The sequence below is a fragment of the Amphibalanus amphitrite genome, unplaced genomic scaffold (assembly GCF_019059575.1).
Source record: "Amphibalanus amphitrite isolate SeventyFive unplaced genomic scaffold, NRLGWU_Aamphi_draft 001284F_arrow, whole genome shotgun sequence".
NCBI lineage: Eukaryota > Metazoa > Arthropoda > Thecostraca > Balanomorpha > Balanidae > Amphibalanus > Amphibalanus amphitrite.
The window spans coordinates 72907-143429 of NW_024882777.1; the positions used below are offsets into that span (position 1 = coordinate 72907).

Below are 70523 nucleotides of genomic sequence, written 5' to 3' on the forward strand. Positions count from 1 at the left end.
CGGGGGTCACAATATAAAAGTCAGTGTGGTGTGATCAAGGGTGTGATACATGTTTGTGTAATACATGTGGGTGTGATACATGTTTTATGGTCCATTTTACATGACAAATGCGATTATGTGGGTTAGGCAGCCTTTGGGGCCAGCCTGGGTCATATTTTGGTGAAGGTCAGGTCAAGGTCAGGTCAAATTAGGTCAAATTTCAAAGTTGATATTTTTGCATAAAATGGGTATCGACTCGATGCAGCTCGTCACGGGGAGTCTAATGGTGGTCTTTGTTCTGCTCTACGAGGTCTAGAATTGCCAAAAATTGAGTTTGAAAATTTGACGTCATCATTTTTGAACAGTTTTTTTCGCTATAACTTGGCCAGAAAACGAGGTATCGATATGAAATTTGGTATGTAGATAGAAGACGGTAGGTACTATCACATATATTCCGTTTTTTTTCGAAACTCAAAAAACTTTTTTGACTTTTCGGCTAATATATCAAAAAAAAATGCTTTTTTGATTTTTGGGGGTCAAAACTCAAAAGTCTCAAAAATCCGAGATAACAGTTTTGTAGCCCTGTCAATTTTGCACCTTTTATTTCTTAATCATTTTTCTGTATCTTCAAAGCTGTAGGCCTGACAGGTCTTCTCGCGAAGGTCTTTTTTCGGTCAAAAATGACAGAACATGACGTCATTCTGACGTCGTTTGTGGCCAATCTATCATAGCCTCTGGAAATTTTTTTGGTCACAATGTGTAAAATTGATGCGCGGAGGGGTCCTGAAAGTTTGGTGGCGATATCTCGAGCCGTTTAGGAGATATCGACGGAAAAGGACAGGGAGGGGCCGTTTCGCCCCCCCCCCCCTACCGGGCGCGGGTTTTAAAAGTCGTGGAGCATCATTATATTTCCGTTTTTATGAAGAATCGTGCACGATATATAAGCAAAACCCCGCGGGGCTCTTCCACCACGACGCTCAGGGGTCTTTCGCTTGATGGCGCTTCTAGCGTCCGGCGGCGCCCGGGGTCAGGTCACCAGAGGTCATGGAAGGTCAAATCTCGCCAATATTTAGGTCCAATTTGGACAATTTTTGACAAACCGGCGCATAACTCAGAAACGGATAGAGCTACAACGTCCCAAAATAGCGCATTTAATAGCCCTGTTAACGATCTTTCGATAAACTGCCCTCAGATTTCACCTAAGGTCAACGGTTTATCCTACAGGGGTCAAGAACCGCCCAAATAGACCAGAGTTTGGTGTTTGTATATTTATTCATGAACAGTTCGTGGATAACTTTTGTTTGTATTTATTTGATAGTTTGCTTATTCCTTCACTCACACGTTCACGAACAAATCTCTCTTCACGAACAGTTCGTGAACGTTAGGACGTTCATGTACAAGTCATCATTTGTGTCTTGTGATATCTCTCGCGCTATTTTTCTCATCCATTGACACTGGACACACACGGTTGCAGGCAAGTTTTACGCTTGAAAAATATAAGCCAATATTATTTTAAGTACATTGGGTCGTAATTTATATTATTACATCGCTCGTATGTTGACTGAATGTGTAATAATTTTGCCTGTTGACTGCACTTTTTCACATTGATTTTTCTTCTGAAGGAATACATATTTTTGCTAGTGACACATGACAACGGGCAATAGTAATCCGCGCGTGTTTGAATCCTTTTTCAATTTGCTTCTGAGCGGAGACATATGCATTTAACTATATTTTTTTGGCGAGGTGGGGTGGGCCAGACAATAAAATGGATACTGTAAGTGTATAGGGTAGGAGCAATAAGAAAAAAAAACATTGCCTCTATGGCGCCACTGTAGCCCTCGGGCGAAGACCTCATCAAGCATTATTGCCCTCGGCTACGCCTCGGGCAATAGGTACAATATGTTTCGGTCTTCACCCTCGGGCTACAGTGACGTCATATGATCGGACAATCATTTTACTTTTGCTCGTTACCCTATACTGTATTCATATAATGATTTTTGCAACGCTAACGCTAAAATTGTACATTTCAGATCTTGTATGATGTCATATATGACGGCAATAAGGTCGTTTGGTGCAGTCGGAGTTTTTTTGCTAATAACTCCCGATCAAACTGAGCTATAAGCGAGTCGGTTGAGCCATCAATTGGTTCAGGAAGAACTGCCACATCGAATGATATGCAGCGTGACACCCTCCAAGCAGCTTTGTGATTCGAGTGGCTTTGACGTGACTCTGACCTGAGGTCAGTATCTTACACTGACCTTATTCAAACAAAAAGTATACCTATTACCTACCATTAGACGCGCTTGGTCACGAGCACGGTAGTGCCATGCAATCGCGGTTCTAACTTCTACCACCATGTGCGGCGAAGTCATTTATAGAAACCAAGCCTCTACTTTGGGACAATTGACCTGACCTCCCTCCGGCGTCACCGGTTGGTCAAAGTCCCTTGAAATCGGATACCAGTCGCTGTGTCTCGAAATGACGCACACTCTCGCTTTTCCCGCGGCTTTCTAGCTCAATTAGGAGCGAAAGGGATAAGGAGGGGGTCTTATCCACCCCTTCTTTACCGTGTTCGTGAGCAATTCATGAACGTTCGCGAACTGTTCGCTGTTTGTTCACTAAAATTCGGCCGAGGTCGTCACATGTTCACAAACACAACTCTTCGTAAACAGTTTGTTTATGTTTGTTTATGTGGAAAATAAACACCAAACCCTGAAAAAGACAATTTTTTTTGGAAACGGTTTTTCTCCAATAGGCAATAAATTTTGACCGAAAACTTGCACGAGCTTACGTTGCATCGTGTTCCTCTCGTCAAAACGGATCGAATGCACTATTATTGACTTTGGAAGGTCAACTTGAACTATTGACCTCAGGTCAAGGTAATGACTTAACTGGAAAAGGTCGTGGTGCATATCTTTCCATATCGTCGAGGTACATAAACACATCAAAGGTTTTTGCCAAAAGCGGCGGTGTTCATCGCCGTTTTTTTTAGATAATCGCGAAAAATCGCAAAGTGGGTGTTCAGGGAGCGATTTAACTCGCACCCTGCCCTTCCCACAGAGGCGACGGAAGGTGATTTGGGAGGGGGTCCTAGTCCAGTTCAAATACGTGTTGCACCATATATGTACTGTGGCTGTCACCGTGACTGTTGTTCGCTAGCATGATGACGCTGTTTATGGCTCAAAAATGTTACAAGGCCCCAGGTTTCTACATAATATTGTTTAATTCAGAGGCGGCGAAGGGTAATTTTGTTGTTTATTGTTTGTTTATTGGGGTTAGGGGCGCGTCCAGAAGGAAATTTGGGATTGGGTAGGAGGGCCGAGGGACGGGTGACGGCTCCTCCCAGTCCAGTGGAACTTAGGCATTACCTACACCATTTACCATCACTTTGCCTATTGTTTTTCTAACGTCATGGTGCCGCAGTCTAGGGTTTTAAAATGCTACTAGCTCACAGCTATCGGCATAATGCTGTTCAATCACACCATAACCCAGCGCATTTTTTTATCTTTATTTTAAAATCACGTAACACGTTGCAGGTAGGTATCACAGGACCACAGTCGAAATCGATCCGAATGTTTTTTTTTTGTGCTTTTTAGGCGCCATGGATTAGACATACGCACACAACACTTGCACAGCAAAATTCCAGCCAATAAGTGATCAAAATATGTGCGACGACATTGACAACAGTAGGTATCAATTATCAATCCTACTCCCTCTATCAACTTAATAAAAACGTTCTCAGGCAAACTGGCATATGCTCAAGATGCAGTATGGCAGTATTGTGGTATTTCATCGATGAAAATTTTGCGGGGGCAAAAACATATTTTTGCCCCCCCCCCCCTGGAAGATCACTAGATCTGGGGTGCCTCTGCTGCCCCCTCCCCCCCCCTCCCCGCTTCCGCCGCCACCGCCTCCCCAGCAGGGCGCGGGTTAAAATATTGTCCACTATAGAGTCTAAACCGTTTAAAGCAAATCAAATCTGAGAAAATTATCAGAAAAAAACGTTAAAAGACCTATCAAATACGCTTTTCTGCGGCGCTGTTGCGCTGTTGCTCTAATTGTTACCGAGTTATGCATGCGTCGATTTGTAAAAGATTGTCGAACGAAGTAGGAACGCGAACTCTGACACTCGATGACCGGTGACCCTTGGTCGTCTGACGTTTGACCTGCAGCTTAATGTGAATAGTTCACTTTCCCGAAATTAGTTTGTCGCAATGGATTTGCGATTTTTATGCTCAAAATCATCAGCAAAGAAAATAAAACTTAAAAAAATGATTATTTTGGCTATACTTTGATATAGAAAGAACTATATTCTATATACGATATTCTTAGGTGTTGTTTTTATCCGCTGGGACTGAGAGCGTGAGATGATGTTTTTCGTACTCCAGCGTAGATGGGTAGCCATACGGCAAAAGATGACTGATGTCATCACTGTCAACCGTGGAAGCCGTATGGCTACCCATCTACGCTGGAGTACGAAAAACATCACCTCATATATACGATATTGTTTGACACGGAAGCTTATGACGCGTTGACCAAATATATTGCGTAGTACCTACAAACCCACTGGCTCATGCCTAAACAGCATGCTGATTGGCTGACAAATGACGATGACGTGGCTGCATTCCTCGGCAATGTACGAGTTAGAAGAATATTTGTGTTACGCTATAGTTTGTGAGAGGTGCCACAGTGTATATTTAGAAAGACAGCTAATGTGCGGCACTTACAGAAAAATAGTGCGAGAAATTGGACTGATAAGAAAATTGATTTAAAAATCCAACAGGGAGAAGAGGAAAAGAAACGAGCAGAGAGGAGAATAGAGATAGAGAGAAGGGGAGAGCAAGGAGAGAGAGAGAGAGAGAGAGAGAGAGAGAGAGAGAGAGAGAGAGAGAGAGAGAGAGAGAGAGAGAGAGAGAGAGAGAAAGAGGGAGAAGAAGCAAAGAGATAGAGGGAGAGAGATTTGAAGAAGACGTCTTTTCAAAGTGTAATTACTTACCTTGTTTTGTACAGAATTGTGTCGTATTCGTACTCGAATAGACATTTTAACTAACGCAAAAGTTTCCTTTATAATCTATCGCCAACTACAAGCTATTTCGGCCGTACCTTATAACGTGTGAGAGAAAAATGGAAACCGCGAATTTTGACGTAAGAATAATTCCGGAATTCGATGGGCGGCAGCCGGTGTTGGAGTGGTTAGAGAAAGTTGAACTGGTATGTCGTTTGAAGTCGGTGACCCAGATCGAAAGTGTGACCCCTCTCAGACTAACCGGAGGAGCGTTCAACGTGTACCAACAATTGACTGTTGACGAGAAAGAAGATGCGAACAAAATTAAATCAGCGCTGTGCACGGCGTTCGCTGCAGACAAGTTCACTGCATACGATCAGTTCACATCTCGACGGTTTGGAAACGGCGAATCGGTGGACGTTTATCTATCCGATCTCCGCCGACTTGCTCTGCTGTTCGGAGGCCTGTCTGACACGGGCCTGACCTGTGCCTTTGTGTCTGGCTTACCAGAATCGGTGCGTCACACGCTGAGGGCCGGGACTCGTGTCGAGTCCTTGACGTTAAATGAAGTGCTCGGTCGGGCACGGGCGCTCTTGACCGATGAGAGCAGCACAGGAGCGGCGGCGGTGGCGCCCCGCCTCCAGTCGCGCGGTGCCTTCAACCGACGGCAGCGACCTCAGCAGGCACAGCGCGACGCAGTGAGGTGCTACAGGTGTGGAGAGGAGGGCCACTTCGCACGAACATGCAGGAAGATTGTCTGTTTCCAGTGCCAGAAGACTGGACATGTAGCGGCTCAGTGTCCGGGAAACGCACGGGGAGTGGAGATGTCAGCGCCAGCCTCCTCTCCGCGCGGATTCCAGGCGCCTTGCCCACAAGAACAGTGAATATCAGCGGAAGGCACGGACTGGCTCTGATCGACTCTGGGTGCTCTAAGAGCATTGTATGCGAGTCATTCTGTCGCAAGTGGACGGCAAGACAGACAAATGTGAAGACGGTGAGCGGCGAAGCTTATCGTTGCGACGGAGTCGGTCCGATCGAACTTAGCCTCGGTGAGGAGCGAAGCGTCACGATTGATGCTTTGGTGGTAAAGGAGAAGCCGCTTGGATTTGATTTAGTCCTGGGCATGGATGGAATAGAAGCTCTGGGTGGAGTTGTACTGGTAAATGCCAGAAGTGCGTTCTTCGGATCGGAGGATGGAAATGGAGGGTGGAGAGCTGCCGTAGCAGAAGAGGAACAGAGTGTGAGTGGTGAGGACGTCGTAGAAGGAGCGAAGATACAAACACGGCTGGACGCAGCAGAGTTGGGCGAAAGGGTTACAGAAACGGAAAAGACAAAGGGTGGAGAAAAAGAAGCAGATGTGTGCAAGAATGTCACAGAAACGGAACAAGAGAATGATGATAAATTCAAGGTGCGAGAAAAACAAACCAGGACTGTGGAAGGTGCGGATTTTATTGCGCGCTATGACGACAAAGATCGTGAGTGGACAGTGGCATGGAAGTGGGCGGCGGGCTCGGAGCCAGAGACGATGAAAGGTGGACCCGCCGAGTACCATGTGTCGCCGGAGTGCCGCGAAGAGTATGACGCTGAGTTGCAAGAGTGGGTGGCAAACGGTTGGTTGCAACCGTACGATGAGGCACGGCAAGGCCCGCCCAAAGGGAACATTCCCCTTATGGCAGTGGTGAACAAAAACAAGGAAAAGGTGAGGCCGGTTTTGGATTTTCGGCAGTTGAATGAGCACGTGGACGCCCATACTGCAGATGCCGACGTTTGCGCCGACAAACTTCGGCTATGGCGACAACAGGGTACTGCCGGAGCCCTGATAGACCTCCGGAAGGCGTACCTTCAGATAAAGGTGGAAGAATCCTTATGGTCTTACCAAACCGTGATTTTCCGAGGAAAGCGGTACAGTCTAACAAGACTTGGTTTCGGTATCAACCTAGCGCCAGTCGTGCTGAAGAAGATACTGGCAGCGGTGCTGAGCTGGGACGCCGAAGTTGACCGCGGCACATCCCCGTTCATCGACGACATCTTCGTTAACGAGAGCGTGGTCCCGGCGGAGCATGTGGAGGCTCATCTCAAGCAGTACGGCCTAGACTGCAAACCCGAACGACTGTCAAACGGTGCTAGAGTCCTCGGACTCCGCGTGCAGAAGGAAGGAAGTGACTTGGTTTGGACACGAGACAATGACATCGGCAGCGTTCAGCAACCACTCACCAAGCGGGCGCTGTTCTCTCTGTGCGGCCGGCTAGTCGGTCACCTGCCGGTATGTGGCTGGTTACGGCCTGCCACTTCCTTCGTCAAGCGGGTAGCAAACGCTACAACAGCGACGTGGGACACAGAAGTGAAGGACTCCAGAGTGCTGCAAATGGTGAAGGAGATCATGCAGCGAGTGGAGGAAGCGGACCCAGGCCGTGGGCGATGGAACGTTAGTGGCGATGAAGCGACGGTGTGGGTCGACGCCAGCTCCCTGGCGCTGGGCGTGGCGGTGGAGATGAACGGAGCCATCGTTGAGGACGCCAGCTGGCTGCGGCGCGACGAATGTAGCCACATCAACATGGCGGAACTAGACGCAGCTCTGAAGGGAGTCAACATGTCCCTCCAGTGGGGAGTGAAGAAGGTGCAGCTGATGGCGGACTCAAAAACCGTCTTCCACTGGCTGACAGATACCCTGTCAGGGAAAGCGCGCCTCAAAACCAAGGCGGCGGGCGAGATGTTGATACGGCGAAGATTGGAAACAATCAGGGCGACGGTGGAAGAATACAACTTGAGCGTGACCGTGCAGTACGTCATGTCGAAGGAGAACCGAGCAGACGTGCTCACCCGAGTGCCGCAGAGGTGGCTGTCTCCGGCGGCGGATGACAGCGTGACAGCGGTTGGTGATGACGTCGTGGCTGCCGCTGACGTGACTGCAGTAGCAGCAGAAGATGACGTCGACGTCGAGGAGATGATCCGTCGCATCCATCACAAAACAGGGCATCCCGGTGTGCGACGGACTTACTACTTCTGCCGGAGAGCCGCCCCATCGGTCACCAAAAGTCAAGTACGAGCGGTGGTACGGCGGTGTGAACAGTGTCTGTCCATTGATCCAGCTCCAGTCCAATGGCAGAAAGGGAATCTCAGCGTATCTGGGCCGTGGAAGCGGCTGAGTATGGATATCACTCATGTGGGAGCGCATCAGTACCTGACTCTGGTGGACAGCGGACCGTCCCGCTTCGCAGTGTGGCGACAGCTGCGGAGACTAGACAGTGCCGCTATCATAGAACAATTAGAACAGCTCTTTTGTGAGCGTGGACCACCAGACGAGATACTTACTGACAACGCGGCTTCTTTTCGGAGTCGCGCCTTCATAGCCTTCGCCGAACGATGGGGCGTCGCGATGAGGTTCCGGAGCGCACACCAGCCGTCAGGAAATGGGATCGCAGAGAGGTGCCATCGCTCAATCAAACGAACCGTAGCCCGCACGGGCTGTTCAGTGCAAGAAGCTTTGTATTGGCACAATGTGACCCCCAAAGACGACATCAACCCTGAAACAGCACCGGCCAATGCGTTGTACAGATACGAAGTCAGACTGCGTGGGATCGATGCCGGTGCATGCAACCCCGGAATCGTAGCGTGCCGGTTTGGGGTCGGTGACCGTGTCTGGGTGAGAGATCCGACACGCCGATGTGACGCGCAAAGCTACATTGGCACAGTCACCAACGTGGTGTCTCCACAAACAGTTGACGTGGACGGTATACCCCGTCACGTGCGTGACTTACGACCAGTTGCTGCCTGCGACAGCCAGCGGTCAGCGGCAGAAGATGAGCTGGGGGGAGCAGCGGCGGATGAGGAGGAACCATGGCTCGTGCAAGTTTCTGTTCGACAACCAACGCTGGATGTGAACGAGAGCACAAACGAAGATATGAGGGCGCCCAGTCACGAGCTGATTGAGACGCCTGAGCTTGAGCAGAGTGGGACCGAGCCTGACCAAGAGGACCGGCAACAGCCTGTCAACGAGCCATTGGGAAGAGGACGTCGCGTAACAAGGCAGCAGACTCGATGCAGAATGTGTACCTGAACCACAGTTGAGATGATCGGAGATCAGGGGGGAGTGTACGAGTTAGAAGAATATTTGTGTTACGCTATAGTTTGTGAGAGGTGCCACAGTGTATATTTAGAAAGACAGCTAATGTGCGGCACTTACAGAAAAATAGTGCGAGAAATTGGACTGATAAGAAAATTGATTTAAAAATCCAACAGGGAGAAGAGGAAAAGAAACGAGCAGAGAGGAGAATAGAGATAGAGAGAAGGGGAGAGCAAGGAGAGAGAGAGAGAGAGAGAGAGAAAGAGGGAGAAGAAGTAAAGAGATAGAGGGAGAGAGATTTGAAGAAGACGTCTTTTCAAAGTGTAATTACTTACCTTGTTTTGTACAGAATTGTGTCGTATTCGTACTCGAATAGACATTTTAACTAACGCAAAAGTTTCCTTTATAATCTATCGCCAACTACAGGCAAGGCACACATTCCTCTGCAAGGCACTCTTTTCGGAACGAGAAATGGAATATATTCGTCTAGGGTGATCGTTGAGCCGTAAAAGCTTCTGATTTGTGCTAGTCTCAGCTCAAGCTACACAACTGCTATTCCAGTTCAAAATCCCATGCTAAAAGTGAACTATTTTCTACAAAACTATGTAGGCATATTAGTTTATTCATGATTATGTTACTAACGCTCATTCGAGCGCCACCTTCCGCACGTCGCTGTGTTGCCCAGAAGTAGGGGCGGCGCCACGGGTTTTCGATAGGGGGGGACGGGGGACTTGCCTGACCGAAAATCCCAAAAGTAGATACTGATCGTATATGCAAAAAAAAAAACGAGGCACGTAATGCCGCGAAACTTGGCAAAGCCCAAAACACATCGAATGGTGCATCCCGTTTCCAAACTTATCCTAGGACACCTAAGATCGATCACCTTTTCAGGCCTCCTTGCCTCTAAATCAAAATTTGCAGTCTTGCCAACTCAAAGCTGGTTTCCTACAAGCTGCGAATTGCCTAGGTATGAGTAGCTATTCTTACGTTTCGTACTTCAAAATTTTCGATCTTACGTCTGGTCAGCTTCATGGCTTCACCATCATATAGTCATGGAGGAAAAGTGGGAATGTCTTCTGCTCTAACAAGTGCGTCAAAACTGCAATATAATTTCAGAATCATGACATCACTACCTGATCCATATGCAACGGGCAGGGTGCAGCTAATGGCTAGCCGTCAGTGGTCATGTCATCGGTGGTCAGTGGTCACTCAAAAGGTCATGCTAGGTCATGGAAGGTCACCAGCCGTTATTTGTTCACACTTTCTGATGGATTTTACTTACCAAGAGCTTCGCGGGAAAAACGAGCGCATGCACCGTTGAAAAAATTGAGTGAAAGGGTCTCAGGTCCGGCGACCTCTGCAGGTGAAATACCCCAGGGTAGGATTCCGGTCCTTGTTGATTAACTTCGTCAAAAATGGCAGTAGAGCTGTGATGTCGGCACCATTGTGTTCGTCATGATCGAGCTGGCACGACCTGCAGTCGTTCTCATATTCACCATCCAATCGTAACAACTACAGCAGGGATTGTTAAATGGCGGGGCACCCCCTTTGGGAGGTAATGAAGGTCTCAGTGGCGGCGGAAGGTAATTTTGGATGGGGATGCAAAGTTTTCTCAAGGGGCCCCTCTGGAAGTTTTGGGCCCCCTTCAGTTTTTTTTTAGTGATTTTTATTGATTTATGAAAAACGAAGGGTTTGGAAAACTCTCCCCATACACGCAAGTTCTGTAAAAGGTTTGAAATTGCAGTGTACCTACCTGTCTCAAATAATGAAAGCATAAAGAAGCAAATGCAGCTAGTTTTTATCGGCTAATCTTTTAGTCTAGCCACCACCCGCAGCGTCTCAAACCACTTTCTGGATCCGCAGTGGACTATTGAGGGCCCTGCGAGACCGTTCCAAGAAGACCGCGTTTAGAAGCCCCTTGGAAACCGACCACATAGAGACTCCTCCAGAGACCTACATGACCCCCAGACTGAATGAGCCCTCCGATCAGGGTCGGTCCCTTGAAAGTTGCTGAAAGGTTTCACATAGGCTCGGAAGTCTTTTGAGGGCTCTCAGAAACCGGCATCGGACCCCAAAAAAGTCTGTATATGGAGGCCCTCCAAAGCCGGGATGGAGGCCACAGGAGCCGATGTTTAGCCTAAAGAGCTGGTATGGAGGACTGAATAGAGGAAAGGGGTCTCAGTGGGGCCTTCAGGGGCAAGCGTTTGAGCCCCAAAAGTATGTGTGGGGTCTTAGAGGCAGGTAGACCCCTGGGGTATGCACGGGGTCCCAGGAGCTCGCGTGTGAGCCCTAATATTCGGCTGGCGGCTACTAGAACCAGCATGGGGATTCTTAGAAGCCGCTTAGACCCACATTTCATGGGTCATGAGTCCCAAGAGTCGATGTAGGGTCCATAAAAGCCGGTGTAGGGCCCATGGCCCCATAAGTTCCGACAGGCGACATTGAGACTCTCAGAGGTCGGCGACGGGGCACCAAGAGCAGATAGAGTGCCTCAACAAGCCGACATGGGGCCTGAGAATCAGTGTGGAATTCCAGGAGTCTGCGTGAGCTCTCGGAGACCTTCGTATTTCGTAAGGTCCACAAACGTCGTTGGATCATCTGAATCTGAACTCTGCGGGGCCCTCAGAGGCCAGCATGTCTCCTAGCACCTGCCTGCGTTGAGTTGAGACCCTCCGAGGCCGTCGTAGGGTTCTTCAGAGGCCAGCGTTGGCCCTTGAAACCTTCGTTAGGCCCTAGAAGCCGTCAAGAGGGCCCTCAGAGGTCAGCATGGCCCCTGGAGCCTGCCTGCGTCGAGGCCCTCAGAGGCCGTCGTGGGGCCCTCAGACGCCAGGCAGCGTGGACCTTTGGAACTTGCGTTGGGTCTTAGAGACCATCGTGAGGGCCCAGAGAGGTCGTCGTCAGGACCCTCAGCACCTCAAGGACCGTCCTGGGGTCCTCAGAAGTTGTTGTGAGGGCCTTTAGATGCCTTCGAGAGGATCATCAGAGGTCGTCATGAGGGTCCTTGGCCATATTGAGGGTCTTTATGGGCTGTCTGAAGCCAAATGGGCCCTCAGACTTGATTTGGGTCTAGGGCCGTCACAAGGGCCCTCAGAGACCGTCGTAGAGGCCCTCAGAGGCCAGTGGGGCCCCTGGAGTCCTGTGGGACCCGCAGCGGTCGTCCTGAGGGCCCTTAGTGGTCGTTATAAGGCCCCAGGGGACAGAGTTCGTCGTGAGAGCCCTCAGAGATCATCCTAAGGGCCCTCAGAGGCCATAGGGGTCCTCAGAGGCCAGCGTGGCCCCTGGAGTCTCCTTGGGGCCCTGGAGTCTCTGTGGGACCCTCAGCGGTCGTCATGAGGGCCCTTAGTGACCGTTATAGGGCCCCAGGGGACAAAGTCCTCAAGTGGGAGCCCTCAGAGATCGTCATAAAAGGGCCCTCTGAGGCCATCGTGGGGCCCTCAGATGCCGCGTGGAGCACCAAACGCGGCTCGGGACACTTCTAGCCGGTGTGGGGGCCCCAAAGACTAGCATGGGGCGTTCCTGACCATAATTGGACATCCCGGATGATTCCACATCAGTGTTCGTTTCCCGATCACTGGTTTTCAGGAGAAATGTATTGGATGGTGCAACGGGCCCCTTGTACGGATTTTGGGGGTGCAAAAAGATATGTTTGCACCCCCATGTTTTTCGATGGGGGTGCAGCTGCACCCCCTGCACCCCCTATTCCGCCGCCACTGGAAGGTCTCTGAAAACCTCATCCCTCATCTCTTTAGCATTAGTGGCTCTCAGTCTCCTTATGGAACAGGTTTCTTGACTGGTCTGTTTCACCCCAGAATTCAAAGACTAGGTAGTCAAGGTAAAACCGAGCGCACCACATGAGCACAATCACTCAAAACTCAAATGATTCCTTTTTTGGTGTAAATGGGGTGTGGTCTAAAACGATACCCACTTTACGCCCTACTTAGACCAGAAGAACACCATCTTAACCCTCTCGAAACCCAAACATACACCCTGTACACCTGTCGAACACCGTTCATACACCCCTCTTGCACCCTTTCAACACCACCAGTAAACCTATATGACACCCGTATCATACCCACTTGCACCGGGTTTACACCCCCTGAACCAGCTTTATGCCACCTTTGCACCTTATGTGCACTCTTTTTACTCTTGTGCTACACCACCTTGCACCCAAATTACTCCTGTTCTACACTCCCTTTGCACCCATTTTACTCCTGTTGTACACCCCCTTTGCACCCATTTTACTCCTGTTTTACACCCCTTTGCATCCATTTTACTCCTGTTCTACACGCTCTTTGCACCCATTCTACTCCTGTTCTACACCCTCTTTGCACCCATTTTACTCCTGTTCTACACTCCCCTAGCACCCACGGTACACCCGGCTAGCACCATCCATGCACCGCTCCCCAACACCACCGCTCCCCACCTTTTTCATTCGCAGACCCGTCACCAAAGTCAGCCAGCTGGTGCAACATTTATTACAACGAAACTTAAAACGAAACGCATAACTAAACTTAGCGCATACGAAACTTAGCGCGGCCGCCCAGCCGCGGTGGCCGACTATGACGAACAGTTTCAGTCTATCTTGAAGGAACTGCTGGTCTTGGATGTCGGCCGGGGGCCGCTCAGTGGCTAGGAGTAGCACTCTGATTTCTTGGCGGTCCCTTGTTTGATAGTTCTCGTTGATAAGCCTCTGTTGAGAGAGGTAGTTCCGCCACTGCTGGTTAAACTCGGGCGGCGGGAGCACCAGCGGAGGTGGGCCGTCCATGGGGCGCTGAGAAGCCGAACCCGGCCGAGGTGTCGAGTCTGGTTGCGATGGCTGGGCAGCGCGGCCCGGCCGGGGCGGCTGTAAAAGAGTCGCCACTCGGCGGGCGAGCTGTTCCAGCTGGTCGTCACCCAGAAGCACCGGCTGGGTGGGCCTCGCGCCCCCGGCACCGCCTTCGGATCGATCCAGCTCGAACTGTAGCTGGCGAGCCACCTGGCTCCTGGTGTTCCTCGACGGCGTGTCGGCTGCTGAGAGTCGTTGACGCGATGTGAAGGGCGTACCTGGGCGGTCGTTGCCCATCCGCTCCTAGGAAGGGCAGAATCTGGCCGCGGGTAGGCACCGTGGTGCGTCCCGCTAGGCCAGAGGGAGATCCTGCGTCGCACTCCGCACTCACAGCACTCACTTCATAGAGGTTTTCACTTTTCACCACCCAGCACTTGGGACGCTCCCCTCGTCGGAGCGTCCTGAGTCGCAGTCACGGCGAAACTGAGCCGTTAACGTCGGCCGAGGGCCCGCGCAGGGGCCTAGGCCGCTTCCCATTGGTCGGCCGCGCTGACGTCATGTCGGCAGCCGTTAGAAAGCGCGCGAAAAACGGCGTTGCTTCCTTGTTCAATGAGTGTAAAAGGAGTGTTTCCAGAAAATTCTTATCCCGATCTATTCCCTTATTACACCCGATCTGGGCATCGCCATATGGTGTACAGATGGTGTTTCAACGATGGTGTTCATATAGTGTAAAAAGGGTGTTTCCAGAAAGTTCTTATCCCGATCTATTCCCTTATTACACCCCGATCTGGGCATCGCCACCCTAGGTGTACAGGTGGTGTTTCAACGATGGTGTTCGTATAGTGTAAAAGGAGTGTTTCCAGAAAGTTCTTATCCCGATATATTCCCTTATTACACCCCGATCTGGGCATCGCCATATGGTGTACAGATGGTGTTTCAACGATGGTGTTCGTATAGTGTAAAAAGGGTGTTTCCAGAAAGTTCTTATCCCGATCTATTCCCTTATTACACCCCGATCTGGGCATCACCTAGGTGTACAGATGGTGTTTCAACGAGGGTGTTCGCCTGGTGTGTTGATGGTATATTTAGCGGATCGGTGTATGAGCGGTGTTAAAAAGGTTCATGGGTGCAAACAGGGACTAACAACGGTGTATAATGGGCATCAGGTTGGCGTACTTCTGGTGCATATCTGGTGTAAAGTGGGTGTAATCCCAACTTAAGGTGTCAATGGGGTGTAAATCGTGTTTTCAGTGATTTGGTAAGCTGGTGTATCTCAATTTTCATGTAGAACCTTTCACGTATCACGTACCTAAAACCCTTTCGTGCACTCATGCAAAAGCAACTGCCATGTTTCAACAGCTGGTAATGGCATTTTCACAGCCGCTGACGTAAGAAGGGGAGGGGGGGGGGGCTCGATTAGACCCCCAGCCGTTCGGCCGCCGACCGAGCTTGTTTTGCAAAAAAAAAAAAACGAGTGCTATCGAACCCCTTGACGAGAGGGAGCCGATGCTACCCAATTATAAGGTCTTGGGCTACTGCGTGCTTTTTCGTCATGCCTGTGATCTATCCGAACACTTGTCCCCACAAGTGCTGGGTTTAAATGGCATAGATTTCAAATGGTTCCTGTGGTAGAACTGCCATGCTTGAATTTGACTAATTAGGAATGGAAAATATCCATATAGTAACGGAACTTTATGGAATTTCAGTAAACTTGGTTTTGTCGGCAATGGGGTCTGGCAGTGGGGTGGGGAAGTAATAACCCTGCCTGGCGCCCCAAGAAGGGGGGGGGGGGCACGATCCCCGAGGCCCTGCGATCACCTTATAACTACAGGCATCACAGCTCTATGCACCTTTTACAGATGACCAGGACCCCCTGCGATACATCCCAACAGCAATCTTTATTCAGAATCTGCCTTGATTAACCAACGATGCATTAAATGCGACGGATAACTCTACAATGCATTATTATCAACTATTGAACGGGCCTCGCCGATAGGGGGGGTACTGTACCCCCCTAACTTTCGATAGCGGGGGACCTGTCCCCCCCGTCCCCCCCGGTGGCGCCGCCCATGCCCAGAAGTCGCGTTAGAATGGGGATGTTCAGTTCCCCCTTCCCCCTCTGAGGAGGCGTGAAAATATTATCCCGAGGAGCCCCAGCGGAGCGCGCTTTAAAACCCGCGCCCTGCTGGGGGGGGGGTTGAACACTCCCCCTGTGGGTTTTCGCAAATATCTAAAAAAAAAACGGCCGCCGCTTTTAGCACACCTTATCATTCTACACATGTTATAAAAATTACAGACCAAGGTCCTTCAAGGTCAGGTCACCGTCACTTGAAGTGACCTCACCTCATAAAAGTTTAAATGTCCGCCATAGCAACACTGAGTGACCGATCGCTTTATAACTTTCAGTGATTGCTAAGAGCAATAGTATGCAAAAAATGTTTCTCTCAGAATTTTGCTATCGATGACCTAAGGTCAGGTCAATTTTGCGACCTCCCCATCATAAGTCATTAGTCAATGGGAGAAAATTGAAAGGCTCCGCTTTTGGACGAAAGCCATTATTAACACTCCTTAACACTGAATTATAAGTAACAAAGACACACTGAACACGAAAATGGTATCCGTGACCCCCTGTTTATGCCCCTGAGGTCATCTCAGGTCACGAATGGTATCTAAAGTTTTTTTTTCGCGAATAACTTTTGATAGAGGCGTGCTAGAGCGATGAAATCGTCTTGTTTGTGTTTAGCTCGATGATACGGATCAACTGATATGCAACATGGCCCTTTCCGGTCGGGTCATGACCTTGACCTGAGGTTAAATTTTCAAGTTAACCTTTCAAGGTCAAATTATAGTTCATTTTATGCGCCTTGGAGAGGAACACGATGCCGGTAAAAGTAAGCTTATGCAAGGCTTGAGCCAAAAGTTATTGCAGAAACACTGTTTCCAAAAAATTGTTTTTTTGCAGTTTTTGCCCTCCGCAGGCAAAACCGTAGAGCCTAGATCAAATCTGAGAAAATTGCTCAGAAAGTGCGTTAACCCTATTAGTGGCAGGCTCCTGGCTACCCCATATTAGTGGCAGGGGGGGGGGGGCTGTTTACGACCCCCCCCCTTGATATCTCGAGATCTAACGGGCCGATTTTCAAAATTCAAACGGCATTCGATTTGGCTCAACGAGATCTACATTTCTAAAAAAAAATAAAATTGAAAAATGTCAATAGGGGGGTAGAGGGGGGTAAAAACGGGCAAATTGCAGATACATTTTAGACTGTTTATCACGGCCAGGTTTCTGAACCAATCTTAACGCAACTTTTGCCGATCGATAGAGAATGAACCAGGAATTCACATGGATCCTAAAAATATGCATTTTCAAAAATCATAGGCGGATACAGATCATTGAGATTGGAGGTACACAAAAAGTATAGTAAATAAGGTTTTTGTTGGTACTGTTTCTAAAAAGGGTGGCAATGGTCTTGTTATGTTACAATTTTCTTATGAGAGATCGACTAAAATTGTATTGGTCATGCATAGGCGGTGTCAGGGCACCTATGTTGGGAGGTAAAAAATAACCCCCCTTTTTGGACGCCTGGATCCGCCTATTATAGCAAAAACGTGTCAAAAGAGGATGCACAATAACTTTGTATATGTTATCACATGATACCTTTCATTCACTGTTCGTAAAACTGGTGCAGCATCGTGATCTTCGCCCAAATGACTCGCTTCACGAATAGGACCCCCAATTCCCAGTGCTCTGGAGCCGCCCCTGGTAAAGTTATGAACTTGAAATTTTCAGGGAATGTGCCCAATTTAGTTTTAGGAAAAGTCAGAAAATTTCAGCATCGTAGCTTCAGCGGTTTCGGAGATATTCCCGAAAAACCTGAGGGGTGGATAAAAACAACCCCCCCCCCCTGCCACTAATAGGGTTAATAGGGCTATCGAATGCGCTCTTCTGCGGCGCTGTAGCTTTATTGGTTCCCCGCAGTGGCGGATCTACGTTGGGGCAAAATGGGCAATTGCCCCCCCCTAAACGGAAAACCTCTGGGCAAACATATCTTTTTGCCCCCCCTAAAAAACTACAACTTGAATGCTAAAAATATGGTGTTTGAAAAGAAAATGTGAAATAAATGGAGGACTAGAAGTTTGTCATATTCGTGATATTAAGTTGTGAGCTGATAAAAAGTCCTCCGCCCCATGAATGTCAGTCATTATAGATTTCAGTGATGTCAGTCCATCATCCATCAGCAGTGCTACTACTGCTACTGCTACCAAAAAAAATTAATAATAACGCGATTTATTGAAACCTTGAACCAAGTAAACAAAACTGGTTGAGTGAACGATATGTACCGGGGTTACATGAGTTACATGAGTCCGTTCCAAATACGCACTACGCTAATGCGCATCAGCTCCCCACAGTCTCACAAACCGGTGCTCCGTACAAACCGGTGCTCTACGGCACCGGTTACATGAGACTAATTACGGAGCGAGCGAAGCGAGCGTAGTCTTTCCTTAGATCAGGGCCTCGGCTAACATGTTGACTGGTGGGCCAAATGGCCCACCAGTGACCCGAAATGGCCCACCAGCCTCAAAGATTTGGCCCATACCAGTAATTTTCTGAAAAAATCGAAGTTTTCACATTTTTCACTTTTCAAATTGAAATAGCAGATCTTATCGTACATTTTCAGGCTGTAAAGTACCCATCGGTGAAACATATTCTTGTGAAAAAAAACTTCAACCTATTGTTTGCAATATCCTCTTGGGTGGACTATAGTACCCAAAACTTACGGACGTCCAACGGAAACAAACGGACATCACCGGACGCTGACAGTTTTCGTCCGTTTCTCGTCCGTTGGTCCAATCCGGTAAAGTGTGACCGAGGCTTTAAATTTTATGCAATAATCGTGAAAGACGTCTGCCTCTGTCAATTACAGATAGTGTCGGCGGCTTCCAGCCGATCGAGGTCTGCGAAAGTTCTTGCAAGCTTTCCGATCGATCGAGTGGTTGCAGTCACATAAGCATGTGCCGCAGACCAGTCGGTTAAAGGGACCCTCCCACCTTCAAAAAAGTTAATGAATTGGCATGAAAGTGATGTCGCTCGGTTCAGAAAGAGCAAAAACGAATATCTACCAAATTTCATCGAAAAATATTCACCGGTTTTCAAGATATTAGACTTTTACTTTTGTTTACTTTTTGGGATCTCCGCTGTTCCTAGCGACTTTATTTGAAAGTGCGGCATTTGTTGCGCGCAAAGCAGCATATACCACCGCGTGCTACCAAACGTTTTAGTAAAAGATTTAAAATCGTTCGATCTCCGCTGACGTCACAAATTCTAAGGGGGCATACCAATGCATTAGCCCCTTAGAATCCGAAAACTGCAAGTTTGAAATTCGATATCTCCGAATTAAAGCATTTTTCGATGTTGTGAGTGCCCAAACCGGTATTTTCAGGCCATGGCCACCAATTTGGCTATCTCAACTCAAATCTAATGTTAAGGTGGGAGGGTCCCTTTAAAAGAAAAACTACGAATAAAGAACAGACCAGTTCAGACGGTCGGGTATAAGCCTGCGAGCGATCTCAGACGGCTCGTCGATATACATGATATAAGCCAGAGTCAAACTAGAGGTAGTGTTTGATTGAAGTCTGCAAGCGATATTATGCGTCTTCACGACCGGTATGATGCTTGCAGTCACACATCTGACCAGTCGGACGAATTTCGAACCGTTCACAGTTAGCGTTCCAAAAATTTCTCATTTGAGCTGAAGATGACACTCAAGAATAAGAATGGATAATTTTCCACTCTCACATTTTGGGTGGCTAGAATTTTCCACTCAGACACCAAAGAGAAATCTGAGGTTTGGGACACTGTTCACCAAAAGCGTACATAACTTAGTTTTTTTAGAAAAATATTAGGGTTGCACAGTGCGCTTGGGCTTTTGAGTCAATTCTTTTCCATGCGACACCAATATGCTTAATGATCATTTTCAGAGATGTTGGGGCTGCTGCTACAAACCCCTTTTGGGGTTCCTGCTACAACCCACTTTACTAAAGTTGCACTCGTGCTGTTCACAATTCCTTCCGATCCACCCGACAACGCCCGATCCCGTCCGACCGCTTCCGAATCTCCGACTAGTCGGCGAGCGATCCACTCAGGGCTCGCTGATTTTTAACAGCCGACCGGCCGTAAGTTATCGTCCAAAGTTTTATCTGCGTCAATATTTTGTGCATACTTGTGAGATTTTATGTGCACCGCCGGAGTATCACCCCTGAGAGGGTTGTGGGTCCCTACTCTCTACTCTCCTCTCTCTGAAGAGTCGGGGGGGGGGGGGGGGTCGAGGTCCATTTTTTACATTTTTTAATGCCATCCTGACGTTTTCTTTTTGCAGAATAAAGTGGCCGAAATCTGGGGAGAAATCGAAAATTTGGGGGGGGGGGGGTTATAGCTACGAAGGGCAGTCCATGTCGCTGCCCAAGTGGCCCACCAGTCAAAATTCCTTAGCCGAGGCCCTGCCTTAGATTAACAGAAATTTCTGAGTATGAGCGGCCGGCCGGCCGGCCGTGCGGACGCTTTTGCGAGGCTTATATCTCAGCAACCACTTGACCGATTTACATGCGGTAATTTTTGTAGGGTAGCTTCATTCCTTCTACCAAGTATTGGACTATTCCCGATGCATGTGGGTGACCCCTTATGCACGTGCCACGTGCAAAACGAAGAGGTGTCAGTTTTGTAATTGTTGCAATATCTCGGTAACTACTTGGCCGATTGCGCTGAAAGTTGGCATGTAGGTAGGCACCCACTGGGCACTGCATATCCATGTGCCAGAGTTGGGGTGCTGCTGCACGTGCGAACGTGCAGGAGTCGATTCCAGATCTCGAGAACGGCTGGACCGATTGCGCTCAGATTTGGTACACAGTTAGGGACCGGTTAGTAGGGTGCCGTGCAAAAGTCAGTCGGGACCCATTTTGCACGTGCGCACGTGCAGGGTGTTGCTTCCAGATCTCGAGAACGGCTGGGCCGATTGTACTCAAATTTGGTACATCGCTAGAGACCGCTTAGTAGGGTGCCGTGCACAACTCAGTTGGAGGTACCCCATCGCAATTTCGCACGTGCAAGGCTCACCCTCTCGCTCGCTCCGTTAGTCGCCCCAAAAGGCGTTATACTGGTACGTAGAATAACGGAAATTTCTGAGTATGAGCGGCCGGCCGGCCGGCCGTGCGGACACTTTTGCGAGGCTTATATCTCAGCAACCACTTGACCGATTTACATGCGGTAATTTTTGTAGGGTAGCTTCATTCCTTCTACCAAGTATTGGACTATTCCCGATGCATGTGGGTGACCCCTTATGCACGTGCCACGTGCAAAACGAAGAGGTGTCAGTTTTGTAATTGTTGCAATATCTCGGTAACTACTTGGCCGATTGCGCTGAAAGTTGGCATGTAGGTAGGCACCCACTAGGCACTGCATATACATGTGCCAGAGTTGGGGTGCTGCTGCACGTGCGCACGTGCAGGGGTCGTTTCCAGATCTCGAGAACGGCTCGACCGATTGCGCTCAAATTTGGTACACAGTTAGGGACCGGTTAGTAGGGTGCCGTGCACAAGTCAGTTGGGACCCATTTTGCACGTGCGCACGTGCAGGGTGCCGCTTCCAGATCTCGAGAACGGCTGGGCCGATTGTGCCCAAATTTGGCACATCGCTAGAGACCGGTTAGTAGGGTGCCGTGCACAAGTCAGTTGGAAGTACCCCCTCGCAATTTCGCACGTGCAAGGCCCACCCTCTCGCTCGCTCCGTTAGTCGCCCCAGAAGGCGTTATACTGGTTTTATCTACGTCAAACGGATCTTGTTTGGCTCACCCGGGCTGACTCCTCGATGGCCGGTAATTCGCATCACAAACGGAATAGGATTAGCGTACAGTCATGGCGCAGTTGCGGCATTTACCGGGACGACTGAACTAAATTTTAAATACTTATATCATTTGATAGGCTCAAAAACATTAAAGTTAACATGAAATCAAAAAATGAAAACAAAGTTTTCTTGTTTTAAGTCATTGTGCACTGATTCGCCATGCAGCGACAGCAGGATGGTCAGAAAAAAATTATCTATCAAAATATTTCATTCATTTTATTTTTTTATCTTTATCAAATTCACCTTCAAAGACTAAACCGAAATACCAACATTTCTTTTTGCTATTTTCTACGAAGCAGCCAATAAAAAAATGCTTAGTATTTAGCATTTTGACGTTTCCATTCAGCAAAGAATAGTTCTTGTGAAATACGGCCCGAATCGTGTGCCTCGGTTACATGAGCGATCCGTTCCAAATACGCACTACGCTAATTCGCATCAGCTCCCCAAGAACGCATTCAGTGCACCGACTACATGAGCAAATTCGTATCAGTGACGTCAAACGGATCTAGTTTGGCTCTCGGCCTGACGGAAGGTAATGCGCACTACAAACGGAATAGCATACAAATGTGGCGCACTTCCGTAGCAATAGAGGTGACTGAATTAAAAACTTAATATCCTATGTCTTTTTTGCATTTAATCTGCTCAAAACATTCTCAATTAACTTAACAATAAAAAGTTAAACATAAGGTTGTCTTGCTTTGACTCATTGAGCACTTGCCTCTCTTGATTCGTCTGTAGTGCTGTCGGAAAAATGTTTCAACTGAAAGTACTTCGATATTTTCTTTTTGGTTTTCGCTATATTTATTTTTGAAAACTTGACAAAATACCGACATATTTTTTAATTATTATTTCAAAAGAAGCAAATGAAAAAAATAACTATTATTTTGCATTTTAATGTTTCTTTTTGGAAAAAAATAGTTCCTGTAATACGTATCTTGGTCCTATTCGCTTCTAAGCCTCTTTCCCAGCGGATTTTGTTCGGACTTCGGACCGCCGATTCGTATTAGCAGGTGGATACATGAGTCGGTAGTACGCTCCTGATTCGCATTAGCGGTGAATCCGATCGTGATACGTATTTGCTTTGCTCATGTAACCGCGGATTGGATCGCCGATTCGTACTAGCAGGTGGCTACATGAGTCGGTAATGCGTTCTTATTTGAATTAGCGGCTAAATACGTATTTACTGTGCTCATGTAACCCCGATAATGGTTGAGCTACTGCCGCTGTGTCACTCAGTGATGGCCAGAAAGAACGGTGTATAACTGCGTGCCTTTGAGAACAAGTGCGAGATAGGTTTCTGAGAGGAATAACGTAAAGAAGATTACCAATCGCGGCTTTTTCATGAACGTTTCAAAGAAACGTCCCCGTTATCTAACGGGGACAAACACAGAAAGGCTCAGTCAGAGCTTTTGGTTTGCGAGGTGTTGGAGAAGCTCAGTATGTTGTGGGAACTTAACGCTGTTCAGTGTGATTCCGTTGGCTGTTGCGCTGTGGTCCTATGTAGTCTGTAGAAGCATCGTTTATCTCCTCTCGAAAGTAACACTTATTGTATAATTTTGCTAGCTCGCGAAGTTTAGTCCCAAAGTTAAGGAATGTTCATTGTAATTGCATCAATAAATGCAGGACCGAAAACAAATGCGCTGTTCTTCGTCTATTTCTTGTTGGGATTCTTAATCGACTGATCTCATTTTCTATTACCGGAAACAACTGTTAATACGTTTAACTACGTGGCAACCCTGACTGCGTATAGTATCGCAGGTACGCTGATGTGGCCTTTGGTCGTGGGCATTTACACATGAACCTGCTGCTGCGACCCTTATCGGTCTCCGGATACAGAAGCCCTTGAGAACCGGCGCGGGCGGACCTTTCGGACGAGGTCTTGCCGAGGTGATGCGGGAGGTAGAGGACGGACCGTCCATAGCGCCGGTGAGCTATTCTCTAACTATCTCACGGAAACAGGGTGGCTGCAAATTTTTTTTTGCGCTGCCCTGGCTTGGCCGGACTGACAAAAATGTAAAAAAAATCAAAAAAAAAATCCCGAAATCCGAGGAGAAAAATAGGGGTAGCTCGTTTTTTTTTGTTCCTAAGACTGGACGTTTGAAATTCTCGCCGACTTGCCTGGCCCCCTAAATGTTTGCCCCCCTAAACTCAAATCCTAGATCCGCCACTGGTTCCCCGTTCCCGAGTTATGCGTTGACTTCTTGGAAGTTATCGACATTTGACCTGAAAATCGGCGCAACATTTTGCCTTCAATGACCTCTGGTGACCTGATCTTTGAGTTTTGACCTGACCAAAAAAGTGACTGATGTGATTTCGTCATTATTTTTGGCGCTCTTTCGAACGCCGCCCTCCACGTATCGATACGTAGCCCAGGAGCCGAGTTATAAGGGGGGGGGGTGCTTTGTAGAAGAATTACTTATATTTAGGTACTTTTGTTAGTTGTTACCGTCCTCTGCCTGTGATATCGCATGTCTTCACAAAAGTCTGGTATGCCGCCATGAAGTATACGAAGAAAGAACCACTGGAGCTACTGGTCAAAGTAATCTTACGATGACTAATTTTCGTTATAGGTATTTTTAGATCAGTTGTAGGCGTGCGCTAAAAAGAACATGCATGGTACATGGTATATCAATCATTTACACCAATTATCGTTGCATGGCAACTAAAGTTTAATTTACTGGTTGCAATTTTTATATTTTTTCCCGTCACTAATAAAAGTACTGGTACTTGCTTTTAGTGTTGTGTCGTCTGCTACTAAGGAAACCTGGTTATGCATTGATTTTATTTAATTAAGGGCCTTCCGTGATGTTTTTGATCATTTTACCAGGAAAACTAAGAAAAGTGTCATTATTTACCTTTTAAGTAGAAGTACTTGGAATACAAGTACTTGGTATTGCAAGACAGTATGTCGCCATCTTTGTTTTCACTTGGTTGTGTAGTGGGGAGATGGGATGTGTATTTTGTGAATCTGGAGCAACTTCATTAATTGTTGCAATTGCTGAACGTGTTCTTAGCTTGACATAGTTGAAGGATGATTGGGCTTGTGACTTTGACACTACCATTCATAGGTGTGTCAGGGAGGTAATTGTAGTTCAGTTGGGGAAACTACGAGGAGCCAAGCAAAAATTGGATTAGCCAATCAGCGGCTGGAGTGGGCGGGGCGATGACCATATATGGTCATAAAATCAGACAACTTCATCTTTTCAATGAATTTTAGCATTCAAATGAAAAAATAAGGCATAAGAATGTTTTTTAACCACACAAGGCCTACACTCACCCGGTGCATAATTAACTGGCGGCTCTAAATCGCAGAGTTACAACGCAAGGTCAAACCGTGATTGGCAAATATGGCGGATTGAAACAGACGCGCCAAAAAATGTAAGCAGTACCAAGGCCCTAAATACAGCAGTACCGTGGTTTAAAAATGTCACTATTTTTATTATTTTGTTTATGGTTTTTCTAATTGTAGTTAATTTATTATTTTAGAATTTAATATTTTTGTTTATTGTAATTAAATTAAATCTTTTAACAATTTTCTTTCATAAAACCAATCCATTTATTGAATTGGCCAGCTGATTGTGATGCCCAGAACCTGCAGAAAAGCCGTTTTCCTATCGCCATTTTCGAGTCAATTCGCCGAATTTAATCAAATCACACTAATTCCTAGTGAAAAAGGGAAGCCTTTTCTCTCCAATAAGTGGACGCGATACTGAAAGTACCAGCTTGTTATACCGTTTTTCATCCTTAGTAGCGGGGGCTGCATTTATGCCCATATATGGTCATCAAAAGTCCATTTATTGACCAATCCATTTTTTGACATTCGCCTCGTAGTTTCCCCAACTGAGTTGGATATCGAAGGCCGTCGTTTTCCAGCTGATCTCACTCTAGCTTGGAGTGGCTACTGGTAAGGATTCTTGTCTGGTTCTAGTGCCTTTTTATTGATTCGTTAAAATGCAAGCTAACTTCTATGGTGACATGGTGGTTGCATTTGTGTGCGAACTCAAACTGTTGAACTTTTAGCCAGCTGTGTTCCCTGGTGGATCCAGGGGAATTCATTTAAAGCATATACTTTTTCCACACTATCCAAAATATGGGAAAATAAGGTATTTTACTGTATTTTTTTTTTTAGAGAGTAGGAAAAAACTTTTACTATGGCAAGTTAAGTGCCTACCTAGTTAAGAGTACAACCACGGGTGGAAAATAACCTTACCTACTTACCTATAACCTACCAACCTACAACCTACAAACCTACAACCTAACAACCTTAAACCTACAAACCTACCTACCGTCAACCTAAAACCTACAAACCTACAACCTAACCTAAGCTAAAACCTATTTTTTTTTTGCTGTTACATATTCGTATCAACAGCATCACAATTGTAGCTAGGACCTAAACTTGACATATCAGTAGGCGGAACTATGGTCAAGCGTACCCATTTTCGGGAACGCATTTTCGTTCCCATGTTTGGGAACGATAAACCCAAATATGGGAACGCCATGTAGGAATTATTTAAAACAAGAAAAAGAACCGTTAAATGACGTCCAAAAAATATAAAACGATCGTGAAGCGCCTGATATTTGTCTCAATATTGTTGGGAAAGAGTTTGATATTGTAAGGCCCATCGTAGTTTCAAATCGTTCCCCTATTTCTAAAGCAGTCCATCATCCGGGCCGCGAACCCAAATTTGGGAACGCTCTCGTACACTGGCGCTGCAAGCGTTCCTTATTATGGGAACGGCGTACCCAAAATTGGGAACGATTTCACCGACGCCTTTCAGGGGCTCTTTTCATTAACAAGCATCATGTCCAACGCCGCAAATTATTGTTAAGCAACAATCATCAGATGACCTTTCCGGCAAGACCGTCGCATGTTTCGCCCGGTCTTCTGCGCTTTTATTCCCGTCGATCTCGCAGCGGGCACGCCCCCCTCTGCAGGATTACGTAATTCACAACGCTCAGCGATGTTCAACAAGGTCTTCCATACCTATATCCACCGTCCGCGCCGAGGGTGGAGACATGTCAAGCACCTGTCTGTTTATCACCGATAGTTGACGAGCACAAGGAATTATCCAAAAATGGGAACGCTGAATATGTTACACCCTCAAAACACCTAGTCCCATGGAAAATCTAGTTTTTTCCTTTCTTAATGAGTGTAAGTGGCAAAAGGCCTGGTAGGATGGGCACGAGGAATGATCGAAATCAGCATAAAAATTATAAATAAGCCACACAGAGCGACCTATATAAGAGAAATTCCCCCAAAACGATCATGCTTAGAAACACGGAAGACAAAAACCACGCTCATGACGCTCCTTATAAAACAATGCTAAACAGCTAGCATCCAAATAAAATATGTCTTTCCGGGCTGATAAAATACAGCTGAATAATTTTAAACCACTGAAACTGAGTTTACAACAGTAGTTCGGTAAAACCACTGACGTTCCACGCGGTCGTGCGCCCCGAGACCAAAAGTCAATAATATTACCTCGGGACTGTCCGCGTGTTCGCTTGCATATGTCAGCATCTGGTGTCGCTAGTATGAAACTTCATAACCAGGCGAAAATTATTATACTTGACCTCAAAATGTAAAAACGCTTCATTTTCCTTTAAATTGCATGTTAAATGTAGTATAACCCATGTTTTCACCATTCCGTCATTTCAAAAAAATCATTAAAAATATCATTCGACGGTCAATTTCCTTGTTCAACGGTCAGATTAAAGATAATTTTATAGAGATTCAGTAGATACTTAAATTAGCGTGCACTTTTTTGAGACGTGATGCACTAATGAGTTTTAGTGGGCGAACGGCCGAAAAATTACCTTCCGTTCCCGTAAATGGGAACGCCCGTTCCCATATTTGGGAACTCCGTTCCCAAAAATGGGAACGTTGCTATATTTGGGTACTCATGACCATAGTTCCACCTACTGATATACTGAAAATTGGGGGTTTGGGGGTGATTTAGCACCTTCCTGAAATTCAAAGGTCACCAACATATAATAGTGCTTCAGACTCCAGTGGCTGCTTAAATTACATCTGAGACACAAACTGCTTTGCATAAGTTGTGAGAAGAGTGATGCTGTTGGAAAGCATTCTTATCTGTGTTTTTCTACATAGGAATTGGACGCTTCCTTTCACCGGGTGTTGAAAACATCCCCTGGGATTATGGCAATTCTCTGCCCCTGAGTACAGCAGTGCATAAGGAATCCAATCATTAATTTTGCTGGCTAATTTTGGCCTTGGAAGTGTGATTTTTTCCTGGGGGGGGGGGGGGGCGGGGGTCTACTATTTTTATCTTGCTAGACCAGGTCTAGCAAGATAAAAATTGAGATCTAACAGTGGCTAACTTTTGTAGATCTAACAGTGGCTACATCAAACTAAATTTGCCTGTATTTGTATATGACGCTGTCCTTAACATGTTAACCTTTGAATTTTAAATGTCACAAACAATCTATTTTGGTTGCTATATTGTTGCATGGGTATATCCTGGACCTGATCCTACTTGGTGGAAGACATTTATTATTTGTGTGCATGCATTTAAAAGCAATTGTTAATAGATAAAGATTTTCCTGATCAGATGTGTGACATTGAATGTGTTATTAATGTGTGTTAATTTCATTTTTGTACGAGCATACACATTCTGAAAAAGAATAAATTTTGTAAGTCTGGCAAGTTCCCTAAATATCAGAGGCATGCCTTTGGAATAAGTTTGAATATGATATATGGTTGGTGAGAACAGCTGGAGTTACTTTAATGCTGTAATAAGAAGTAGGAAATGGTTAATAATGGATGTGGAAATAAAAGAGGTTACCAGTGCCTTTCAGCATGTTTGTATTCATAAGTTCACAAGCTGTAGTACAATTGATAATCGGTGTTCTAAATTTGGATTTGGGTTTGGTGTGCTGATGAAGAAGAAAAATCCCAGGATGAGAAAAAGGAAGTTATTACCTTCAGTATTTTAGCAAAAGGGTGCAACACCATTTTTATGTCAATAGGTAGAGCAAGATTACCCAGTACGTCCTCCCAGAATCTTGGCAGGATCTGAAAGAAAAGGATGTGGATGCATAGACTGCCAAATGATGTGTAACCTGGCTGTTTTAATGCAAGAAAAAAATCTTTAAAGATGAAATAGTGCCACCTTTTTCTGTCTTTTGGATGAAAATATGTTTTCATTGACCATTAGGTATGCCATTCCACCCAAAGTTCTGAAAATGGAACACTGCTGATAACAGATGTCAGGATTAATCATTTTTGGTCCTAGGACCTAGAGCATAGATTCTGGCTGAAAAACAGCAACTGGTGGCATTTCAAAGGAGCTGACAGCAATAGGTATCTTTTTTTGGAAGTGCCAAGCTATCACATGTTAATCACAGTTCAAAAGACCAGAAAGAATAAAGGCACTAAATTAATACTTGTTAATAATAAGGAAGTGTTTTGAACTGTTTGAGAGCAGAGCAGGACATAAATTTCAACCCCAGTGCTGGCTCTGGGAAGGCCCACCTATTCAAAAAAAGATGAAATTAGGATTTCTGTCCTTCAGAACAATGCTCTTGCTAGTTGATTTTCAATTGTGTAAAAAAAGGATATTGACAGTAGTATAATTATTTGAAGATATTTTTCACTAGGCACAAGATTGCCTTTTCCCAAACAATAGCTATAAATTAAGAAGCCTAAAGTGTTCACACTTCATTAAGATCTGAATATGGGCAGGCTATCTTAATGCCAATTATTATCAGGCAAAATACAAGATAATCTACATAATAAAAGATGTAGATGTATTTTAACACCATTGTACAGTGTGTTGTTTTATGTATGTATTTGTATACTAATGTGCAGTGTTCAGTGCATTCATTTCCTCCTTAACCCGCGTCCCGTAGCGCTATCGGCGGACCCTGCCATCGATGGGGGAGGGGGCGGCCCCCTCCTAAGATCTCGTTAAGTTACGGGCCGATTTTCAAAATTTGAACGGCGTTTGATACCCTACCTGGGATCGACCTTGTGGCCTGATTTTTTGACTTTGTTCTAAACGATGACGTCACAGGTCAGATCAATGGTCGCATTTTTCATCATTTACAGGCATTCTATAAAATGTGCTGTAAAATCGAGTAAAGGACATGTTGAAAATCATCAATGGAGACTTGTTTGTCAAACACCTATTTTGCTATTTGAGGTTCGGGCCAGGTCACACTTGATGGTCACAATATGAACCAGTGTCATGTGTGATGTGATACATGTTTTACAGCCCATTTTGCATGAAAATGCGATTGTATGGGTTAGGCGACCTTTGGGGCCAGTTTGGTTACGTTCTGGTCAAGGTCATGTCAAGTTCACTGTTATGGTCAAATAAGGACAAAGTTCAAAGTTGATATTTTTGCATAAAATGGGTACCTATCGATTCGATGCAGCTCGTCACGGGGAGTCTAATTGTAGTCTACGTTTTGTGCTATATGGTCTAAAATTGCAAAAAAAAATATTTTTTTATAAATTTGGTGTCATCAATTTTGAACGTTTTTTCGCCATAACTTGGCCAAAAAGCGGTATCGATTTCAAATTTAGTATGTCGATGGAAAACGATAGGGACTATAACATATAGGTATTCCTGATTTTCGAAGTTTCTTTTGGCAGGGGGATTTTTTATATAATATCCGAAAATAGCCTTTTTGATTTTTTTGGGTAAAAATGGGGAAAATATCCAAAATAACAGTGTTATAGCCCTGCTAATTCTAAACCTTCTACGTCTTGAATGTCTTTAATACTTTTCTGTATCTTAAAAGCTGTAGGCCTGACAGCTCTTCCGTTCCAGCAAACCTTTTTTTTTTGGTCGAAAATGGCAGAACATAACGTCATTCTAACATCATTTGTGGCCAACTTATCATGCCTTTGGAACAGTTTTTGGTCACAATGTGTAAAATTGATGCGTGGAGGGGTCCTGAGAGTTTGGTGACGATATCTGCAGTAGTTTGGAAGGTATCTACCGAAAAAGGCAAGGGGCGCCCCCCTCTACGGGGCGCATCTTTTTGCCACCCACATGCCGGGATTTGGAAAGTGGAATATGGACTTTTGCTGACATGTCTTGAACATGTAATGAACTTTTGCATGTGGCTGGCTCAGCTATCGACTTTCACCCTATTCTGTAAAGGCTGAAATATTGATGCCTTTCCTCCTGACCAGTGTCCCAAAATTTGCCCGTTTGTGTGGGAAGTGACATCCAAATCAAAATAATTTCCCACTCTCACGTCCAATTTTTCAGAGCAATTTTTCACTCCCTGTTTTACTAATTAAGAGCATCTGCGTGTACATTTTACCTCCATTCATATTTGATTCAATTATCTTATAAGGCAGCTCCCGCATCCTCCAACATTCAAAAATAAATTGTTGATCCCTGTTTTCAACTCTGTTTAGTGCCTTTCTGACCGGCAATTTTCCACGCTCAGCACTCTTTTTAGTAATGAATATTCCCCTCTGACACCCAAGCCAAAATATAATTTTGGGACACTGCTCCTGACAGCCTGACTGCACTGTGCTGTAATATTGTGCCACCGCATCTTACAACTCACTTCTCCCCAGTGCAGCGGTTGGAGCCATGTTTGTGATGCAGACCAGCTGTTTGGGTCCACCTCGGTGACCAGTTCTCTGTTTTTGACAGGAAGTTGTCCAGCATGAGCGGCCTGAAGCGGCAGCTCACTGTAGCGCGCCAATACCTGGGGCACACCCTCAGTCGCACCCTATCCAGAGGCAGTGTAGCGGACGCCGACGCGACGGTGGACCTCAGCCCGGAGCCGACCGACGCCGAGCGGCCGCTGGCCACTGACTCCACGCACCACTGCGATCGGACCGCGGCGCTGCCGCCTCTCGAGCGTCCAGATATGTCCCGTGAGGTGAGCGTGCAGACGGTGGGCAGCTCTCCGCCGCCGCGCCGCCGACCTGTGGAGGGTATCTACGGCACGGTGGGCCGCACACTGGCCACGGCAGAGGCGCTGGGCCGCCAGCACTGCCACTGCCCCGCCGCCGCCGCCGCCTCGGCCCCTGTCGCCGTGGAGGCGGACATGCCGGCTGCCGGGGAGCTGTGTCTCCACTGTCGAGCCGCTGCCGCTGACAGAGCGGCCGATTCCAGCGCGTCCGGTGGGAGCTCGGGCGGCGCTGCGGCCGGCGCTGCCACCGGCTCCTCCGCCACCGCCTCCTCCGCGGTCCCCGCCGCTGCCACGGCCAAAGCTGTCGCCACCAAGAGGGAGGGTCGCATCCGGCGGACACTGCGCGCCCTGCGACTGGCCCGATCGCGAGGCTCGCGAACACGCGGCGGTCGGGAACCGGCGGCGTCGGCGACACTGCGCGGCTCGAGCCCGGCACTGTCGACGGGCTCCGATCCGCCGCGGCAGCCCATCATCGACCTGACGCGCTTCAACCCCGACCAGTACCCCACCGACGACTTCGACGAGCGCGCCCGACAGGAGCGTGCTCGGGAGATCGCCGAGGGTATCGAGGTGGGGCCGGGCCGGCCGGCGTCGGCCGTGGTGGCGGTTAGCAGCGCTGCCGAGCAGCAGCAGGCTCCGGCGCCGCAGCCGCCGCCGCCGGCGGCGGTGGCGCTGCCGCACGCCGAGTCGCAGCTGCTGGTCTCGCACTTTGCCCAGCTGGCGACGGACGGCTCGCTGGTGCAGCGCACTGTGCACACAACAGTCGACTACATCCACTGTCTGGTACCGGACCTGCTGCGCATCGTCAACAGTCCGTTCTACTGGGGCGAGATGGACCGGTACGAGGCTGAGCGACTCCTCGACAACAAGCCAGAGGGTACGTTTCTGCTGCGCGACTCAGCACAGGAGGAGTACCTGTTCTCGGTCAGCTTCCGTCGCTACAGCCGCTCGCTGCACGCGCGCATTGAACAGTGGAACAAAAACTTCAGTTTCGACTCGCACGACCCTGGCGTCTACGCGTCGTCAACGGTCACGGGCCTGATCGAGCACTACAAGGACCCCAGCTGCTGCATGTTCTTCGAGCCGATGCTGACGCGGCCGCTCAATCGGACGTTCGTGTTTCCGCTGACGCACCTGTGCCGCGCCGCCATTGTCTCGTGCATCAACTACGACGGCATCAACCAGCTGCGGCTGCCGCGGCCGCTCCGGCAGTTCCTCATGGAGTACCACTACAAACAGCGGGTGCGCGTGCACCGCTACGAACTACCCGACTAACGTGTACCACCGGCGCTGATAAACTGATCACAGCTGGGCCAGAGGCCGGCCAGAGTGTCGATACACTGACTTTTGCCGGCGTGCCCGTACTGAAACGTCCTTCACGCGGCTTCTGCCGCGAGTGTGCAGACGCGCGGTGCGGTGACTAACCGTGGCGCCTCCCGTGATGGCTTCCCTAACGCAAATGCGTAAAGACTGGTCCAGGTGCAATCCTGGTGCGGCGTGGCCGCGAATATAGAGCCCTATATTTGATGTAACCTGTTTTCGTGTACGGATGTTAGCTGTTTGCGCTGTGTTTTGCAATTTGCTGGCTCGGTTATGCGTCGCAGGCGGTGCGTTAATCACGAATACCTATCACATATTGTGCTGGTGATATGCGAATGTTGTGGCAGAATGGCCTGCAAATGTTTTGGACGAATAACTTGCAGTTGGCCTTCCGGAACATGATTAATTCCGTGTATATGAATGAGTTGGGAGTGTGTAAAATGTTTTGAAGTATGTGATTTCAAGCTTTACTCAAGCCTTCCGTAATTTCAATCTGTACATTGGATTAATTCTGTGTTGTACAGCAGCGACGTGGATTGCGAGCAACACTTATGGCTTGTTTCGAAATGAGCAAACTGAACAAGAAATATACTGTTCACACCTTACATTCATGTCGCTGTTTCGGTGATCTTGATTTTAGCTGACTCATTCCCTCGGCCGCAATTTATGCAGATCAGACAGCTTCACCTTTTGATCTTCTGCAGTCTGGTTTTCTCTTATCTGCAATAATTTTGAATTTTGCTCCCAGCTCCGAACTTCGGAGGTAACAACAATCTCCCCAAGACCTGAGCCCTGATCGGCGGCCGGCTAGTACTCTTGCCCGCGCTCACATACGTGCACGTTACCCCGGCAACGGGCTATTGACCAATGAGAAGCGAGAAAAGTGTTACGTCACTGCGATTTTTCATATACCTGTGCCCCCCGGACGTGACGTAGTGTGCTCGCGCGCGTGCAGGGTCTCTGCGATCGAAAAAGAGCGCTAGCAGCGCGCCACTCGACGCCGCAATTGTCAAAAGCGGCGTGTTGGTATGCTTTATTATGAATGATGTGTGTAAAAGTGAGTTTTTATGTTGTTTATTTGGAGGAAATGGTTGGAATAAATTAAGTTATTTTTATTTCTGTTGGTTGGAGTTTTTATTGAAAAGATTTCGGTCTATACCATTGATATTTACTGAAAATACCTTCGCTTGAATAAATTGCAGATATTTGGCAACTGAAGTGTAAGGTAAGCCTAAATGATATGTAAAAAGGTAAGAGACACCCTGATTATCATTTGAGAAACGAAAATATATGAATTTTCTTTAAAAGGCTCGCTCAATATGCTACTCCGCGGTTTATGCCCCGAGGGTGTCCGAGGGTTCCCGTTAGTTTGTCGTTGGCGCTCGGCTCGCGCGCGAGCCGACGTCACCGCCTGTGACGTCGGCTCGCGAAATACGTCATACCCTGCACACAAAATAGCCGGCTGCCGAACAGCGCTCAGCTGAGCCCCCTCGTAGACCGACCAGTACGTGAAAAGAAGTAGGGTGAATCAAAGTCGAAATGTGTGACCTATTACGGACAGGGACAGGGACAGCTCTAGCTGAACGTTACTGTGGTTGGTTCCAGCTGAAGAGTAGCTTGGGATGGAGGAGGCGCCGGGCACTGACCGATGGTTACCTCTTTCATGCTGATTGCTGATGCCGATAGCACAAGATCTTTACTTATATCACCGGGTTTTAGGGGGCATAGTTGCATTGTTTAGAGATGCAGAAACCGTCCGTCGAGGTCAGGGCTGATCAAAGGCCAGGGCCATGGCCCATGTTATGTTGCCGTTCTTACATACATGGCCTTGGGCCGTTCACTACCGTCACCAAGCGTACTGCTCGCGATCTCGCGGTTTCATCACCTTACAATAGATGGCGCCAAAATACTGCGACATTTCCAGCGAGGCTCTTTTCTTTGAGACGAATGCGACGCTATATATTTTCACATATTTATGTTTTTTGATTAGGAGGAAACTTGTGATCCTATTTATTCTTCGGTTGCATTATTGATTTGATACATCAAGATACAGGATTGGGATATTGTCGTGGCGTTTGTTGTGAAAAGCCGAACTTGTAGTGAATCCTAGTCAGTCCATTTGTGATATTGGCAAACAGCTTGGGTGGCGAAAGGCTGCTCACTGGTGCATCAGCATTGGACGTAAAAATGTACCCCAGTGTTGAATGAAGCCTCTTTTTGATTTTTGGTAGATTAGTGTGCTGACTGAAAAGGTGTCTTTTACTGAAAAGTACTTGATTGTTCTCATCAAAGACTGAAAATGGTAAGTTTGAACTTTGATTGATTTCTTTGTCACGGGGCTAGCCATAGCCTGAGCCTGTAAGGCTGATTATGAACTGTTGCATCATTTTTTAATCTGTGAATAAGTAGGCATGTACTTTTATTTTAGTTGACCTCTACTCATGTCATGATATCTAAAACTTGGGTTGGAGTTGTTGACCACAGGTTAAATTCCTATTGCAGGGCAATGAAACGTCACTTCCGATGGAGATGTGCTCCAACTGTGAGTACCAACCACCACCTGGGAATTCTGAAATATGCATTGCAGAATATGGGGTGACCTATGCTGCTCCACCCAATCAGCTTCTTTGAGCTGCATGTCATTGTTTGCTAAATAGGGTTGTCTTTCCATTCTTGACTTATGGTTTCTGAAAATCTCAGGCATCTATGATCATCATTACTTTAGATAGCTTCCTGTGGCTTTAGTTTTAATACCCTGTTAGTGCCCAGAGATCTGCCACATATCATTGCTCATCACCTACATGATGAATAAAGTATTTTGTGTTGAACCAATGCTGATTGCTTTCATTGTTTCATGTTGGCTAGGGTTATGGATAATACTGAAGCTGGTACCTATTCTATGGCCAAAGTCTTGTCCTGAATTTCTCTTTACCACAATTTCCTCTCTCAATTAACTTGTCATACATTTACTTGTTTCTGAAATTATCTTTCTTCCTGCTTCATCCATCTAAATTCTCATTTATCCAAATCTTCAAATTTCTTTCTACTTATCCACAGATACCTATTTGTGCAAAATCGCCATCCACACATACCCTGATCTTGGATGATCATTTCTCTATTCACACAAATCTTCATCTTTGAATCTTCTCTTAATTATCATCTTCTCTTTTCCCACCCTTCAACCTTCATATCTACCTCCTAATACTTCCTTAGCTAATGTGAAATGTTGCAAAAAGGCAGTGGAGGTCCAATCCTATCTCAAGTCCCTACACATTTGGACAGTTTAGGGACAAAGATTAGTGAAGGTAAAGAAATGCATTTTGCTAATGAATGAGCTGATGGGTTTTGGGGGTACGGAACGCTACGTGATGAAGACTTGTGCGCCTATGAGGAATTGCAAAACGATTTAATCCGATGGCATATGAAGAAATACTATCCCAAAAGTTGGTGGCCAATGCAGCAATCGGTGACCTTTTTTTGAGTACGGGCCAGATGAAACATTTTTTTTTATACTCTAGATGAAACAGAGTGACCGCGATCGGCGAGGCGGACAAACAGTTTACAACGAACAGATACAAGCAACTATATAAGGCAAGACATGTAAAATTTGCAAAATATGACTACTGAATTATATTGATTGATTAGTTGCGAATTGCGATAGCTGAAAGATGTTGACAGTCGATCGGTGTCTTGTAGTGAATAAACCGCCTTCAAACACCTGTAAGTAGGCAAAAGCTGGTTATTAGTTGTAGCGTTTTGCCGATACCAGCCGCGGGTCGGACACTCCACTTCGCTCCACTTCGCGGGCCAAATCTGCCCCGCCGGCCTGGCATTACCGGTCGTGCCGGCTGCCGGTCACTGAGACAGAGGTCAATAAAACAAAACGAACTAAGGTTTGCGCGACCAAGAAATGTAAGACAAATATCGTCCCGGTAGCGAAAGGTCTGGTTCACGGTCAAAGTCAACGTAGGTCGTCTACTTATTTTGTTTGTTTTGTATGTGTTTGTATTTATGATCATGAGTGATCCACACATTGCGTGGCGATTATTGCTCAGAGTGTGAATCATGTAGGTATTATGCATGCTGAACGGAGGCCAATCACCCAATACATACGAGTATGTGTCGCTCAACCTTTCAAAATTACGCCGAAATGAATCTCTGGCGAAAATAGGTCAACTGAGATGAGTGACCTTAGATGTTCACGGAAGACGTTGACATCTCGGGCTCTGGCACGCAGGGTATCATTGTTACCGTAGACATTCATGGACAGTGGACACTGATCACAAATCTGATAGCATTTTGCTCAAAGAAATTATAAGGCTCAGTGTCTGGTGGCCTGAACGTTGTTGATCCAATAGGTAGGTATGACTTGTCACGCCATAAGCACGTCATAAACACAGTGAATGACGTGACGGGGAACTGAATTACCGTGTACGAAGGATGAATAATATGAACCTGTTTTCTTGTGAGAAAACGTCTAATAAAGATAAATGTGGATACATGTTCTGTGGTTGAAGGATCTCTGCGAGTGCGATCGGAAGGCCCATTTGTGCCGTTTTTCAGCTTTTGAGAGTATCCGTATTGATTGGTCACGCGCCACTTACAAAACAAAGGCGGCGACATCGCGACGGCGACATGCCAATATTTCAGGAATTCATATGGTTAATAGGCTTTGCTTATAAGGAAAGATCAAAGCTATGCGCAAATACTAAAATATCCGAAAGTTTAATTGTGTTTACTAAGACTAATTAAATATAAACGCTTGGAAACGCATTCGCTTCAATTTAATTGCGTAGCGCCTAAACCTATTTTATGATGTGGAGTGGCAAGGCATCAATTTGTAAGTGAGCGGCAAATGGGATCTCCAGATTTGCCATTGGCGTTATGGGAAAAGGAAAATAACCTAAGTGCAATACTACGTACCCTTTTATAATTTATAGCCCCAAGTACAATGTCAATGAGTTTCTTCATACTTCCTACGTCACTTTATTTTTGTCTTTTGCTGTCGCATGTTTTCCTCCCTCTCCCAATCTCACGCACTCGCTCTTTCTCTGTCTGTTTATGTATCTGTCAATGTCTCTGCCTCTGTCTATACTATTTGACTCGATTGTTTGATGACGGTTGGGCATTGTTTGTTTCAGTCGACCCGGATGAAATTCGGCGCCTTGGAAAGCGATTTCGGAAACTAGATCTCGACAACTCCGGATCGCTGAGCGTCGAGGAATTTATGTCTCTGCCGGAGCTTCAGCAGAATCCTCTAGTCCAGCGAGTGATTGAAATATTCGATGAAGATGGCAATGGAGAGGTAGACTTCAAAGGTGATTGCTCAACACTCCTGAAACTGGTATTGTTGTTAGAAAGCGCATACTGACTCAACATTGCTGCTTAACTTTCCTTGCTCAATCGATTTCATTTCTGGCATAGCAGCAGATTCGCGTTTGCTAAACTAACGTGGAAGTCGTTGATTGTATGGTAATGAACTGCTGGAGGAGTAATACCAAATTTATCGTTAAGTTCCATGTACGGATGCCGAATAAAACGCTTATCAGTAGTGCTGGCATATCGGTCTTGTCAGTGCACTTATGTGTAAATAACAATTATTGTTTTATGTTTTTCAGAGTTCATCCAGGGTGTGTCACAGTTCTCTGTCAAGGGAGACAAGCTCTCGAAGCTGAGGTTCGCTTTCCGTATCTATGACATGGACAAGGACGGACTAATATCAAACGGAGAACTGTTCCAGGTACGGTCTCCTTCGTGTATGTTGAATGATTTATGCTTTGATTCCTTGGCATTGGAAGTTTTTTTCAATCATGAGTGTCACCTTGTTATCAATTTGTAGCAAGATATTGAATTATTGTTATATCACAATGATGAGTGCTTAATGTATTGTTAAGACATTGTTTGTGTGTAGAATCTATTTTTGTGTGTAGTTGGGTAGCTGTTTTATTTGAGGATCGTTGTGGTTGTCTAATACGAGAGAAGGCATTCCTATTAGGTTTTCATCGCATTTCTTCTAATATTATCAGTTATTGTGTACACTGTACAGCATTATACTTGCAGCGAATTTTTGGACCAAACTATGCAGTCGTGCTTTTCTGCAATTTTTTTTTCGCCACGGATCGCGATAAAATTGTCGATGACTTCGTAACGTGAACGATAAGAATGTGTTCCTTTTTAAGGACAGATGTAATTGCGATGGTCAAACATTCAAGCCTTTGTAAAGCGCTGCCCTGGATCCTGATTGGAACGATGATGTCTTCTGTGCTGTCCTCAGGTGCTAAAGATGATGGTGGGCAGCAACCTGAAGGACACGCAGCTGCAGCAGATTGTCGACAAGACCATCCTCTTCGCCGACAAGGACGAGGATGGCAAGATCAACTTCGAAGAATTCTGCGCGGTACGTGTGAGCGGCTCAGCTTCTTTTTGCGATGATCAGTAGATGATCTTAACACTTCTGGGTCCTGGGGTGCCATTGCACCGGCTTCCGATCAAATTATTCGATTTGTTTTATGCATCTCTTCTAGGTGTCTAGCAAAAGCTTTTGACGTAAAAGTTACTGTTTGAAACTCCAAATATTTTGTTAGTGTATTGGCATTGATTCATTTTCCTAGCATCGATTACTAAATATGTCCTGTCCAAACAACCCCGTAACCTAATGAAACATTGATTCGGAGCTCATCTTCAGTTTTTTTTTTTCATATAGCATGGCTCTCCTGAAATTGAATGAATGAATCTATAGGCGCCGGCTGGGCGGGAGTTGAACTCGGAGGAGGAACTAACTTGAAAACCGAGCTTCCGTAAGGGCCTGACCACCAGAGAGTGTAGTGCGGTGTGCCCGTACTTCCCTGCCGAGGAGACCGTCTTTGTAGCCGGTCTAGTGTCCAAGTCACCTTGTATAAAATGACTCGCGTTGTGCGTTACTGTTTCGGCGAGATGTGTAACCCCGCCCGTCTGTGGCTATCCACAGGTGGTGGGCAACACAGACGTCCACAAGAAGATGGTGGTGGACGTGTAAGAGGGTCGCGGCGCCACGGCGGCGGGTGGATGGGAAGGGGACGGAGACTCGGCGCCGCCCTGTGATACGGAGCTCGGTTACAGCAGGAACGTCTCGCTGCCGCAGTTCTACAGTCGACAAGGGCGCCGCTGGAGTGCTACTGGCAAACACCTGATATAAGTGGCAGTGGAACGTCCGGCACCGATGGGCCCGGAGGCGGTCTCCATTGCTCTCTGTTTCTCTCCCTCTCTCCCTCTTTCAATCGGCCGGCTGGGTTTGCCGCCGCCGCCGCCGCTTTTCAGGGGAACCCACCGCTAAATTCGGCACATTGTTCAGCAGTCAGCACGCCACCTGGGACAACTGGCACGGACGCAGGACATCGCCGGGTCGGTCCGCGGGTACGCGGGTGACTTTTCTGCGTCAGAGTGCGTTTTTGTGTCGCTTCTCGCGGAATGTTGCCGATTCGTGCGGCCCGGCTGGTGGCACGGCCCTCTGCTATTTTGCTGGGTGCTCGGCCGTTGCGCCCCGTCGTGGCACGCCCTTCCCTCGGCCGTGCCACCGCCTGGCTGAGGTGCTAAATCGTACCGTTTCGTGCTTGAGCATGCCCGATTTCGTCGTCGGTGGACTTTGCCTGCAGAGAAAAGCGTGGTTTTGTGTTTGGTGCCCAACACTTGTCAACTGGTGCGGTTGGTTGCTGCCTATGCGATGAATTAATCATACATTTTGTTGGGAATAATATATCTATATAAACTTAGCCAGTCATAGTAGCTGCATACATATTAGATGTCCCTAATTGTGACTATTCTGAGTGTTGTGATTGCCGTTTGGTCACCAAGAACGCTATCTCCTATTCTCTCTTACTTTCTCACACCTTTTGTTTGTTCACCTGCCTGAATGTCTGTCTTTTGTTTTCGGTATCTCTCTCCCTCTCCATCTCTCTTCCTTCTTTATCTTCTCTTCCTCGTTCTCTCCTCTTTGTCTTCTTTTTTTCCCTCTTTTTTTGTGTATGCGCGTGGAAGTGTACAGTTTTTGACTTCGTTTACGCGTGACTCCTTCACCCGATGCGAATTTCGTGGTCTTGCCACAAATACATTCAATTAATAATCAAATAATGTCTGTGTGTACTGTGTAGGGGTACGTGTTTGACAGATGACGATGTTTACGTGCAGAGATCGCCGATGAACATTAATTTTTAACTCATGTTTGGTTAGCAGCGCGTTTGGCAGGTGAATGGGTGCTTTTCTAGGCAGGGGTGGTGCAATCGTGGCCTACGGCAAGTCCATATACCAGCAAGAAAAGATAGCCGTGGGAGGGGAACACACACATTACACATTTGGGCAAATCTGCATTGCTATGGCAGGGTCGGACGGGCCATCTAACTGGATACGGGTTCGTGGGTACTTGATTTACGGATCCGCCACGCTTGACATATAGTACAGAGACACGGCCGGCGATCAACCCAGCACAGTTCCCTAGGTGGCCGTCCACTGCTAAGGCGCACATATCGCGCATAACGTTCATTCAAGCCTAGTGCGCACTGAAAGGTTGAAGTATTTCAAGTCCAAGTCGTCAGGACAGTAAAGCTATCTAGAGTCGTCGGCGCTTGATTCGGCACCAAATAGCCGCCGGGCGCTGAACCGCAGTCAGCGAACTACAACTGTGTCAGTGCGCACATAAACAAGGCACTCTGCTTCGGATACAAAATGTCCAGAAGGATCTGCACAGAATATGTGTCAAAGCTAGTGTGTCAAAGATCAAAGGGTTACCTTTCATCGGCTCAGCATTGGCAACCCAAATCTGAGGTAGGACCTGGAATGTTGTGATAGTTGACAGTAAGCACGTCAAATGACCTAAAATCGTCACGACGAACCATGAGTTAAAACAACACTGTGTATTATAAATGAAACAGCAACATGACTAACATAACATTTTCTTAAATGGAAATGAATGCAGCCCTCGCATGTCTGGAATGATAAGCTAAAACACATATATACAATTACACAAAAAGCAAGTAAAATCATTGCTTGCCCAAATCAACACATGACTAAGTGAAGAAACTGTATGAAAAAGCTCGCCACTTTAGCAGTAGATACTCGTAAAACAGATACGATTGTGCCAGCTGTAATACGATGTAGCAAACCCACTTCAGATGGCCCAATTACATATCATCATGCAACTGAAAGACCATTTTCATAACCTTTTTTTACACTGATCATGACCAAATCTCGCAAAAAATTGATAACAATTGTGAGACATTTCAAGCATAATTTTAGAGTTTAAGAAAATAAAAACCTCTCATAACCAAAAAAGTTGGAATAAAAAGGCAAGGATCTATAGAGAAATCGTGATCTTCTACAAATGTTTGGCCTTTTAAATTCAAACGATTTCATTGCCGCAGCAGTAAGGTTAATTTCCTTAGTATCATTTTGAATGGTTCTTTAGTTGCATGATAAATATGAAAACTTCATTTGTACTCAAGCAAAATGCAATGCAGTTTCACAATGCACTTACATGATGGCTTCTGCCATTGGCAGCTCATCTCAAAAGGCACTTGTTCTACAGTTCGACTAATCACATGTCACGCCGTTCAATGAAAACACGAGCAGAAAGCATCGAAATACGCGTACCGTCCAGCGCACTTTGATACCCGGGCATTACCGGCAGACCAAGTGCCGACGGCGCCAGGGGCCGCCCTATTGGCGCCCCTCTGCAGGCGGGATCAGCGCCTTCTTGATGCCGAACTCCTTCACGATGCGCCGCCATGATTCGTGGTCGATTCTGAACAGCATCTGATGTTTGTCCCCTGCGGCATCACCACCGGCTGGGGCCGCTCCACCCGACACTGGCTCCAGTACGGGTAGCCCGTGCTTGTGGTACAGCCGGGCCTTTTTCATCTTTACTAGAATGGACGCGTGAAAAATGTTCTCCACCGTGACGCCGAAGTCTGTTGGGTGGTACGCGAACTCGAAGAAGCTGATGGGCTTCCCCAGACGTCTGTAGAGCGCTTTCAACGTCGACTCCAGTCGGTTGATTTGCTGAGGCGTGGCACCTGGCTCGGCCACCTCCACGACCTTGTCGGGCGCCACAGCAGCCGACAGCGCGTTGGGACGGGCGCGCGGCGCGCGCTGCTTGCGCTCGGCTGGCGGCGCGTTGGGCACTCCAAGCGTTCCGTTGAGCAGCTGCAGCCCGGGACAGGGCCCCAGCAGGTTCGCCGTGAGCCGGCCCAAGCCAGCCCAGGCGTTGGGCGTCAGTGAATCCTCCTGGTTGACAGCCGCCGACAGCCGAGCGGCAAAGTCGGCCGGCTGGAAGGTGATGGGCCCGGCGCTGGCGTTGCGGACGCTGCGTGACAGCTCGCTCGACAGCTGAGCCACCAGCTGGCCGTCCACCTCTGCCACCGTCGACTCGGGCAGCTCACATTTCTTGTAGAGGGTCTCGGCCTCTTCCAGCCGCTGCTGCAGGCTCCTGTCGGCCAGACCGTCCTGCTGAGCCGCCTCCAGAGCAGTGAGCTGGTCCCGGTAGGACCGCACCAGCAGCCGCTCCTTGTGACGGCGCTCCTCGCTCGGCATTGTGTCCAGTTGTCCGCAGCAGCAGCAGAGTCACCGATACCCGTGGCTACAGGCTAGCCACTACAGCGTCTTGTCTGTGGTGGCACCTCAGCTGGACAGGCCACAGCAGCAGATCAGTATTCATCGTAAGAGGGATATGTAAATTTGCATCAACTCATTACAGTTGCTAGCATTTACAAGCTCACTGCATATAGGTTGGTACATAACACCAGAAAAAAATAAGGAACCTATTATAAGCCATAACAATATTGATGAGGTCTCATCAGTGTGGGATAAGGGGGCTGGATGGGGGGAGGCAGCTGGAGCCATCAGATGGCGCATGGTGTCCAACTGCCATTTTGGGCCATGTTGGTACCATTCTTATCTTCTGTGCTGGGGCGACTGACGACTGTACAAGATACTGATTTGTGGCAGACGCAATGGGGTCAGCGCAAAGGAGGTATAGACATTTTTATGTGGTTTTTCTTATCACAAGAGCATTATTAAATTCCAAATGTTTAGCTGTTTGTTTACATCGGTGACCTTGAAAGATAACGTCAGAGGGTGTCTGCCAATCTTCGTCAATACTTGCCTTCAAGAATTTTTGCCTCTAAGGCAGTTTGATATTAACCTTTGGGCTCCCTTATCCATTAGAGCCTAAACAAGATTATTTGCTGCACAGCAGTGTCTATAAAATCGATAAAACCTTCACACCCTGTCACGTCATCTGTCTTCTGGCCTGGGTACTGTTCGGTGATTGGTCAGTTTTTTAATCAGCAGGCTGCCAGCATGCTGCTGTTTCTTGACTCCTCATTGGTCGAATTCACGTGGTCTATTCATTCGACCAATGAGAGGCCAAGAAAAGCCAGCAATAACTTCCCTATATGGGAAAACCGACAGCGTGCTGATAAAAACAGCGACCGGACAGAGCTCCGAGCCCTCCCTACGTGGCAGCAAAGAAACGGAAGGTAAGCCCCTGTGCAAAACCCATCAGCATGTTCACGCACAGCCTAGCCATCGTCAATGCAAATCAATTTGGCAAAATTGAAATGGAAAAAATATGAGTACGATTTAAGTTACATTTCTATTGATACCCTGATTACATGAAAAAAATATAAATTGATACGTGAGACACTTACCGTTAAACTTATTAAGATTCTTAGGTAAGAAATTTCGGACAAAAATATACGGAAATTCCCGAAATTCTACCTATTAACGCTAATAAACCTATGAAACCTCCCCCTCTCTCACTCTCTCCTACCTCGCGCCGAAACCCGTTTCGGTAAATGAAAGAAATGAATGCAGCAGGAATGCAGTTAGGTAATGGTACCTATGACGTCACAAAGGTAATAAACCTGCGCTTGCCACCTGGGGAGACCTGGATCTCGTATTTGTTACAAGTACTCATTTCGATGCTTGAATATATCAACACAACATAAATACCACGGTGACTATATAAATACATGCCTTTTGCTTTAGAAATATTTGAAATAAAAGTGAAGATCTTCTCTTTACGCCAATTTTTCGTGACGTCATTTAGGTCATTTTTAATGTTTTTATTTTGTTATCCTTGGTGTTATACATTGCTACATTTGTGGCGCGTTCAAGGCACGTATTGCATGCAATAATTTTTGAAGAAGGTAACGAAGGTAGGTAACATATTTGTTTTATTTTATGCTTATTTTATGCTTGAGTTGTGTTGGGGCATTTACTGGTAAAGTATTGGCAAATAAATCTTGCCTTGTTGTTGGTAAGGTCTATAGGCGCTAAAATAAGGTCGATGCCAGGGTAATGGTACGCAATTCTGATTTTTTTAGTGTCTCTTGCTTACTTTTATGCTAGCAATTCTTATTTCTGAGAATGCCCTGCTGGCTGCTACTGCTTAAGACAGAGGAAGATAGGATACCTCTTAATCATCATCATGAGTTTGGTCTTCAACTTATCTTTTGGATCTTGAGTGCAATATACATGACTATGGGCATGACCTCAACGTGTGTGATGAATGATAATTGACTGACACATATCAATATCTGATCTTGATCCCATGCACTCATTTTCAGGTGCCAGTTGATATTTATTGGTAGCTGGGTGCAGTGAGGGCAGCCAATGGCTGCTGCCGGCACTTGGTATGTGCGCGTGCTGCTGTTTCTGGCCGCTGTCTGGGTGGTGGTGGTGTTCCTCACTGTTGGCCCGCTGTCACTGGTGGGTGGCGGTGGCGGCAGCAGTGGTGCTGTCCTTGTTGGTCGCCTCAACGCAGCTGTCTCCCAGCTGGCTGAGCTGCGTCGGCAAAACGATGAGCTGCGGCAAATGCTGGTCGACTTCACAGAGTGAGTACCTGGAGCTTCAGGGTTGGTGGTTGTTTTGAATGACTGTCTGCTGATGGCTATTTTACATGCTAGTGTACTTGCAAGTGACATGTCAGTGTCACATAAGTGTTAAACACTACTCTAAGCAATTTCATGCCATAGTTTTGCACAGTAGGTAACAGCTTGGGTTGAAGTGTTGTGTGGAATGATATCTATTTGCTGGTACTGAGCTATGCATATTAGAGTTGTCACAGAAGTCATTTGGCAATGATTTCTTGGCTGGTACAGACACTTCACCATGCCACTGGATGTAAACTCAGGTGATTGTTAAAGTTTAAAAATGTCTGCTTCAGCTGTTTTTATTTGGCAGGTATCTTTTGTACCAATTGACATGAATTTTGGAATGTCACTGTCATATCATCCCATATTTGTGTTTGCCCATTTTTATTTTCATTTAGGATTTCTGCCAATGCTGGCAATGATAACACAGCTACCATCCAGAAGTTGAAGCATAAGCTGGCTGAAGCACCTCAGCGTTTGTCAATGTCAGGTGAGTACCCATATAGTCCTCTAACCCTCATTTCTCTTTCTTGCCCTTCTCTCAGCTCTTTGATGCTGTCGATCACTTACCATCCTTATTGCAGCTGTAAATGGCTGCTCTGTCCAGCTGCCATCTCTTGTTTATGAAGTTTTCTGGTTGTCTGATATTTTCTTTCAAATCCTGCTTGCCAAAGTGCTTTTCCTAGTGCTCTGACCAATGTAAAGTAAATCGCACAACTACCTATTTAACTGTATTAACTTCAAAAGCAAGCCACCAGTAACATGTTGGCTCATCCTCGTTCCCATCGATGCTAGCCAACTGAGTCTCTGTTTGAACACCTGAGTCCTCTGGGCTCACTGAGTGGGCAAGGGTGGCGTTGGGAGTAACAGTCCGAACCTCTGCTACACAGAGCCTAGCCTGGAGTACGAGCTGGCGCGAAGGCAGAGCCGGCGCGACGCGGACGAGCTGTGGCGCTTTGTGCGCGGTGAGCTGACTGCTTGGCGCAAGGACGACTCCGCAAAAGCTCCGCCGGTGGCCAGGAGGCTGGAGAAACTGCAGGACAGCGTGCGACAGTATCACGCGTGAGTTAGCGAGGGGCGTGCCTACAGAGGCGGGGGAGGCGTGACTGGGTGGGTGGCTGGTCCAGCACGTGGCGGCGGGGAGAGGGGGGGGGGGTGACGAATGACAGTTTTGTTGGGCATCAAATGTGTCAGCATGTGTGTTTCTAAATGTCTATGTACAAATCCCCACTTCTGCTCTTGAATCGATCGTCCACCTTCCAGTCGAGTGAGATGGTTGCCAGTGACCTGCTCACGTTCTCACTATTTTTATCGTTCTGTTACCCGATGCTACTACATGCTGAATCTTCTTTTTATCATATAGCCCTCATAGCTGTGATGCACGTGCTATGCCTACTATCCAGCACACCCGCCCGTACATCAGGTGCCGGTGTCTCTCTCCTCCCAGGGTAATACGCGGTGATCTGGCCAACCTGACCGTGGCCGATGGCTGGGAGACGTGGCGCCGACGAGAGGCCGATCAGCTGGGCGACCTGATGCGGCGCCGGATCGACTTTCTGCAGAATCCGCCAGACTGCGCCACCGCCAAAAAGCTTGTCTGCAATCTGAACAAGGTGGGTACCTCGGACTGGAGGAATGTGTCCGCCTCCGCTGCATTGTACTTCCGCAAACGCGACGTTGAAAACGCAACGTCGAAACAACGGTCTTGCATCGATTTTTTTTCCGAATCTGTGCTCATGTCATCCATCGGTATAGTAAATGTATGAAGATCCTCCATCCGCCTCTCTCTTTCTGAACTGATGATAATTTTGTAATAATGCGGGAATTAGTCGTCCTTTGCGGCTGTCCGACCATCGGCACTTCTATGATTCACCTGACCGTCTTCGCCAGGTCTGCGGGTTCGGCTGTCAGCTCCACCACGTCGCCTACTGCCTTACCGTGGCGTACGGCACGGGGCGCACGCTGGTTCTCAACTCGCGCAACTGGCGTTACAACCGCGCCGGCTGGGAGCAGGTGTTTCAGCCGCTGAGCGGCACGTGCCAGGACACCGGCGGACGCTCCAAGGCAGCCTGGCCCGGTGAGTTGAGTCGAGTAGCTTAGTGCCTAAGGGGTAGTGAAGCAGCGTCTGGTTACTACAAAAGAAAAGAAATAAGGTTAAAAGATGCAGTTGTAAAGATCTGATACCACGTATGTGCTGCCTAGTGCCATTGTTGATGTCTAGTTAGATGGTCATTGGTATACCTACATCTTTTTTATATCATAGCTCAATATGTGGCCTCTTCAATACCAACAAACACGCTTTTAACCATGTAGCTGCCACAATTATCGAAGGCTAATGTACTTTGTAAGCATTTGTCCTGATGAGCTGTTCTACTTCTTACCATGCTCGTAATATCATGCCTGTCAGCCTTCCATCCTTGTACCCTGGATTGTCCATCTTCTAATTTTCCAGGTGCCTCTGTCTGCCGTCCTATGTGGCCTTGGCACCGTCTGCCTGATCCATCGACTTCCCGTCGGCGTCGGCCACATCCAGCGACCTCCCGCCTGCGTCTGCCTGATTTCGCTACTGTCTTCCCGGATCATCATCCTTCCTGTCACGGGTCGTCACGTTCTCGGTACGGTACCATTCCGCAGCCTGTATTTGTATTGCCTAAGTCTTGGTATGCTACTGCTAAGATACAATTCATCCTTCCGTCTATTTATCTTTTTACCCATCCATCCATCCATGTTTTAACACTTTTTAGGGCGTGGTAATATATGTTTCAATCATTGTGTATGTAATTTTGCTAGGCCTTTCTTTAGTGTCTACCAACATGTAGCCCTAGAAGTATAAAATTAATCGGGCGTTTTTTTCTCCTTGTTTTGACCAGCGTACTTTGGGTTGATTGCACAATCTACAATCATTTGACGTCAAGGTACTGATCTGTTACCGCTTCTGCCTGCCGCTGACCAATCTTCACTCCTGGCTGACACCCCCCCCCCCCCCCGCCTCCTCCGACACAGGCACGGCCGACACCCAGGTGCTAACGCTCCCCATCATAGACGTAGTGAGCCCCCGACCGCCATACCTGCCGCTCGCGGTACCGGCCGACCTGGCGGACCGACTGGCCCGCCTGCACGGCGACCCCAGTGTCTGGTTCACGGCCCAGTTCGTGAGGTACCTGATGAGGCCGCAGCAGCACCTACAGAACGACCTGGACGCGTTCGTGAAACGGGTCCAACTGCGAAACCCCTGCGTCGGGTATGTGAAGGGTGCGCTGTGGGTTAGCAGCTTGGGGGAGAAAAAAAAAAACGTTCCTTCAATTTATTTTTGGAATAGTTAAATTCGTCGACGTTCTTTCTCCCCTCGTTGCTGAAACTGAATAATTTTTCGAGTGGCTTTATCGTGTATGATTCTATGATGTGTTGGTTAATTTCGGAGATCAAATTGCGGTTCTCTGCTAGTTACGAGTATTATCCTGCATAGTGACTTATTGTCTTTGACAGTCAGACTACCAATTATTACTTGGCCGTTACACCGGCCTCTCATTCATTCTCTGTGTGACGTGTTGCTAACGTGACTGACCTGCCCCCTATCGTCGTCGTCGACACAGGATACACGTGCGTCGCACGGACAAGGTGGGCACTGAGGCTGCCTTCCACCCTATCGAGGAGTACATGCAGCACGTGCACGAGTTCTACGAACGACGTCAGATGGAGGCCGGCGGCGGGGACGGCAGCCGGCGCTGTGTCTACCTGGCCTCGGACGATCCGTCTGTGTTCCAGGACGCCGTCAACAAGTCAGTACCCAAGTCAATAAGTCAGTAATCAGTTTCCAGTCCCTATGCGGTGGGACACTTTCTCGTCCGGGCTAAGAGCGTTTCGGACTGGGCAGCAGTTTGTGTTACAGCGCGGGTTGTGAAGGTGACAATGACCATCGTAGAAAGAGGACTAGGGAATTAGAGCCGATCACAGCCGGGTCTTGTCCTTTGCGATCATTGTTGAGTGTAACAGTGTTGTATTGCACCAACTTATTTCTGATAAGTTTACATGGCGACCGTAGCATGTGGGTGGATTGCAACATCATCTGAAATAATTTGACGGTAATTGCTAAGGCTGCTGTCTAACCGTTTCCCGTCCGCCTGTTTCCCAGGTTCCCGGACTACACGTTCCTGGGCGACCCGAGCGTCTCCAAGACTGCAGCCGTCTCCTCGCGGTACACGGACGCCTCGCTGCGCGGAGTCATCACCGACATCCACGCGCTGTCGCTGACCGATCACCTGGTCTGCACGTTCTCATCACAGGCAAGTTACGGTGCCAAAGTCTCAATCTCAGGACGTGGTTTATGGTCTGACACAAGGCCCTAAAACTACAGGTCTAAGCCAGGTAGGAAGTGATCTTACAAGAGGCGTCCAGTCTCATTGCACGCAAGTATTGCCTCTGCCTTATAGCTCATGTGTTTCTCACAAGTGGGCCGCGGTCCCGAGGGTGCGTCACGTGCTTCTCACAGGTAAGTCGTCTCGGGGGTGAGTCGCGTTTCTCACGGGTGTCTCATTTCCTTCTCACATGTAGAGATATTGGCTGGATCGCCTCTTGATGGAAAGGTATCTGCGTTTTTATACAGCTGCGGACTGCGTGCATTATTTGCTTGACTGGTGGATCTGTGCTCGAGTTGCAGTCGCACTTTATTTGACTGTCGCGTTCACAGCCGCCGACTGACGCGTCTCTTCCCTCAGGTCTGCCGAGTGGCCTACGAGCTGATGCAGACCATGCACGTGGACGCGGCCGACTGGTTCACCTCACTGGACGATATATACTACTACGGCGGCCAGTCGCCGCACGAGCAGACGGCCCGGTTCGCTCACCAGCCGGCCGACGGGTCGGAGATCGCGCTCAGTCCCGGCGACACGGTCGGCATCGCCGGTAGGTGGCAGCACTGTCGGGAGGGAGCAGTCTGTGTGGACGGGCTAATGGTGGTGGTGGTTAACTGATAAATAAATCGGTTATCTGATAGATACATCTGACGAATGCCTAATGCCTCTGGCCTAAATGTCCTTGATAAACCCCTTGTATGGTTGCTTTGCAGCATTGGAATCATGTTTTGGAAATAATTGTATCATAATACTCTTTCAGTCGGAGAAAACCCGATAACTGTTGTGGACGTATTTCTCATACGTTTATTGTCACGTTTTGAGCTAGATACTAGCAACGAATAAACCCGTCGCGTGTTTTGAATACTTATTATCCATCTAGAATATTCCCGTGCTTCTGACACCTCCATATATTCTGGCAGGTAACCACTGGAACGGCTACTCCAAGGGCGAAAACCGGCGACTAAAGAAGGTGGGCCTGTACCCGGCGTACAAGACGCGCGACAAACTGCGAGTAGTCGAGTTCCCGCGGTACCCAGAGGTGCCGCTAGTTCTCTGATAGTCTGCAGATACCGGTAGTGCTCTGGCTCGCTAATGGCGAATGGTTGAGGCTCGCGGTACCCTCAGGTGCCCCCTGATGCTCTTCGGTACCGTAGGTGCCCTCCGATCGTCTACGGTACCAGAAGGTGCTCCCAATGGCCCATGATATCTGCTGGTACCCTCCAATGATCACCGTTACCCGGAGGTGCTCTATGAAGGCTCACGGTACTCGAAGGTATCCTCTGATAGTCCCCCGGTACCCGTGTTTCCGTCGGCTATCATTGATCGTCCCGACAGCTGCGACTTTGAGTGTCGACTGCGGCCGGGGCCCATTCGGCATTCTATGCCCGGCCGGCCGGTGCCGGTGGCCACAAGTTGGCCTAACTCGCCGACCGGCCGGCCGCGCCGTGAGGTACCTTCGGAGTGACACCCGACTGCTCGGCCGGCGCAGCAGAGCAGCGGGCAGAGCCGGGCCGCCGCACACTGGTCGGAAACGCTCCAGCGAGAGGCCAGCGGCCTTTCCGCAAAAGTTTTTTGCTTGTTATTCCACAACTAGTGAAGCAAACTTCATAAAACTTTGCATACCTTCTCTGTCATATGTAAGCTATCATTTGGATGTCAACCACTAAATATATGACGTGAATCTGTTAAGTTATGACGTCATAATTGAGTATAATACAGGATCTAGCACCACTTTAAGTCAACAAGGGAAATTGTGAGCTGCTATTCGGGCACCGGGAATGGTTTCATGCACTCCTTGCAAGGTCCAGTGCTTGAATTTAGCATTGTTGACTTTGCGTGACGTCATTTATGACGTCACTAAGGCCATGTAAGTTTTTCGTCAATAACTCCTGATCAGATGGAGCTAGAGAGTCGGGAAAGCCACCATTGGACTCAGGAAGACCTGCCGAATCGAATGAGATGCGATATGACCTCCTACAACCATTTTCATGACCTGAGGGGCTCCGACCTGACCTTGACCCGAGGTTAACACCTCAACCCTCGCCGGCACAGGGGGTTGATGCACCCCCTTAAGGTTTTTCGCGAATAACTCGCGTAAAAAGCGGCCGATCGCGACGAAACTTTCAGTACCCTTGCATTGATCAATTTTACACCTACCCTGTAAATTTCATGACCCTGACCCCAATGACCTTTGACCTGTGACCTCTTTTCCGTGACCATGTTTGGCCGAAATCGCGATTCGGCGTATGTCGGCTCGCATTAGCCGCGCGTTTGCAAGCTTTTCGTGGTTTCAAACGTTCAAACATGTGATTTGATGTTGCTCCCATACATTAGGATGGGTGTCAAGGTCACCTGAAGGTCAGGTCAGGTCATTGACCTTTGGTGACCTCGGGTGACCTCGGTTCACTTTTTCGAGTTTTACATGTTTCTAGGCTAGTTTTTGGAGCTGAATTCTAATTAAGCAGCCATTTGAACATTTACGAAGTAGTTTTGGCGCCTTCGTAACATGTTACGAAGCTGTCAGAGGCGGTTGACACGTATTACGAATACCCGTCACAACCCCTACCGGTTGACCTGACCTGACCTGACCCGACCTGGTCTAAATGCTTAAAGACATCATCTCTGATCAACACTAACACGATATTCGTGATCAGCACCCCGGAAAACCACATAGCAGCCACAATTTACGACTTTCTAACAGGTCTCGATTTTCCCGGTTTTCGGGTCATTGACCTGACCTGGAAGGTCACCCGATGACCTAGGACCTTAAAATTGGGTATCATCGGCTTTCTCTCGTGACGGGCAACACGCTCGTTTTTTTCCGCGAGGCTCTAGCTCGATCAGGGGCCAAACGCGAGGGCCAAACGCCAACTCGATCGTACCAACCCCCCCCCCCTTGTGCCGTCGAAGGACGCAAAATGGCCTGTGCCGGCGAGGGTTAAGTTGACTTTACCCGAACACCAAGTATAGCATTCAACGCGCCTTAGCTAGACAAACACGATTATGCCAAAATCGCGGCAGTGCGACCATTTTTGGCAAAGTAATTAACCTAAAACCCAGCCCGTGCCTTGTGGCATTTACCTGACCTAAGAGGTCACTGGCTGACTCAAGACCTTTAAATCGGGTAGTACCTAATTTTTGCGTCTTATAACGGCACACAAGTTTGTTTTTTGCCGCGAGGCTCTAGCTCAATTAGAGGCGAAACGGCGAGGGAGTTGTACCAACCCTCCCCGGTCAATGTAGAAAACCAATCGGTCCGGCCAGGGTTAAATACCGGAATTGTGATCTAATGTAAAAAGACGGCCCAAGGTAACCCGACGTCAGTGACAGGTGTCCTATATTTGCAGCGTCTTATATTCACGAAGGTTTCAATTTCCACTTTCTTCAGCCGAGTGATGGTTGTCAATAGCAAGGCTCTCTAAATGCAAGCCGAGATCGCCACGCAATATGTGGAAGGCTTTTGATGTCAATGCATACATAAATGCATACATAAAACGCGCTTTTCACAAAATTCATAAACTCAAGCGCATCTGTTTTTAATAACCAGTCAACTACGCATGGATGCGTGCAGGCCACACAGGTCAGCGTAAGCCGGGCGCGGCGGCCGAGCCGAAACTGGGGCGGGGCGGGCGGTAGTTGGGTAGGAAGAGCGGCTCCTGCAAATTTTGCGCAAATATGCGCAGTTAGCTTTTATGTTGCCCTGGTGTAAATTTAAATCCTACTTCATCTCACAAAAAATCAGAGTGGAACTAGATGGGACTACCTGTTGTTTCCTTACCTAAACTTTGCAGTTATATTCCAGAATCACTGTAGGAGAGCCTTCATAAAAAAGCTATAGTACATCTTAGTTAGGGAAAAAGTATACCCAAAATTTTGCACTGACCAGTCGGCAACTTCATAACGAACATTTTGATGCATAATATGTGGGATTTCAATTTGGTGTCTATCAGCAATAAGACTCTGAATATCCGGCTCAAGAAACCTCTTGCTCCGCGTCAGTTTCCGAGTTCTGGGATACCCCATCTTCGGGGGCTGATTACAGCTATTTTTGGTCACCCGAATTAGTTTTTTTGGCCTAAGTATAATAATTTGATCAATTTCAAATCGATCTGTATAAAAAATAATCCGAAACTCCGGAATCGCCCGTGGCCTCTCGTGAGGGCGTTTCCGACCAGTGTGCGCCGGCCGGGTCGGGAGGGGTCGGGGGCAGATCCATGGTTGAGGGATGCGCCAGACACAGGGTATCGAACCGTGTATGCAACTGGCCGGTGCTGTGTCTTACATTATGTTTTTAGGGACCATCGTCTTCGCGACATGATAGTAGGAGCAGTTGTTTTTTTCGTTTTGCGAAATTTCTTCCCAGGTATTAGTGTAGTGTTTGCAAAATGTCATGGCTAAGCACTGTCTAGGGGTTGTCGTTATCCGTCGTTTTCTGCCTGTTGTGGGGTAAGAGTGCCCTGCCGGCGTGCGGTCTCCCCGGGCCGTCTGTGAGGAAGGGAGGGGTGTGCTTGTGTGTGGGTGTGAAGGGCTGCGTGTGCGGGCTAACTGTCCACCGTTGGGTCTTCTGTCTGCCCCGAGGGTTGGGATGGGCACAGGGCGACCAGAAGGTGCTGTCTGACGGTGCGGTGTCGCTCGCTGCCGCACGACATCGTCCGCCGCGGTAGCTCCTTCCCAGCCCCTGTTGGTGCGGTGTGCCGGCTCTGGGTCGCCCGGCTGCGGGCGCCGATGGGCGGCCGTCCCTGGTCGTGCGCTGTGGCCAGTCCGAGGCATTCCTCGCTGTGATATGGAAGCAGACCGCCTGCAGTGAATTGGGACTTTGATTCGGTGGTGTCCGATGTACTTGCTGTGTTGTTTTAAGCGGACGGGATTAAGTTGTTGGTGCTTTGTGTTATTATTGGTGTTTTATTGTTATTTCGGTTTAATGACATCGATTTAGCTATCATTTATGTTTAGTTACCAGACTACTGGTACCCTTAGACATTAATATTTGTCTCAGTTGCCAATGCTTCAAATTAGGCGGTTTCTTTTTAGCATTCCTTAGTCACCATTACACGCCAATTTAGCAATACGACCCAGCGACATCGGCATCAGATGCATGCCGTCTGGACAGTGGTTACTCCATGGTTGATTCGGTTCACTCCAGTAGTCTGAAGCCGTCATAATGATAGTAGTGCGAGCCGCCCGGACCGGTGACTCCAGCCGGCTGACGGGCTGCTGGGCTGGACTGCTGAGCTCTTAGTACTTCCGCCAGTAGCTGCTGGCCCATGGGCTACTGCTGGCTCGCACAGTGCTGCCGACATGACTTCTGGCTCGTTCAGTATTACCGGTAGGATGCCGGTCAGTTGAGCATTACTGGCGAGGCTGAGCTGGTCTGTCGGTATTGTCGGCGTACTGGCACCCGGTCAGTTCAGTATTACCGGTGGGATACTGGTCGGTTCGGTACTCCTGGTCCATTCAGTACTGCTGGTCGCAGCGGGTCCGCCCAGAGCTCCGGCAGGCTCTACTGGTCTCTCGGTGCTGCCGCATTGGTGGTGTCGCTATCGGACCTGATGATCCCGTCTCCAAATTGGATTGACGCTGCTCGCAATGGAACAGTCCCCATGCAAAAACGTCCACAAGAGTCTCTTCTCACTACTGTTCAACGACAAGCTTCCGCTAAAAGCGTTCTAGCGTTTTGGTGGTGCCGTTTCTTCGCAGAATTACGAGGTTTTGCTTCGTCGGTGGTGGTCGAATGACCAATGGTCATGTCTGTGATATGGTGACCTAGACGGCTTACAACGATGGTACGCAATTCTGCATTCAACGGATGCGTTTTTGTTGGTCATATTTTGGCTTTACCTTACCTATTTAACGAAAGAAACGAGATCGACTCTGGGAGGCGCCGGCTTGCGAGGTGTTGATAAGTAATATTGTGTACGCGATCCATCCAGTGCGTATTTTACGAATGTGTGTGTATATTCCACAGTGTTTTCTGTGCGATACTTATCCAGCCTCACGGCATTCTTCGAAGACTTACTTAATTTATGCTTGTAACCTTGATCACTATTCACTATTGCTGCTTATTGCTGTGACACTTTTCCTTGCAGTGACGCGAGCCACACGTTTGCTGTTGTCGCACTCTTAGCTTGTCAAAGTGTGCCTCACATTTAGCCTGCTGCAGGCATTACACGCTATCTGGTCTATACATGTTTGATATCCACGGCTGCACACGCACTTTTGGACCCGTTTTGTGCGCTAGCACCGTCTCCTAGTCTCGACTGCCGAGTCCTTCTCTTGGCTGGCTTTTCTGCCGTATTGCTCTCTATACAATGTATTCATCATCTCACGTTTTTGGTGGTTCGCCTTTATTGCCAGCGACGACCTGACTGTGCCGTTTCACCGGCTTAGCTTGTCTACTTCACTCTTTCTACACTTCTCTCTGAGCGTCCATTGGCCGTGCATTTTTCAGCACGTTTTGTTGTGCTGGGTGGATAAATAAGTGATGGTGCCGAGACATGTCTACCAACCACTGTGTGAGCAATGTTCGAGCGTTAAACGATGTCTACGGATGCTATTTATACGCTAGTTTGTAGATGAAGTGCGCACTGAAATACACACGTAGCAAGTGTCACGTTGTGTAGTGGAGGAACGCGTGTGGATGAGGGACATGGTCGAGTGAGGGCGAGCAGCTGCACTTAATCACCGATACTCGGCTTTTAATTTAGAGTTCCGGAAAGTGAAGACTGTGGTCCGATGGGTGTACTCGAAAATAGCGGATTAAAAAGACTGACAATTGTCGGTCGTATTGACGATTAGAAAATGTGGCCATAGACGTATAAATCTGATTGTAAAATTATTGATTACCAAAAGAAGTATGCGAGTTTCGTTGCCTAACCGAGGTGACCCAGAAAAATGGAAACTCGTGGGCTCGACACCACGCTCAGTTCAGTCCCCGGGCTCGATACCCCGTCCAGTTCATCCCCTTAGTCACGGTGCCCCGTTCAGAACGAATCCGGCGCATGGTCGCTGAGCTCGGATCAGTCCCGTCGGGCGAGGGTCCCGTTCAGCTCAGGTCTGTCCCGCCGAGTTCGGCGCCCCTTTCATGTCTGTCACTGTCCCGTTCAGTTCAGTTCGGCTCCGTCTCCCGGTCCGTTTGGGGCGCGGCGCCCCTCTCAGTTCGAGCACTGCCCCTGTTCAGTTCGAGCCCGTCCCCCGGCCCGGCTGGGGCGCGGCGCCGGGCCGCCGTCCGACTAACTGGCCGCCCGGGAAATCAGCGGGCGCGCCGATGATGCAGGCACGCTGCAGCGCTGCTTGTTACCGTTCCCGGCTCACCGGCCGGCAGCCACGCGTGCTTTATGGTCAGCCTCACACCTGTGGGTGGGAGGCCGACTGAGGACGGGTGATGGGTGCGCCGCGGTGGAGGGGTGCACTGCAAACGCGGCTGGAGCGGATGCCTCTGCGGTACAGACGGGATATAGTTCAAACTCGGTGTCTCGACGCCCGTTCTTCGGCACATTTGGTTTTAAACCTGCTGTCAGGGGCGTAATTTTATATCTCTTTGTGGGGGCAGATGCACCCACAATCCTGAAATATGCCCCCACAATCATGCAAATGCACCCACAAGTCTTCTTTTACAGCCTTTCGAGAGCACGGCACCCTGCGCATGCTCTAACGGCGTCATGCTCTAACCTTTTCATGGTTTCACGGCTCCCTCGTAACCGTCTGGCGCCCCTATGTCCCCACCAACGTAGCACTACTGTTAGACGCCCTTCTGACCTCTCAGCGCCCCTGGACCACACCTCTCAGCGCCCCTGGACCACAAAGGGTTTTCAATCACTCGGCGCCCTTCTAGGCGAATGGTGCCCTTTTCATGGTCTCACGGCGCCCTCGTAACCGTCTGGCGCCCCGTACGTCCCCACCAACTTAGCATTACAGACTGTGCGGCGCCCTTCTGACCTCTCTGCGTCCCTGGATCATAAAACATTTTTAATCACTTGGCGCCCTTCTGGGAGAATGGCGCCCTTGTCTTGATCTCACGGCGCCCTTGTAACCTTCTGGCGCCCCTACGTCCCCTAAGCGGCCTGGCGCCCCTACAGCTTGGCACCCACAATCATTTTGGGAAAATGAACACCCTTGCCTGCTGTTGAACTAACTAATTATAATTCAGGTATTTGGCTTCGCAGTTCGGAACATCATGTGGGAATAAAAATTAGTCGGCACGTCACAACCATGCGGTTTCCTTGTCAGCTCACGTGTTACTGGGGTATCGAGATGCGTTTTTTTTTTGCGTTAGACTAATTCAAATTGCGGTTTATTCAGCATTATGAACGTTGTTTGTCTTTGGGTGCATTTGAAGTTTTCCAATGTGCCTGTGTATTTTTATGTCTTCGTTATATCTGCATTTTGTTGTGGGGTAGGTATGTGAAATCAGAATGACCACGAGGAAAACTGGAACAACCAGCCTAAGTCGCCGAATTAATTACTGGGACAAAGATAATATTGCTGGGGCATTCCACGATAGATCGTACCACTTTTTTCCAATTTGACACCCTCATCTCTCGGAATTTGACGAGAATTGGTCTCAGGGGTAATCAGGGGCTCTGAATCCACCTGTAACAATTTCAGGCTTATCAGATAAGCATTTTTTGAGTTATGGTGTATAACATTTTTTGGATCTTGCTTTGCAGCGCTAAGTTTGGCGGGCTGTAACTCTAAGACGGATTATTCAAATGCCAAATGTTATATAACATTGAACTTGCAATGAAACAGAGATTAATATGTATTTTTGAAATTTCGAAAAATACGCTATTTTTGATATAAGACATATCGAGTTTTCTTTCATTTGTATTTTTTGGACTTTGGGACCAAAATTTTTTGAATTTTTATTTCTTTAAAAAAATGTTTGGCTCATTGTTAAGAAGCATGCAAAAAATTAGGAAGGTGTTCTTTCTATAAATGTATTTATTTTACGTCACGATAACGGTTTCGAATAGTGATTTCGGGAGGGGAGCTTACAAATGGCGTGGTAAAGCTGCCTAGTGACATCACGGGTTACTGAAATTTCAATTCAAGTCTGAGACATCTGAAAAAAGTGAAAAGAAGGTTCATTCAACCCTCTTTCCTATAAGCGCGAGGGTGAAAAATGCTGTTTGGTTCTGACATTGTTTTTGGACGCCAATGACCATAGCTGTCCGAGATGAAAGTTACAGGACGCATACATGGTGTCCTCCAGAGGTCTCACAACTTGTATATCTGGGAATTTTTCAAGGTTACATGAGGTCAGGTCGGTCACGTGACATCACTGTTATAAATCAATGGGGAAATATAAAAACTGTTATTTTGGCGCCGAGAATGATCCAAAACTATACCACGTACATGGTATCGTGATTCCATGCACTCCTTGCAAAGTCCAATGCTTTACTTTTGCATTGTTAACCTTGCGTGACGTCATTTATGACGTCACTAGGGACGTACGAGTTTTTCGTCAATAACTCCCGATCTAATGGAGCTAGAGAGTCGGGAAAGCCACCAATGGACTCGGGATGACCTTCCGAATCGAATGATATGCCATATGATACCCTTTGCCCAGCTTCGTGACCTGAGGGGCTCTGACCTGACCTTGACCCGAGGTCAACTACTTAAGTTGACCTCACCCTAGCAAAAAGTATACCATTCGATGCACCTGATCTAGGCGAACACAATGATGCCAAAATCGCGGCTCTGCGACCATTTTTTGCGAAGTTATTTACTAAAAACCGAACCCGTAACTTCAGTCACGTGACCTGACCTCAGACGCTACCGGTTAACCTGAGACCTTAAAATCGGGTACCAATCGCTGCGACTTGTAACGGCACACACGCTCGTTTTTTCCGCGAGGCTCTAGCTCTATTAGAAGCGAAACGGCGTGCTGGGGTCGTATCAACCCCTCCGAAACCCATTTTGTTTGCGGGAAAATGAGGAACTTATAGAAATAACACCTTTCTAATTTTTTGCATGTCGATTTGCAATGACATGAAGATTATTTTGAAAAAATAAAAATGTGAAAAATTTTGGTCCCAAAAGTCATTAGAGGCAAATGAAAAAAGATTAAGGTTTTTGCTCAACAATGAAATTTTTTCTTTGGAATTTTTAAATAGTAATATTAATTTTTGATTCATCGCAAGCTTAGTGTTGTTTACTTTTTGTTGGTTGCTTAACCCGTTCTTGAGTTATAGGCCATCAAACTCACCGTTACATACCGAAGTTAAAAAAATGTAATGCAATATAACTCAAAAAGTTTTGATCTGAGAAGTCTGATATTTTGCCAGGCGTCTTTGGGGCCTATGATTACCCCTAGGACCGATTTTCATTAAAATCTGAGAGATGAGGGTGACGGGCCTGGTACGATCTATCGTGGAATGCCCCTGCTAAAAAAAGACACGCGCGTCTGAAATCGATTAAATCGGAACCGATTCGCATGATTATAAATATACCTACGTGCACAAGTAACTAGCAAGACAGTAGAACGTCATATATCCGTCTCGTCTGGTACGGTCGATGACGCGACTTTCCCCTATGACGTCATCGATCTATGAAGCACTGAACCGGCAATACCGCCGTGGAAGAAAAACAGACGCTCTATTATTCCATTACGAGAGCAGCAATGTTTGATTAGAGCGACGTCTTGGCTCTGCGGCGGCAGTTAGCTTTTCTAAAATATTGAGACGGACGCGGGCCGGGCGGCGTTGACCGGCAGCGGGGTGCGCGGGCGGTCTGACCCAGTCAGGACCGCCCCAGACTCGGCAAATGTCAGCCAATCAGCGGGCGACCAGTGGCGCTCCACCCCGGTCAGCTCCCAAAGGGAACGAGCGCTACCAATTGGCACATGACGGATTGATCATGTCCAGACTGGCCGGCCGGAATTTATGGCGTATTACTTATCTGTGAACTGTCATTTAGGTGCATCCCCGGACGGTCGTTGTGTTTGATAGGTAGATATTTGCTGGTATGGTGGGATTAGCCTATCTATACGTAACATTGCCATCCACCTGATCATTTGGCTTTATATAGTCTGCATTAATTTTGAAACGTGCGACCTCGATGTCAGATAGAAAGCCGAACTTCGAAGACGGTGAACTGAGCGGGGAGGTATCTTTCAATTAGATGCTGCACTTAATCTTAGTGCTGAAAGCAATGATCGGCAGGCTGCAAAAATACATGCGATTTGCGAAGACAAAGACGTAATACCAATAGGTCTCTGCTATTATTTTCCATCTGCCGACCCACACCGCTTCCAACCCCCACTGTCTGGCTTGGACACAACTACCGACCGTTTCTGTAGCCGCGGCAGCCCCCGCAGGCCAGAGATGGGGCCGATCGGTCAGCCGCCTCGGAGCAGCCCGCCGTGGCTGACACGGACCCGGCACGCACACAAAGGGTTGGGGTAGACCGCCGGAACAGCCCCCATCCTTCTGTCCGTCCCGTCCGACCGCGCCAGAGGGTCCGAGAGTCTGTGTCGGACGCGGTGGGGAGCCACAGCTAATGCGGACCTGCCGTGACCGGCCGGCGACCGTATTTTGTCCTTTTAGGGCAGCTGATGTCAGTCATCAGCCGGTCATCACTGGACGACTGACGCGCGTCACTGGCAGTCCAACACAGAGTGGCCGACGTCAGTCATCAAACGTTCAGCTGAGGGTGGGTGAAACTTGACAACAGTCATTCAGCACGGAATAAGTGAAACCCATGGCATGAAGAGATGAGATGCTCTATCCCTTTACAAGAGTTTCATTCCAGCTTTGTCAAATAAACTCGTTGAAGATAACAATTATTGATAATTTTTATTTTACGGGCCTTAAACATCGCAAATATAATTGTATAATTGTTAATATAATTGTTAATTGATAATTGTTTATTAGCGGATTATTACGACGTCCCGTTTTGTCTTCTACAACACCTTGACATTTGGGGCATTCCACGATAGATCGTACCACTTTTTTCCAATTTGACACCCTCATCTCTCGGAATTTGACGAGAATTGGTCTCAGGGGTAATCAGGGGCTGTGAATCCACCTGTAACAATTTCAGGCTCATCAGGTAAGTATTTTTTGAGTTATGGTGTAGAACCTTTTTTGGATCTTGCTTTGCAGCGCTAAGTTTGGCGGGCTGTAACTCTAAGACGGATAATCCAAATGCCAAATGCTATACGGCATTGAACTTGCATTGAAACAAAGAATAATATGCATTTTTAAAATTTTGAAATAATAACTATTTTTGATATATAACACATCGAGTTTCCTTTCATTTGCATTTTTATGCCTTTGGGACCAATTTTTTTGGTATTTCTATGCGTTCTTTGGACATTTTACTTTAAATTCCACCCCTCAAATTCATTCACTTATGATCGGACTCCCAGCTAGGAAGTGATTTGTGAAACAACTGCAAATAGGGCGTTTTGCCCCAACCCCAGGGCAAAACGCCCCACGTCCTGGGGCAAGAAGCCCCATACTCTAGATTAAAGATTAAACATGCTAGTTGACTAAATCTTATATGAAAGGTCCGTTAGACCTTGGGAGGCACGGCACTGAAGTTAGCACCTTCCATCCTATCAGGTGTCCAGCTACGACACTATTATATGCATGGTGTGTCGTTTCGGGAACTAGCGAATGAAGTTTAGTACCGCCGTTCACCGGTGGATGGCGCTAGCTGGTAGTTTCGGCGAAAACTCCGTCTGAGATGTTTGAACGCTTCCCTTTATCCCTTGTTCAAACATGGACCCCGTCAGCCCCGGCAGAGGTATTTGTCCAGTGCACCTACACCGCACCTGAGGACGGGTCAGCTGAGGGAGGGGAGCCTCACTATTGTGGCCCGAGGAATGCCGCGCCGGTCGGGGGACAGGGTCGGGAGGAGGGAAGGGGGGGGGGGGTAGGTAGCGCCGTTCTTGCGGTGACGGGCTGGCTTGTCGCCTGGCTACGCTCAGTCGGCGAGGCGCTGCGTATGACCCGGGAGCAGCTGAGAGTCCATATAGACAACTGGCCCGTTTGTAAGCACGAACACTTGGAATATTGCTGGTGCGGAAATTTAGCATAGGATTAGGGACGATGTTTTTTTTTTGCCAAATTTTGTGTAGGTAGGTACATGTAGGGAATCGATAGAAGTTTATTGTGACAGTTTCAAAAAAAAAAATCAGTACAAATTTCGTTGAGATATCGAGGTTTTAGTGACGTCATGATTTGAGTTTTCGACAAAAAACGACAGATGTTAAAAAAAAAAATCATAGGTAAAAAATCACAGAATAGACACAAACAGACATGCCGTAAACGTCATTGGACTGCCAATACCTACCATGAACAATCAAATTGCCATCTTCGATTTTTGATTACCTATCGTTCTACGGTTTCCAAAATCTTGAACGGAATCTTGGCAATTTCTTGTGACTACTTCATGACCATGATGCATGCATTTCATAACCCGCACCCCGCTGGGGGTCCTTAAGGTACACGCCCTGCTGGTGGGCGGGGGTGTTTGAACACCCCCTTTAAACTCAGCTCCTGGGCCATGTAGCGATACGGGGAAAGGGACGTTCGAAAAAGCGTAAGGAATGATGGCGAAATTACTTAGGTCACTTTTTCGGTCAGGTCAAAGGTCAGGTCACCAGAGGTGTTTTGGACCAATGCTACTTAAAGCCCAATTTCATGTGTTTGACCTGACCTTGACCCGACCTGTGACCTTGAAATTCAACTTTCAGGTACTCATCGGAAGTGTCTCGTCGCGTTCTTTCGTTTGCTTCCTCGTCCGTTTTGCTGCGTCTATTGGTTCTTGAGTTATCGGCTGGGTAGCTCTATTGGTTCCCGAGTTGTGCGCCGCTTTTTGAAGAAAAAATGTTGACATAGGCAAAATTTGACCTTTGGCGGCCTGACCTTTCACCTGGCTTAAAAAACGATTAACTATTTTCTTCATTATTTTTTAACGCTGTTTTGAATGCCACTTACCACGTGTCACCACGTGGCCCAGGAGCCGAGTTAAACGTGTGAAAACGCCCCTCCCTCTCAGCACGACACGGAAAACTATGACCATCAGCACGGTGCGGGTTAACTTGACAGTTGAGCTTATCAGTTATCCGCCCCCTTCTAGCCAAACGCTCATCCACTGCGTCAGGGGAACTGAGGACGCCGAGACCCCGGACCTGGTGGCTGCCCTGGCCCCTCAAGCAGATTGATGCCGAGTTGCTTTGCATCGTTGATATCGAGGACATCAACGATGTACCCGGTCAATTTTATTTCGCCGCCGACCTGAATATTACATATATATGGATGGTGTTGGTCTGGCAGGGGGTTTGAGTGAATTTCTCTTTGGCCATACTGTACTGTTCGCCCGAGAGCTACAGTGGCGTCACAGAAGTCAATACTTTTATTATTACCCCTTTCCACACAGTATTCATTTTATTACATGGCCGGTGATGGCCCACTCCAACACGCTGATAAATATACCTATCGTTAAATATGTCGACGCTCAGAAGAAAAATGACAAAAAATTCAGACGCGCGGATTGCTATTGGCAGTTGTCATGGACTAACAAAAATATGTAATCCCTCAGAATGAATACTATATTGATGAGAAACCGTAAAGTGCCTCAAGGTACGGTTCCGTTTTTGGTGAATAACTTAGCAAAAAAAAAAAAACGGCCGCAGAGCCGCGATTTTAGCAGCATCGTGTTCGCCTCGCTCAGGCGCGTCGAATGGTATACTTTTTGTTTGGGTGAGGTCAACTTAAGGTGTTGACCTCAGGTCACGGTCAGGTCAGCGCCCCCAGGTCACGACATTGGTCGAAGTAGGCTATATCGCATATCATTCGATTTGGCACGTCTTCCTGAGTCCATTGGTTGCTTTCCCGACTCGCTAGCTCAAATTGCTCGGGAGTTATTGACGAAAAACTAATATGACCCTAATGACGTCACACAAGGTCAAAATTGCAAAACTGACGCATGTTTCCTTGCAAGGAGTGCATCAAAGCACGATTCTGTGTGCTTGAGATAGTTGGAGATCGTTCCCGGCGCCAGAATAGCAGTTTTCATTTTTCCCCATTAACATAATGGTGAGGTCACGAAAATGGCCTGACCTCATATGACCTTTAGGAAATTCCGAGACATTCAAGTTATGAGACTCGTAATGGATATTAGATCATGCAAGTTTCACAGTGGCGGATCCAGGATTTTCACTGGGGAGGGGCTGCAGGTCATAATTGGGCGCCACGCCCCGGATGGGCGCCATAGTCGCATCGTATTGGCGCTGAAATATTGGCGCCCAGTGGCCCTGACAAGAGGCGCCCAGGATCAGTATGTACAGTGACACCACACGATTGGAAATATCGGTGCGGAGCGTACTGAAACGACGTTATTCGACTGATTTTTGCATCCTAGTCCTAGTATGCGGCACTCCGATGAGTTGCGAATTGAAAATTGGCGCCACTGCGCCTTCGGCGCAGTGGCGCCAGTTTTCCTTGGGTGGGGGCTGCCAGCCCCCGCAGCCCCCCCCCCCCTGGATCCGCCACTGAAGTTTCATTTCCCTGTGAAAGCTACTCTGGCAGTGAGGGCGTTGCGAAGTTGCGACATCTGACGACCGTGCAGAGGTTCCCTTATGACGTCATAGTTCAGTGACCTGACCTGACCTGAAAATGCGGTTGGTGTCAAAAGATCCGGCTTGAATCAACGGTCAGGTATGCCATGTTAAAGCTCTTTATCGCCAGCGTGTTTGGAGCTATCGCGAAGAACCCTATGGGGGTCCCCCCTCGGCCGGCGAGGTTTAAACGTGTAGGTACTATTGTAGGAAAGAATGGGGTTATTTGGCCGTTTTTTTTTAATGATGTAACTTAAAATTGAAGATATATTTCGGCATTTCCTCAACGCTGGCAGGTGTCGCATTCATTTTGTTTTACTGGACAGTAAACTTGAAATGATAGGGTAACTTTTATATTGAAGTTGTGGCGTAGGTATTACAAATGTCTACAAAGCGGCTAAATTGTCCCACCAGCAGGGTTATTTGGTCGGGGTGTGGTGCATTTTGGCCGGTTTTACTTTGAGGTCGGGATTTCTTCTTATAGGCGAGTCAGCTTCAGATTAAGCAATGACGTGTGTCCTATGACGCAGTTGACGCATTTTGGAAGTTGACTCAGCGGTCATAGTTTTCAAAAAATCGGTCACAAATAGTCCAAGGGGTTGACCTCAGGTCACGTTACCTCAGGTCGCTTGACTTCAAGGTCACGTGTCTTCAAGGTCATCATGTATATCGTTCGATGCGCCTTGACGAGCTGAACACAATAATACCATTTGCGCGGCTGTATCTTTTTCTGTACGGGGTTATTAGCAAAACAAAACATTTGATGACGTCGCATGCCCTTACAGTTGCCCAATAGGAAATAAGGCATGAATGGTCCATGTAGTTAAAGTTGGTCATGAATTATGTCATTTATGGTATAATTGACCATGACAACTCGGCTGTCCCAGCATAGTGACCTTGGGCGCACTGGCCAAGTTGGCCCGCTAGTCTCGGCCAAATGACCCCACATTGCCATTCTGAAAATTGTTGTCTAGTAAAGTAGTCATGGCTGTACGGAACTATATAATATTGCTCTTGGAACCGCTGATCACCCCCAGGAATGGTGCTATAATGTCGGAATTCGTTTACAGCCCAAATACTACATGAAATACAACTTTTTAAACGGAAGTGAAGCTTACCATTTTCTCAAGAAATTCACGTTTTATAATATGTATTATCCTTCGCCCGAGAGGCGGGGGCGGAGGGAGGGGGCGTTTTGGCCACACCTGCCAGTTTTTTGCGCGTGCAACGAAACTTTGTATAGCTTATCATACATCAATTTCGCATGGTGTGTGAAAATTTTGATCCCAGGTCACTTAAGGTCAGGTAACCAGGTCAACTTAAGTAACCATACCTCTAAAAAACTTTGTGGTTCTGTCATTCCTACAGTGTACATCCCAGAAGTTTGAAACTCGTTTCAAACTTTCAAACTTTTGCATGAGGAAATCAGTATATATCTCGGAAGTTTCATATCGGTGACCAGCTAAATTTTGCGACCTGTCCATTATAAGTCAATGGGGGAAAGTTGAAATGCTCTTTGTTTGGCCGTAAACAATCTCAAACACCGTGACATAGGTAAGCATGACACACTGAACCGGAAAATTGTACCTGTGACCACTTCAATTATGCCCGTGAGGTCATCCCAGATCATGAAACGTTACTAACAGCTTTTTGACAATAACTTAACCCGCGCCCGGCTGGGGGTCCTGGATTTCCACGCCCTGCTGGGGGGGGGTGTTTGAACACCCCCCCCTTGTAACTCGGCTCCTGGGCCACGTAGCGATACGCGGAAGGCGGCGTTCGAAAGAGCGTCAAAAATAATGACGAAATCACTTCGGTCAATTTTTTGGTCAGGTCAAAGGTCAGGTCACCAGAGGTCATTGAAGGCAAAATTTCGCCGATTTCCAGGTCGAATGTCGAAAATTTCCAAGAAGCCAACGCATAACTCGAGAACCAATAGAGCTACAGCGCCGCGGAAAAGCGCATTCGATAGCCCTATTAAAGCCCTTTCTGAGTAATTCTCTTAGATTTGACCTAACGTCAACGGTTTTGCCTGCAGGGGGCAAAAGCTGCAAAAATAGCCGATTTTTTCGGAAACAGTTTTTCTGCAATAACTTTTGACCCAAGCCTTTTACGAGCTTTCTTTTACCGGCATCGTGTTCCTCTCGTCAAGACGCATCGAATGAACTATAACTTGACCTTGAAAGGTCAACTTGAAAATTTGACCTCAGGTCAAGGTCATGACCTGACCGGAAAGGGTCATGTTGCATATCAGTCGATCCGTATCGTCGAGCTGAACACATCTAAGGCGTTTTCATGCGAAAAACTGTTAGATACCATTCGTGACCTAAGATGACCTCAGGGCATAAACAAGGGTCACGGACACCATTTTCATGTTCAGTGTGTCTAAACCACTTGTAATTCGGTGTTTGGGAGTGTTTATAATGTCTTTTGTCCAAAAGAGGCGCATTTCAATTTTCTCCCATTGACTTATAATGGGGAGGTCGCAAAATTGACCTGACCTTAGGTCATCGATATCAAAATTCTGAGATATAAATTTTGTACATGCTATTGCTCTTAGCAATCGCTGAAAGTTACAAAGCGATCGGTTACTCGGTGTAGCTATGACAGGCATTTAAACTTTTTATGAGGTGAGGTCACTTCAAGTGACCTGGTGACCTGACCTTGAATGACCTTGGTCTGAAATTTTCACAACATGTGTAGAATTGATGTATGATAAGGTGTACCAAAAACGGCGGCGCTCCGCGCCGCCGTTTTTGAGATATTCGCGAAAAACCACAAGGGGGGGGTGTTCAAACACCCCCCCCAGCAGGGCGCGGGTTAAGAAAGAAACATGCTAGAGCGCTGAAAACACCATAAATGTGTTCAGTTCAGCAAAAGGAGTCGAGTGACATGCAACATGACCTTTTCAGTGATTTGACCTGAGGTCAAATTTTCAAGTTCACCTTTTCAGGTCAAGATATAGTTCATTCGACGCGTCTCGACGAGAAAAACGCGATGCCGGTAAAATCAACGTCATGCAAGCTTGGAGTTAAAAGTTATGACACGGAAACTTTTCCGAAAAACGTCCTATTTTGATAGTTTTTGCTCTCTGGAGGCAAAACCGTTGACCTTAGGTCAAATCCGAAACATTCTTTTTCAGAAAGGCTTTTGAAAGAGCTATCGAATGCGTTCTTTCCGCAATGCTGTAGCTCTATTGGTTCCCGACTTATGCGCCGATTTATGAAAAGTTTTCAAAATCGGGTACAACAATCGTGAAAATTTTATCTTTGGTGACCTCCAGTGACCTCAGCGATAACCTGATCAAAAATGACCTATATGATTCTGAAAGATCTTGCAGCGAGCTATCTATAGCTTTTACTGTGTCTTTCTAGCTTGCTTTCTTTCTGAGGTAATCTGGTGTGGCCAAAAAAGCCCCCCACCATGGCGAAGTTGGCTGAGATGCCCACCCGGGCGCGGGTTAATTTGAACAAAGCTACGAGGGGAAAATTTTGACATTTGTCCTCGAGTTAGTTCTACCCATGACGAATGAATAGGGACTAGAGTTAATTCATTCACTTTTATCAGACGTCGTACAGGTGGGGGCGGTCAATTTACACCATCGGCCAAATTACCCCATTTTCCCCTACTCAGTATTTTATTTTATGTTACGCTGTTTTTTCATTTAACTGATTTTAAGCATGACTTCGCCTGCAAGTGGAGATAGCTCTGTTGGCATTATGCAAATAAATAAGCAAACAAGTAAATAAATGAATAAAAAAATAAAACAGATTGTAGTAATCAATGCAGATTGGTGCAAAAGCATAAATTCGGGGCCTGTTAGAAATTCATAAAGTGAAGCTGTTATGGAGTTTTTGGGGTGCCGATCACGTATTTTATGTTAGTTTTGACCACAGATTATGAGTTCATGCATTTAGGCTAGCTCGGGTCAGTTCAGGTCAGGTCAACCAGTAGGCGTCCTGCCGGCTATCCATAGTAGGTGTCAACTACCACTGACGGCTTCGTAACATGTTACGAAGGCACTAAAACTACTAAGTAAATGATCAAACGGATGCTAGGAACATGTAAAACTCAAAAAAGTGAATCAAGGTCCTCAAAGGTCAATGACCTTGACCTGACCCTTACGTGACCTTGGCACCCACCGTAATGCATGGGACGAACATCATTTGACATGCTGGACGTTTACAACACAAAAAAAAGACTGGAAACGCGCTGATAATATGATCTGAAATACGCTGAATCGCGATTTCGGTCAAACATGGTCTCGAGAAAAAGGTCAGGGGTCAAAGGTCATTGAGGTCAAGGACATGAAAGAAAAAAAGAGTTATGTGTAAAATCTGTCAACTCTGGGGTACTGAAAGTTTCGTCGCGATCGTCCGCTTTTTGAGTGAGATTATTCGCGAAAAACCGAGGGGGCGGGTCCTGTCCAACTACCCCTACACATGCGTGACATGCGAGGGTTAAAACACTAAAATAAAGTTATGATATGAAGTATGAACATATTTGCTGTAAAAGATATTTTTTGTAGATTTAGTCCATATATTATATAAGTCCACTCGCCAGAAAGCCCGTCGTGAAAAACGGCTATTTTTCTGCAGACTGGCTTCCGCTTCGGGTAGGTATGACTTTGAAACATTCAGTTAGCGATGTCGATTCTACTCCGGAGTCGGAGTTGGTAAGATTTTGGTGACTCTGGGTCCAACTCCGATTCTACTGTCCTGGCTCAGACCCATTCTAATCTTGCTCCACCCCATCATTCAGATCGC

At 47.4% G+C, this 70523-nt stretch overlaps 5 protein-coding genes across 9 annotated transcripts; 4 read left to right on the forward strand and 1 right to left on the reverse strand.

Annotated features, from left to right (window-relative positions):
- The first annotated feature begins 5680 nt into the window (after positions 1-5680).
- Positions 5681-9289, forward strand: LOC122371842. Its single transcript, XM_043348573.1, has one exon. It carries the CDS (start codon positions 5727-5729, stop codon positions 9039-9041), a length of 3315 nt encoding a protein of 1104 aa, XP_043204508.1. The 5' UTR covers positions 5681-5726; the 3' UTR covers positions 9042-9289.
- Positions 9290-24608: 15319 nt separating this feature from the next.
- On the forward strand, positions 24609-33537 carry LOC122371844 (suppressor of cytokine signaling 5-like). Of its 3 annotated transcripts, none has more exons than XM_043348576.1 (3): positions 24609-24636; positions 25538-25610; positions 31352-33537. In XM_043348576.1, the coding sequence occupies exon 3, from the start codon at positions 31361-31363 to the stop codon at positions 32885-32887; it is 1527 nt and encodes a 508-aa protein (XP_043204511.1). In that variant the 5' UTR covers positions 24609-24636; positions 25538-25610; positions 31352-31360; the 3' UTR covers positions 32888-33537. The 3 variants fall into 3 exon arrangements, with proteins under 3 accessions (XP_043204511.1, XP_043204509.1, XP_043204510.1); XM_043348574.1 differs by having other exon boundaries at positions 24614-24636; positions 31348-33537; XM_043348575.1 differs by having other exon boundaries at positions 24617-25084; positions 31348-33537.
- A 1244-nt stretch (positions 33538-34781) lies between these two features.
- Positions 34782-41038, forward strand: LOC122371849 (calcineurin subunit B type 2). Of its 2 annotated transcripts, XM_043348585.1 has the most exons (6): positions 34782-35234; positions 35435-35474; positions 38074-38250; positions 38551-38672; positions 39207-39329; positions 39900-41038. In XM_043348585.1, the coding sequence occupies exons 1-6, from the start codon at positions 35232-35234 to the stop codon at positions 39945-39947; spliced, it is 513 nt and encodes a 170-aa protein (XP_043204520.1). In that variant the 5' UTR covers positions 34782-35231; the 3' UTR covers positions 39948-41038. The 2 variants fall into 2 exon arrangements, with proteins under 2 accessions (XP_043204520.1, XP_043204519.1); XM_043348584.1 differs by lacking the exons at positions 34782-35234; positions 35435-35474 and adding an exon at positions 37531-37772.
- Positions 41039-41802: 764 nt separating this feature from the next.
- On the reverse strand, positions 41803-44855 carry LOC122371850 (non-structural maintenance of chromosomes element 4 homolog A-like). 2 transcript variants are annotated; one of them, XM_043348588.1, is made up of 2 exons: positions 44611-44855; positions 41803-43583 (listed from the first exon to the last, which is right to left on the reverse strand). In XM_043348588.1, the coding sequence occupies exon 2, from the start codon at positions 43490-43492 to the stop codon at positions 42620-42622; it is 873 nt and encodes a 290-aa protein (XP_043204523.1). In that variant the 5' UTR covers positions 43493-43583; positions 44611-44855; the 3' UTR covers positions 41803-42619. The 2 variants fall into 2 exon arrangements, with proteins under 2 accessions (XP_043204523.1, XP_043204521.1); XM_043348586.1 differs by having other exon boundaries at positions 44733-44805.
- A 210-nt stretch (positions 44856-45065) lies between these two features.
- On the forward strand, positions 45066-51922 carry LOC122371851 (alpha-(1,6)-fucosyltransferase-like). The gene is made up of 11 exons (XM_043348589.1): positions 45066-45120; positions 45532-45798; positions 46236-46327; positions 46728-46899; positions 47285-47450; positions 47728-47914; positions 48841-49078; positions 49431-49616; positions 49970-50120; positions 50553-50739; positions 51110-51922. Exons 2-11 carry the CDS (start codon positions 45578-45580, stop codon positions 51244-51246), a joined length of 1737 nt encoding a protein of 578 aa, XP_043204524.1. The 5' UTR covers positions 45066-45120; positions 45532-45577; the 3' UTR covers positions 51247-51922.
- The last annotated feature ends 18601 nt before the right edge of the window (positions 51923-70523 follow it).

Excerpts from the sequence above, each read along its gene's own strand:
- LOC122371842 (XM_043348573.1), top strand. The coding sequence starts at position 5,727 with ATGCAGGAAGATTGTCTGTTTCCAGTGCCAGAAGACTGGACATGTAGC.
- LOC122371844 (XM_043348576.1), top strand. The coding sequence starts at position 31,361 with ATGAGCGGCCTGAAGCGGCAGCTCACTGTAGCGCGCCAATACCTGGGG.
- LOC122371849 (XM_043348585.1), top strand. Across the intron at positions 38,673-39,206 it reads CAAACGGAGAACTGTTCCAG|GTGCTAAAGATGATGGTGGG; the intron begins GTACGGTCTCCT and ends TGCTGTCCTCAG. Across the intron at positions 39,330-39,899 it reads ACTTCGAAGAATTCTGCGCG|GTGGTGGGCAACACAGACGT; the intron begins GTACGTGTGAGC and ends GGCTATCCACAG.
- LOC122371850 (XM_043348588.1), bottom strand. The coding sequence starts at position 43,492 with ATGCCGAGCGAGGAGCGCCGTCACAAGGAGCGGCTGCTGGTGCGGTCC.
- LOC122371851 (XM_043348589.1), top strand. The coding sequence starts at position 45,578 with ATGGCTGCTGCCGGCACTTGGTATGTGCGCGTGCTGCTGTTTCTGGCC. Across the intron at positions 46,328-46,727 it reads TCAGCGTTTGTCAATGTCAG|AGCCTAGCCTGGAGTACGAG; the intron begins GTGAGTACCCAT and ends TCTGCTACACAG. Across the intron at positions 50,740-51,109 it reads CGACACGGTCGGCATCGCCG|GTAACCACTGGAACGGCTAC; the intron begins GTAGGTGGCAGC and ends ATATTCTGGCAG.